This window comes from Ictalurus furcatus, chromosome 28, assembly GCF_023375685.1.
Source record: "Ictalurus furcatus strain D&B chromosome 28, Billie_1.0, whole genome shotgun sequence".
Taxonomy (NCBI): Eukaryota; Metazoa; Chordata; class Actinopteri; order Siluriformes; family Ictaluridae; genus Ictalurus; species Ictalurus furcatus.
In genome coordinates, this window is record NC_071282.1 from 3,303,256 (window position 1) to 3,374,246 (window position 70,991).

The 70,991-nt window shown below is 42.2% G+C and overlaps 3 protein-coding genes across 13 annotated transcripts; 1 reads left to right on the plus strand and 2 right to left on the minus strand.

Annotated features, from left to right (window-relative positions):
• Positions 1 to 2,402: 2,402 nt before the first annotated feature.
• acaca (acetyl-CoA carboxylase alpha) lies at positions 2,403 to 34,352 on the plus strand. 9 transcript variants are annotated; one of them, XM_053617668.1, is made up of 54 exons: positions 2,403 to 2,572; positions 4,434 to 4,665; positions 6,042 to 6,174; positions 6,393 to 6,531; positions 6,889 to 6,998; positions 7,143 to 7,224; positions 7,345 to 7,443; positions 7,752 to 7,858; positions 7,961 to 8,071; positions 8,213 to 8,422; positions 8,639 to 8,809; positions 9,203 to 9,364; positions 9,510 to 9,673; positions 9,799 to 9,949; positions 10,157 to 10,260; positions 10,515 to 10,742; positions 10,848 to 10,998; positions 11,295 to 11,576; positions 11,698 to 11,886; positions 12,096 to 12,196; positions 12,601 to 12,689; positions 12,968 to 13,092; positions 13,180 to 13,293; positions 13,400 to 13,513; positions 13,952 to 14,041; positions 14,145 to 14,263; positions 15,011 to 15,034; positions 16,753 to 16,893; positions 17,459 to 17,602; positions 17,787 to 17,889; positions 18,474 to 18,581; positions 18,668 to 18,724; positions 18,975 to 19,019; positions 19,213 to 19,254; positions 20,863 to 21,078; positions 21,307 to 21,462; positions 21,611 to 21,835; positions 22,304 to 22,459; positions 22,724 to 22,870; positions 22,952 to 23,221; positions 23,376 to 23,473; positions 23,665 to 23,785; positions 24,301 to 24,411; positions 26,223 to 26,366; positions 26,648 to 26,768; positions 28,234 to 28,330; positions 29,329 to 29,425; positions 29,515 to 29,650; positions 29,729 to 29,906; positions 30,020 to 30,132; positions 30,624 to 30,778; positions 31,575 to 31,745; positions 32,720 to 32,856; positions 33,421 to 34,352. In XM_053617668.1, the coding sequence occupies exons 2-54, from the start codon at positions 4,463 to 4,465 to the stop codon at positions 33,545 to 33,547; spliced, it is 7,188 nt and encodes a 2,395-aa protein (XP_053473643.1). In that variant the 5' UTR covers positions 2,403 to 2,572; positions 4,434 to 4,462; the 3' UTR covers positions 33,548 to 34,352. The 9 variants fall into 9 exon arrangements, with proteins under 9 accessions (XP_053473643.1, XP_053473644.1, XP_053473645.1 ...); XM_053617669.1 differs by having other exon boundaries at positions 21,611 to 21,814; XM_053617670.1 differs by lacking the exon at positions 18,975 to 19,019.
• aatf (apoptosis antagonizing transcription factor) lies at positions 34,148 to 48,453 on the minus strand. 3 transcript variants are annotated; one of them, XM_053617679.1, is made up of 12 exons: positions 48,295 to 48,453; positions 47,219 to 47,392; positions 46,668 to 47,081; positions 46,390 to 46,527; positions 43,621 to 43,738; positions 43,282 to 43,513; positions 41,904 to 42,068; positions 41,653 to 41,736; positions 41,349 to 41,416; positions 41,157 to 41,237; positions 40,244 to 40,315; positions 34,148 to 35,127 (listed from the first exon to the last, which is right to left on the minus strand). In XM_053617679.1, exons 1-12 carry the CDS (start codon positions 48,377 to 48,379, stop codon positions 35,082 to 35,084), a joined length of 1,677 nt encoding a protein of 558 aa, XP_053473654.1. In that variant the 5' UTR covers positions 48,380 to 48,453; the 3' UTR covers positions 34,148 to 35,081. The 3 variants fall into 3 exon arrangements, with proteins under 3 accessions (XP_053473654.1, XP_053473653.1, XP_053473655.1); XM_053617678.1 differs by having other exon boundaries at positions 43,282 to 43,516; XM_053617680.1 differs by lacking the exon at positions 34,148 to 35,127 and having other exon boundaries at positions 39,981 to 40,315; positions 43,282 to 43,516.
• Positions 48,454 to 49,934: 1,481 nt separating this feature from the next.
• On the minus strand, positions 49,935 to 60,498 carry lhx1b (LIM homeobox 1b). The gene is made up of 5 exons (XM_053618707.1): positions 59,989 to 60,498; positions 57,684 to 57,907; positions 56,761 to 57,035; positions 51,198 to 51,366; positions 49,935 to 50,866 (listed from the first exon to the last, which is right to left on the minus strand). Exons 1-5 carry the CDS (start codon positions 60,156 to 60,158, stop codon positions 50,514 to 50,516), a joined length of 1,191 nt encoding a protein of 396 aa, XP_053474682.1. The 5' UTR covers positions 60,159 to 60,498; the 3' UTR covers positions 49,935 to 50,513.
• Positions 60,499 to 70,991: the final 10,493 nt, after the last annotated feature.

Here is a 70,991-nt window from a genome sequence, read left to right on the forward strand (position 1 = left end):
AGCAGAGGTTAAACATTCATCCAAGACATGTATGGCGTAGTTTTCCGCCACAGCCACGAAGCTTAATAAATAATAAAACACTTCTTTTTCAATAACAGCATGCCATGAAGCGATTTATTCCTCTTATACCACAACGGTTTACCAATTATTACAATGACTTATTTCATAGGAAATGATATGGCATATTTTTTTATCCATTTATAGTTACATTAGTTATCATTTACATGTTGTAGAACGTCCACAAAGCCTTATCGTTTACGTTATATCCGATCTAATCGACCGTTTCCATTTCTTTATGTTAATAAGGCCAAAAAAAATAAATAAATGCAGCTTGTCACATGACTATGAAGTTTTTTGTCATGAAGAATTTCCCATGATAGAAACATATGGACCATTCCAAAGCACTGAGACTGGAGACTCCTTCCATAAATGTTCATTAAATTCCACCATACCAAAAACTTTTCTGTGTCAAATAACACTTTTTTTTTTTTTTTTTTTAATTTTTAAATCTGTATATTATTAGTCTTAGATTACGTGGAGTGTTCGCCATACACTTCCTTAGCTGTTACTATGGAAACAATAACGTATTAGAGCCAGCTCATTAATATAAACCTGTGATTTCATCCGATCAATCAGACTTAAGAATTCAACAGTGCTGTGGTATAGCCTGTCTTTTTTTTGTTTTTAAACCCAGGATCGGTCTACGTTTTATAAATAGACTTATTCTACTAAGTTCTTCTAAGAGTTTGTGTATTAATGATACTTAAGTTGTTATGATGATCCTGACTGGAGACAAGATTCTGATGTTAAAGAAGCATGATTGTTCATGATTTTCTCCCTTCAATTATTCCCTTTAAGATCTCAAGCCTTGATGTCTGTTTTATCTGGCTGTGGAACAGGTGATGTCTGCATGATCACTAGACTTTGAGCTGAACCTGAACCTCAAATTGAGGTTGCACAAGACTGATATTTCACCGTTCTTAATCAAACTGTTTACACAATAATTGGATTGGATGGCCCTGTCTGCACGGTACATTCGGGTGAACGCGTTAGGTCAAAGGTGCTTCAGAACGATTTGGAAGACTTGGATCTATCTACAATTAGCTTGGCGTGTATAATATTCCCAAGAAAAGTACTGTGCATCATCATAATAATAAAAATGAACATCATTAAACTTCAATCCAATACTGATCCAGAGTTTCAGGCCAGTAATGACCACTGGAGGAATAGATTTATATTTACCCTGGTCCGGTTAATATGTCAGTCAGACCTAAAGCACACTTCCTGTCTTCCACTTCTTTTCATTTCGTCCAGTCGAGAACTGCAAACATCTACACACTTTTGCCACACTGTAAAAATTGTTCAAGAACGGTTTGAGGAACAGGACGAAGAGTTCACGGTGTTGACTTGGCCTCCAAATTCCCCGGATCTCAAGCATCTGTGGGATGTGCTGGACAGACAAGTCCGATCCATGGAGGCCCTACCTTGCAACTCACAGGACTTAAAGGATCTGTTGCTAACGTTTTGGTGCCAGATGCACACCTTCAGAGGTCTTCGTGGTGTCCTCAGAGCCTTGATGGGTAGGAGCTGTTTTGGTGGCACAAGGTGGACCTACACGATATTAGTCAGGTGGTTTTAATGTTATGGCTGATTGGTGTTTATTAGTTATATGTTATTTCCATTACTTGTACACATACTTGTACATACTTCACGATATGTGAAATATCATCTGTGAGATCCTGGTTTGTTTGTTTTCTTAGCATATTTTTAACATTTATTTCTCTAAAGCTGTACAAACTTTTGCACTGAAGTGCATCTTTTTGAAATGAATCAATAATTAGTTGCAGCTCTTTTTGCCCTGATTTGTTATTGTCCTTTCTGTTTATTGCATTGCATAATAAACTATTTATTAATTTATTATATTGGTTATATAAATAAAGAGAAAACTGTCACTGTGACAATTATTCTCCTTTTTTTTCCCTCAGAACATTTGAACCTCCGTCCTGACGCGTCGTCACCTTTAATTTATGAACCGATCGCAGTTGGATCAGGCGATACGGCGTGCGAACACGCGGAGCTCGAGACCCTCTTTCTCATTGGTCACACTTCTCGTTATTTGCATGTATGATCCCGCCCCCGACAGAGACCCGAAATCCGATTGGCTCATTCGTGCGGCGTGAGCCTATTACAGGTCATAGTTCGACGGTCTGTAGTAACCTCATTCATTTAACGCTTGGCTTATTTTTCCAACCCATATTCCGACAGAACATTTCCGTGTTCTGTGACCGACTTGTAAACGTGTCCAATCAAAGATTCGCTCGTGGATGTGACTTACCATACGACCAATCGCAGTGAGGGAGGCGGGAGCGTTGGAATACGGGTGGGGTAAAAATAACGCTTCCGTATCACACCACCGTGATGTCGCTGCCATAGCGGCGGTTGACGGCAACCTAAGTGCGGCTGGAGGGCGAGACATGCTGTTATGTATAAGTTGAGAGAAATAAAACAATATATACATAGTTAATTTGTCGGAAATACCGCTTCAGCATAGCTTGCCGACTAATTTCTCACGGTGAGTGGTTAAGCTTATTAGCTCGGAAGCACGCTAGCTGGATGTTAGCCGGCTTTAAGTCGTCTCGTGCATCATTTAAAGGCAGCAAATGTCACTAGAAATGTTAATATTAACGAGAAAATGTCCGACAATTCGAAAAAAAAAAATTTTTGGGGGGGGGGGACATTGACTATTCGTGACAGTTGACATATTAAAAGCTTGGAAACGCATGTAAACAAACATCACTGACATGCCTTTCTAAAAACAGTAACGCGTCCCATCCCGTGCACGCGCGCTCAGCGCGAGTAAACAAACAACTATTTGTTTATTTATTTATCGATATTTTTTCATCAACAGTTCTATCTACTAATTAACCAGCCGTGTGTGTATTATCCTCACAGTAGCTAAGACACGTGTGGACTCGTTTATCAGGTTCAGTAAGATGGTCTTAAGGTGTGTTCAGGTCGCTTCAGACTCTGCAGTGCGTTTTAGGGGCATTAAATATTCTATATATTATTTTTAAAAATATTATTCTGTGTCTATACAACACACCTTGAGTGATATTTGGTCAGAAAGTCTTACCTTTATGTAAGTTCTTTTCAGAGATACTTGTACAGTTGTGGTCTTTTTTCGCAGGGACCGCCCACTGCTCATGAATATTCATCGTTCAGAGACTCTATTCTCATTATTATTCAGAGTGCTGTTGAATTCTTAATTCTGATTGGTCGATAGTGTAATAAAATGTACTGTAACTAAAATTCTGACCCGATATGATTTGCTACAGCACCCATACCATTTGACTCGCTACTGATCCGATACCATTTTTTCAGCATCAATACAATTCGGTTCAGACCTGCTTCCGTTCAGAATCAATACGCTTCGATTCACACCATATCCAGTATGATTCAGTTCAGCACTGATACAATTTGATTCATAACTAATCGGATATGATTCGGTTCAGAATCGATACAATTCTGTTCAGCCCTGATTCAGTATGATTCAGTATGATTCAGTTCAGCAGTGATCAAATTCGATCGACTTCTGTCCCGATATGATAATCAAATTTGATCATTGCTGAACTGAATCATATTGGATCAGGACTAAATCGAATTGTATCAGAGTCAAACAAGTGAGTCAAATTGTATGGGTGCTGAAACAAATATCGGAGCAGTAGTGAATCGACATGTATCGAATCATTGCTTATTTTCGGAGATGTGTATTGCATTGTCTGGAAGAGAGAGGCTCTTACCCATAGTTAAACACTTCGCTGTCGGCTCTTCATAACTGTCTGACGTAAAGCAGAACTTCAGGAGAGGGGAAAAAAAAGAATGCTGTTTATATCTGCTGTAACGAATTGCCGCAGGGACACGCTAATAAAGAAATAAATGTCTCACGTTTTCTCAGTTCTGAAAAAAAGTTCCCCTTTAAAGAATCTGATGGTGATGACTGAAACAAAATCTGGAAAGAAGATTCACAGTCACAGTGTTAGTCAAAAGTATAGCCTTGACTTTAAGCCATGGCGATCGTGGACTTTATTAATACAGTCTGTAATCTTGATTCAGTGGTGCAAAGGTTATCCTCAATCTATCCATTTTTAGATGTTTTTTTTCCAGTCAGTCAGATCCAAATGGGGGTGTGGTGTAACTCAAAGAGGTGGGCATTCAGACACCCCGTCATGTCCTAAAGTGTAAAGGACGGACTAGATCTCGTCAGATTCATTCCTAAACTGCTCGTAAAACTGCAGTTACCTCCACAGGGTCTACAAATAAACGGTGGAGCACTTTCTACGCCACTGTTAAGTCCAAGTCCCGCGTCGTGTTTTAATGGCTCTGAATCATCCCTGAATATTTCATTCATCCTCCCTCTTTCTTTCTGTCATCAGTGTTCGGAGCCTGCCAGTGTCGTCCGGCCATGGCGGAGCAGGATCCCCCGGCGGAGAAGCCCCCGGCCGCCTCACACTTCATCATCGGTTCCGTGTCGGAGGACAACTCCGAGGACGAGACTCTGGGCAAGTCGGAGCTGTCTGCAGAGGACAAGGAGCGCTCGGCGTCGCCGTCGTCTCTCAGCTCGGACAGCACTTTTGAATCCCTGGACGGGCCGCTGCACAGCATGAGGTCAGCCTTGTTTGCGTCGTCGCCGACATCCGCCGTCCGAATTGCGCTCGTGTAGATAAACGCTCGGATTGTCTCGCCGGTCGCCGTGTCAAAGGTTTAAGTGTTCTCCAGAGTCGGGTGCGATAAAACAGAGGGCGGGTCTGGTGCAACTACGGCGTGTTCAGTCTCGATTCCTTTCGAATCGAGAAGGCAGTGGCGTGAAACAGCGTGTCGGTGAGGTCTCGAAAATGTCGGGCCCTTCACGTGATTGCGTTTCTGTGTTTCCTGTCAGTACATTGCGTTAGATTCTATATCGCAGTATTACATGCAGCTTTAGCAACACTAATAGACACAAACCCTGTGTTCAGTCACTAGGTTAGAGATGTGATGCTGATTATTTCTTAGCGATATCAAAGATTTGCTAAGTAGTAGCTACTAACGTTATGTAATGTGAAATAACACAAGTTATTATAACACTGTATATATGTTTCAGACATGCGTTATATTTGCTTCCTGGACAAAAAGTCGGCAAGTCGTGAAACTGCTGCTGTGAGACAAAGAGACCCTCCCTGTACTCTACCACTTTCCTATTGGTTGGCAGAAGCATCTGCGTTGAGCAAGTAGAGGACAGACAGGGCTGTGTGTGTGTGTGTGTGTGTGTGTGTGAGAGGGGTTAGGGAGGATCGCACCATGCCTCAGTGGCCCCTTTTATGTGCCAGCATACCAGTCATGATGTAACTGTGCAATATCAGGCCATGCAGAATTCAAGGAAACACACACACACATATTTCTTCACACTGGAAATCATTGCAGCAGCAATGATTTATTTATTTATTTACTTACTTATTATTATATTTTTTTTGGTTAGGGTGCTACACAGAGGTGTAACCTGGTGTGTCTCGTGTCTTTTTGGTTGGCAGGTCTCGATTCTGCCAAACGCTCGCTCACACAGTCAGTAAGTGTTGCGTTGGAGTCCTTTTATCAATCCAAAATGAGAGTGGTGTGTGTATGTATTAACTGGAATGTTCTCTCGGGGAATACACACTGAGGTTTGTAGGGAAAACCTGGACAGGAGAAGATAGAAAAAGTGTCGTGATTGTCCAGGAACCAAAAAAAAAAAAAATCAACATTGCAAATAAGGTCTGGGACGCAAACCAGATTCGAAGCCGATTCACACAGTTTTTGACGTTTTTAAAATTTATTTATGTGCCTGAGACGTTAAAGAGCGCCGTACTTTTTATCTGTTTAGAGTTTCACGTCGGGAAATGCCGGCGAAATAGTTCAGGAACTTGATTTTCAAATCGGAGCTTCCCATGAAGTAAAGTGTATTAAAGGGGGGAAAAAAAGGAAGAAACAAAAAGATTGTTATATTGCGCAGTGTTTTTATTTTCTTTAAGGCCCAGCATGTCTGGTCTGCACCTGGTGAAGCAGGGACGTGATCGCAGACGTGCAGACCTGCAGAGGGACTTTACCGTGGCGTCCCCCGCTGAGTTCGTCACACGCTTCGGGGGAAACAAAGTCATCGAGAAGGTAAATCGGATCACGTTGGAAGTTTGGAACACGGTAACGTGGCTAACGGGTACCAGTGTAGTATTGTGTTTTTGTTTTTTTCAGTCGTTGTTCGCTAGTTTTTGAGGTTGAAGTCACGCTAGTTTTATGGATCTACGTGAACTGTAACCCTGAACAAAATTGAACAGAATGGCACTTTACTCTAGCATTTAATATGCACATGTACTTTGGCGCTGCAGGTACTAATCGCTAATAACGGCATTGCTGCTGTAAAGTGCATGCGCTCCATCCGGCGCTGGGCTTACGAGATGTTTCGGAACGAGCGCGCCATCCGGTTCGTCGTCATGGTCACCCCTGAGGACCTGAAGGCCAATGCGGGTGAGTGAACAATGCAAGCCAGTGAAAGGGGAAAGAATTTATGCCATTCACCGGCGAGGGTGAATATATTATGTCGGTTTGTACAGTACAGTCTGGCTTTGTCCTGGCCAAGCGTGGCCGAATTAATACAGGAAGAGACGCTGATTAGTGACGCATCTCCACTGATGAATGGACAAGGTCTCTTCGAGGCTGTTTGTGAGCTTCAGTTCAAATTGATTGTATGATTCGGGCATGTTCGTTTACAAGCACTGAACAACTACAGTAACTAACATGTAGATGTTCCACACTATTGAATGTACCTGTAAACAGATAAAAATACATTAGGGTTTTTTTCTTTTCTTTTCTCCTTGCCCACAGAGTACATCAAAATGGCTGATCATTATGTTCCTGTCCCTGGAGGAACCAACAATAACAACTACGCCAATGTAGAGCTCATTTTGGACATTGCTAAGCGTATTCCAGTTCAGGTAGTTATTATAGACTTTGTAAAGCATTTTACTGTAAATTCAATTACAGTCATAATTTCTATGAGGTTTCTTAGTTACTGTAGAATATACGCGTAGTGTATTCTGTGATTTTCGATCTATTAACTAGTCTCCTTTCATTGCTAGGCGGTGTGGGCTGGTTGGGGTCATGCCTCTGAAAACCCAAAACTCCCGGAACTCCTGCACAAGAACGGCATTGCCTTCATGGGTTCGTCTCCTCAAAATGTCCACCTGATTCAACACCACATAGACTGGATTAATGTTAGCATGTTTTAATGGTTCTTACATCTTTTTTTTTTCTCTTTTCTTCCCCCCTCCCTATTCACAGGTCCTCCCAGTCAGGCGATGTGGGCTCTGGGAGACAAGATTGCATCGTCCATTGTGGCTCAGACAGCTGGCATTCCCACTCTACCGTGGAGTGGAACAGGTCTGTTGATTCTCACTGGGAATAAATGAAAGTGGCAAGTCCATGGGAAAACCCCAAAATGTTAAAATAGCTTGGGCTGAGTCCCTGTAAAACCCTAAAATGTTCAAATTGCTTGTGCTGAGTACCTGTAAAACTTTAAATTGTTAAAATAGCTTGGGCTGAGTCCCTGTAAAACCCTAAAATGTTATAATAGTTCAGGCTGAGTCTATATGAAACCCTAAAATGTTAAAATAGCTTGCTGCGAACAGAATTTGAGAGGCCGTTCCATGAAAATATAAAAATGAACCGTTCTGGATTTCTGTTAACAGGGTTAACAGTCGAATGGTCAGAAGCTGACCAGAAGAGGCGAATCATCAACGTGCCCAGTGAACTCTACGAGCAGGGCTGCGTCCAGGATGTGGAGGCCGGTCTTAAGGTACTTGTGTTCACCACAGCGTATTTTCAGATTTGTAATGCTTCATGGCTAGCCCCTGCTTGCTGCTAGCGTGCCATCTAAGCCACGCGTTCTGACTGACAGGCTGCAGAGAAGGTGGGCTATCCAGTGATGGTCAAGGCTTCAGAGGGTGGAGGAGGGAAAGGCATCCGCAAGGTCAACAGCGCCGATGACTTCCCCAATCTCTTCCGACAGGTCAGTTGTGCAGTTTGATCAGCTGGCATAATGCTAATATTTAAAGAGCGGGAAAAATAGCACACTGCTATAAAATGTAATGTCAACGTTTTCTGTACAATTGTGGTAGTGTTTTGTATTTGGGTTTTTTGGTCACCTCAGGTGCAAACGGAGGTGCCCGGGTCGCCCATCTTTGTCATGCAGCTTGCCAAGCACGCGCGCCACCTGGAGGTGCAGATCCTGGCCGATCAGTACGGCAACGCCATCTCCCTGTTCGGCAGAGACTGCTCCGTTCAGCGCAGACACCAGAAGATCATAGAGGAGGCGCCGGCCACCATCGCCACCTCCGACGTGTTCGAGAACATGGAGAGGGTAAAGCACAGCGTTGTAGTTAATAAAAACGGACAGACGGGATGTGAAATCGAGTGGAAGTGTCATTTTAAAAGATTATTAAAATAATCAAAACGCCGTTGATTAATTTCCTGTACATAACATGCTGTTACGAATATAGTCATAGTTGTAAAAAAAAATAAAAAAATGTTTTACATTATTGTTTAGTGATTGTGTGTGTGTGTGTGTTCCTCTCAGTGTGCAGTGAAACTGGCTAAGATGGTGGGCTACGTCAGCGCAGGAACAGTCGAATATCTCTACAGTCAGGACAGCAGTTTTTACTTCCTGGAGCTGAACCCACGTCTGCAGGTGGAACATCCCTGCACCGAGATGGTGGCTGATGTGAACCTGCCTGCCGCCCAGCTGCAGGTGTGTGTGTGTGTGAGAGAGAGAGAGTGAGAGAGATGGAGAGAAAGAGGGAGAGAGTTGCTTTGTTCTACGTAGTAATGTGTAAGTGTACATTTAAGGTGGGTCTGTGTGTGTGTGTGTGTGTGTTATCGCTTAGTCTTGCAATAATCTTCACAACGGCTCATTTGCTCAAACACACACACACACACACACACATAGTGTGCTCTCAGGTCAGTGTGTGTCCAGGGGAAGGGTTAATGCTGTTACACCACACACTCTAAGACTGAGGAAGGAGTTCTAATGGAGTTATATTATAGCAAACAATAATTATGTAAATAGTAGGGAAAACAATTAAATATAAATATATATGTGTGTGTGTGTGTGTGTGTGTGTGTGTGTGTGTGTGTGTGTCAGATCGCCATGGGCATTCCTCTGCACCGCATCAAGGACATCCGCATGCTGTACGCCGTGCAGCCGTGGGGAGACTCCCCCATCGACTTTGAGGCGCTCTCGACCGCCCCCTCTCCACGAGGACACGTTATCGCGGCTCGCATCACCAGCGAGAACCCAGATGAGGTGTGTGTGTGCGCGTACGAGGATATTGAGGATTCATCAAACACACACCCTGTGTAGTTTGCTAAGATTATTTATTATATTTAACACGTTATGAAAAAACAAGGACTGTAGCTGGATATGAGGAAGACCTGTTTGTGTGTCTCAGGGTTTTAAGCCGAGCTCGGGCACGGTGCAGGAGCTGAACTTTCGCAGCAACAAGAACGTGTGGGGTTACTTCAGCGTGGCCGCCGCCGGAGGGCTGCACGAGTTCGCCGACTCGCAGTTCGGTCACTGCTTCTCCTTCGGGGAAAACCGCGAAGAGGCCATCTCGTATGTACACTTTCATTGTGGTATTGGAACTGTGTGTGTGTGTGTGTGTGTGTGTGTGTGTGTGTGTGTGTAGTAATGTGGTGTAACATCATTCCCATATCATTTTTTTAATTTTTTTCCTTCAGGAACATGGTGGTGGCTCTGAAGGAGCTCTCGATCAGAGGAGACTTCAGGACCACAGTGGAGTATCTGATCAAACTGCTGGAGACGGAGAGCTTCCAGCACAACAGCATCGACACCGGCTGGCTGGACCGACTCATCTCAGAGAAAATGCAGGTACACACTCCTGCCCCGTTATTTCACCTGTTAGGAATAACATCCTTCCTTCCTCTGTATGGATCTTCACGGACATTTTGTACAATGTGTTTAGAACAGTCTGATTTTTTTTTTTTTTTGTCATTTAGAAGTTAATTTCACGTTCCCGCTTCATTTACTTTACTATCTCTCTGTCTGTCTTCCTCTCCTTCTCTCCGTCCCGTGCAGGCTGAGCGCCCAGACACCATTCTGGGGTTGGTGAGCGGTGCACTGCATGTAGCGGATGTTAACTTCAGGAACAGCGTGTCCAACTTCCTGCATTCTCTCGAGAGGTGAGCCGTTAATCCTCTCTCCTCAGCATTAAAGGGCTTTTATAAACCTGTTTAAAATATCTCACTTCCTTCATTCCTTCCTTCTTTTCTTTGGTCTTACATTCCTTTCCTTTTCCTTTTTTGCTTTTCCTTCTTTCTTTCTTTTTCCTTTGATCTTCCTTACTTCTTTTTCCTTTGTCCTTCCTTCTTTCCTTCCTTCCTTCCTTCTTTTTCCTTTGTCCGTCCTTCCTTCCTTCCCCTCTCTCCCTCTGCAGGGGTCAGGTGTTGGCCGCGCACACGCTGCTGAACACGGTCGACACCGAGCTCATCTACGAGGGCGTGAAGTACGCGCTGAAGGTGACTCGCCAGTCCCCGAACTCCTACGTGCTCATCATGAACAACTCGTCTGTGGAGGTGGACGTGCACCGGCTCAGCGACGGCGGCCTGCTGCTGTCCTACGACGGGAGCAGCTACACCACCTACATGAAGGAGGAGGTGGACCGGTGCGACTGCTAATTTAGCTACTCTTTGGGTTCGGGTATTAGGGTTTTCGAGGCAGTAAGGCCTCCAGTAGAGTTGTTTTCAACGAGTGCTCTCTGTTCTTGTAGGTACCGCATCACCATTGGTAATAGGACGTGCGTGTTTGAGAAGGAGAACGACCCGTCACTGCTGCGCTCTCCGTCTGCTGGGAAACTCATCCAGTACACCGTGGAGGATGGGGGCCATGTGTTCACGGGCCAGTGCTACGCTGAAATCGAGGTAGGTGTGGGTGAAATACTGTGACTGCATGAGGTTTTTGTGGTATTTTTGCAGCGCCAGTAGTGTTTCGTGTGTGTGTGTGTATGAATGAAATACTATGTTTGGAACACATCCTGCTCAGGTTTTACACATGACGGGTGAAGTGCTTGAAGTAGTAGTATTCCGATTTTTGAAATTTAAAGCTGCTGTATGTCTTTTTCTAAGCCCACATGTGTCACTCTGTGTGTGTGTGTGTGTGTGTGTGTGTGTGTGTGTGTGTGTGTGTGTGTGTGTGTGTGTGTGTGTGTGTTTTCCAGGTGATGAAGATGGTAATGACTCTAACTGCAGCAGAGTCGGGATGTATTCACTATGTAAAGCGAGCGGGGGCCGTGCTGGAGCCGGGCTGCGTGATAGCCAAGCTGCAGCTGGACGACCCCAGCAGAGTGCAGCAGGCGGAGCTGCATACCGGGGCCTTGCCCAGCGTTCAGGCAGTGGCTCTCCGAGGGGAAAAGCTGCACCGAGTCTTCCACAACACTCTCGACCATCTGGTGCACATCATGAACGGCTACTGCCTGCCCGAGCCCTTCTTCAGTCCAAAAGTAACACGCACACAAAATAACCCAATATCACAATTTTGGCACATCGTGGTATCTCCTTTTCTAATACAATAGTGTTAGTAATAATGCTAATACAACACTGTGTGTGTGTGTGTGTCTTCAGCTGAAGGAGTGGGTGGAGCGGCTGATGAAGACCCTGCGGGATCCGTCTCTGCCCTTGCTGGAGCTTCAGGACATCATGACGAGCGTATCAGGTCGAATCCCCCCCGCTGTGGAGAAGTCCATCAAGAAGGAGATGGCTCAGTATGCAAGTAACATCACCTCTGTGCTCTGCCAGTTCCCCAGCCAACAGGTACACACACACACACACTCGCATTCCCACTTCAGAATAAATAAAATAAAATAAAAAAATCATGTTTGAATTTCAAATTCATCAGTTTATCTAATTATATAATTAAAAACAGACTTTTTATTTTTACTTAACATGCATTATTGTTACTTTCACTGCTCTTCATCTCGTCTCATCTCATCTTATCTTTCGTCCTTTTTTTTTTGTGTCAGATCGCCAACATCCTGGACAGCCACGCGGCCACGCTGAACAGGAAGTCGGAGCGCGAGGTCTTCTTCATGAACACGCAGAGCATCGTGCAGCTCGTCCAGAAGTCAGTCGCGCTCGGAAAAACACACACACACACACACACACACACACGCGCGCGTGTTTCTATTCATTTGACCAATGCTGTAAACATAATCTTAGGTAAAACACCAACCTAGTGTTGCAAAAGTTTTGGCACCTTTTTCTTTTTTCCTTCCTTTTTTGTTTGCCCTGCCTTCCTTCCTTCCTTCTTAATTTACTTTCTTTCCTTCCTTCCTTCTTTTTCCTTTCTTCTTCCTACCTCCCTTCCTTCTTTCTTAATTTACTTTGTCCTTCCTTCCTCTCCCTCTTCAAGGGTCAGGTGTTGGCCGCACACACGCTGCTCTTGTCTGTACTGAAATTTTGTGGGGGGGAAAGTGTGATTTTTAAGTGTGCAGAAGCTGTCACCGATCATTTATGTCGCGTCCACAGATATCGCAGCGGTATCCGCGGCCACATGAGGGCGGTGGTGATGGATTTACTCAGGCAGTACCTGAAGGTGGAGGTGCAGTTTCAGCATGGTGAGAGTTCACTTTTCCGCTCTAGCTGTTTGGTGTTTTTTTTTTTTTTTTTTTTTTTCTTTTTTTCTCATTCACACAAATAGAATTGAAGATCTAGAGCTTCACATGTATTCTATATCGAATAACGTGCCTCAGACGGAAACGCTCGATAAATATCCATGACCGCTTGCATCCACAAAAGACTTGCGCCATAGATATTTATCCAAAATGTACACATGGACACGAGTGTGTGCGACGCGAAATAAATCGAAAATCTTTGCGTGCGCGTGTGTTTTCAGGTCACTACGATAAGTGTGTGTTCACGCTGCGTGAAGAGAACAAGGGCGACATGGCCAACGTGCTTAACTACATCTTCTCCCACGCCCAAGTCACCAAGAAGAACTCTCTGGTCACCATGCTGATTGTGAGCACACGCCAGCATCCTCACTCACACTATAGAAATGAGACGTTTCTCTCAGCTGTAATTTTCTCTCTCTCTGTCTGTGTTTAGGATCAGTTGTGTGGGCGGGACCCCACATTGACCGATGAGCTCATGGGCATCCTTACCGAGCTCACGCAGCTCAGCAAGACCACCAACGCCAAAGTGGCTCTGCGTGCCCGCCAGGTACACACACACACACACACTCTCACATACTCTCACACACACTGAACCAAGCTGCTTAACTCGGCTCTACAAAATTACTGAAGAGTTTCCTGGCTTTTGTTTTAAGGTGCTGATCGCGTCTCACCTGCCTTCATACGAGCTGCGTCACAACCAGGTGGAGTCCATCTTCCTCTCTGCCATCGACATGTACGGCCATCAGTTCTGCATCGAGAACCTGCAGGTACACATCTGGAACACATATGGCTGAAACGCTCGCAGCACTTTCGGACGCGGTGGAACGCGTCAGCTTCTTATACTGTGGCACCATCTGCTGGTCGCTTGCGGAACTTCATTTGCTTCACAGATTTCTGGAGATCTGAAATATATATTTTTTTTCTCCATCTGCTGTTTACTCGACTCGACACGCATGTCATTAATACAATCCTCAAAGGATAACCAGAAGGATTTTCATGCGTCCGTGTTTTTTATTTTTTTTATTTTTTTTTAATTAATTAAAATGTTGTTTGTTACTAATATCTCATTTCTGACGTAAAGACATGACCCGAGTTAGAACTTTCTTTCCAAATGTCTTTCGTTAAGTCGTTGATCAATCCGTGAGAAGATCAACGTGACGTCAAGTTGTCTTGCATCATTTTTCCTCTCATGCTTCGCTCTCTAGAAACTCATTCTGTCCGAGACGTCCATCTTCGACGTGTTGCCCAACTTCTTCTACCACAGCAACCAGGTGGTCCGAATGGCCGCTCTAGAGGTACGTGGAGGACTTCTCATGTGATATAATTATTTTATTTATTTATTTATTTTTTAAAATATTGTTAACAGAGCATGATTTTTTTTTTTTCCCTCTTCATCAGGTGTATGTTCGGAGAGCGTACATAGCATACGAGCTCAACAGTGTCCAGCACCGGCAGCTAAAGGACAACACGTGCATCGTGGAGTTTCAGTTCATGCTGCCTTCGTCTCATCCCAACAGGTGCCCCAAGATCATGCTTTGAATCCCTAAAAATACCACTCCACCTCACCCCACCTCACCCCACGCCATCTCCATTCCACCTTTCTGTTGACACTTAGGAGGGAGGATCGGAATAAAGGGAAGGGGTGAATTGCCCAGGGGTGCTCATCACTAACTTAAACATAAACATAAGCTAAGCTCCGCCTCCAGCATTGTGGTGCATACTCTCTATCAACGACTTCATAAAGAGCGCTTAATTCATTTTATTTGAGGGCAAATGCCTTATTAGTGGTGTTCAATATTTAGTTAGTCAGTGTTGAGATCTGGTTGATAACTGTACTGGACCAATAAGATTTTTTGCATGCTCACCACTCCCACACTCTGGCTTCGCTTGCACGACTTGAACAAACAATATTAACAATATAGCCAAAAAACAAAATGGCTGTCTGTTTGTAAAGCATGTGATCAAACACGTTTTAATTTTGTTGCATGCCTCGCTCTTGACCTTCTGACCCCTTTTGAATCAACACTGTTGAAATCTTGAAATGCTGTGAATGTTGCATGTGTGTGCGAGGGAGGAGGAAGCAGTCTCCGGTGTGGTATGGTTTTAAAGCGGGAGGATGTTTTCTTCTTATCTACTAAAGAAATACGTCAAATGTTTAAAGTGATGTGATTAGAGTGATGTGATATCACGTAGCACTCGAGACTGCCTCCTGTCCCTCTTGGCCTGACACTAACCGATCAGTAATCAATGTTATTTGATTGCAGAGGGAACATCCCCACTCTAAACAGGTACAGTACACATTCTTTCTACTGTCAACCAATTTGTCTAGCAGTCTCTACCGAATAATGTAGATCTAGAGTAAGTAGTCTCAAAAAGCAACATGGCCAAACACCCGGGAATCATGTTTTATGGACTCGGAGACATGCCCTTCAATTATTTTCAAGTTGGAATACTAGCACATTTAGAAATTCCCCCTAACCTGTCCGGTTAGGTCATGTTCATTAATCGGCTAGCTTTATCAGTAAATATAGTGAATTTTTTTATGAATATAACTTAGAAATCCTGTCAGATTAGCTTGTGGTAGCCAGTGGGGCTAACTTTAGCGGTAAGCATTGTTAATGTATTTGAGTACGAGAGAAATCCTCTCAGAAATCCTGTCACGTTAGTTCATTTTGGTCATCTGGCTAGCCTTAGCAGTAAATATTTATGCATATGATTTATAAATCCTCTCAGAAATCCTGCCAGGTTAGCTCATGTTAGCCAGCAGGCTAGCTTTTAGCAGTAAGTACTGTTAACGTTTACGAATATAACAGAAATCCTCTCAGATAACCTGCCAGGTTAGCTCATGTTCACTAACTAACTAGCTTTAGCAGTAAATGTAGTAAACATTTATGCATATAACTTAGAAATCCTGTCAGATTAGCTCATGTTAGCCAGCAGGGCTAGATTTTAGCAGTAAGTATTGTTAACGTTTACGAATATGGCAGAAATCCTCTCAGAAATCCAGGAAATCTGCCAGGTTTGGCTCATTTTGATCATCTGGCAAGCTTTAGCAGTAAATATTATGAATATTTATGAAGATGGTTTAGAAATCCTTTTAGCGATCCTGTCTAGTTAGCCCATGTTAAACTCACTGGCTAGGTTTAGCAGTAAATATTCTGAACATTTATGAATGTAACTTAGCAATCCTGTCAGGTTAGCTCATGTTAAAGCCGGCTAGCTTTAACAGTAAATATTCTGAATGGTTATTATGAACATGGCAGGTAATCCTCTCAGAAATCCTGTCAGGTTAGCTCAGTTGGCTAGCTGCGTTTGTACTGAATATTCTGATAGTTGTGTCTTTTTTTTCCTCCTCTTTTTATTTCTCCTTTTTTTTTTTTTTTTTTTTTTTTTTTTTTTAAAAGCATTCTTGTGACACATCTGAGAGAAATGTTAACATTCCAGACCATTTTCTCTCATTTCTGCTCTCATTCAGCATTTTCACTGACCTGATAACAGGCTTAATGTTGACCTGCTCGCTAACTAAGCATACTTCAGTCATACCTTTAAAAAATAATAATAATAATAATAATAAAATCACAATGTGTGAGCTTGTAGTTATCAAAAAACAGTGACTTTGACTAAAATCTTGATGTCCACGTAAACAATAGCTCAGTGTGTGTAAATATTGTGTGCACACCTATATATATTATTATTTAAGAGCAGTGTTTGACCATGCTACTTTTTAAGTATGTGTATATACACTCTGCATGTGTGTGTGTGTGTGTGTGTGAGAGAGAGAGAAAGTGTCTGAGTGTGTGAGTCTACTGTGTACAACGTCATTCAAAACTGAAACCCTATCTGTGATGATTTTCAGACTCTAAAACAAATTTAGCATGGCTTATTTTTGTGTTTGTGTAATATGGTCCACATGTCACGCTGGGTTTGAATCAAATGTCTTAATTATTGAGTTTAACTGGGGCTTGCCCCTTGCTGTGTGTGTTACTGTGTGCTAATGTTCTCTCAGGAAACTCTCTGTGCCACTACTACTGGACAGCAGAACTAAAGCTAGAGCAGCTAAGCGTAGAGCCAGTGACGCTAGCACTGCCACGACTAGCTATGACGCAGCCAAGGCTAGCGCAGCTGCATCTAATGACCTTTCGGACAGGTAGAACGAGAACAGCGACAACGTTAGAGCTCTTAAATCCCGAGTGCCGTTGAGCGCGGTGTACGGACGCCGCGCTAAACATGCTAACCCTGTGTGAGAGTTAATGGGAAGTGCTTAACATTTATTGTTTGCGCTGGAATTTCGGGTGAAGCATTCCCCTAACTAAAACACAGGGCAGGGATGTAGGAAGAGGTGACGATAACATGGGATATAACGGTGTATAAGGATTTCTCGGGTGCTGTTTTTCACTAACCCCAGGAGTTTTTGCTTTGTTTTCTTGTCAGGGTTTATTTGGAAAATGTCTTGTGGTGAAAGTGAGACTCTGATTGGTTTACAGTTGTCTTTTTTTTGTTTTGTTTTTTTTAACATTTTCCATTTCGACTGTAATTTGCCTTCTTATGAGCTGCTTTCAGTGGTGTTTAAGACTTTATGTATTTCAAGCTGAAGCAGCTCTTAAGGACGCAAAGCTGTTCGCTCACATCTTTTAGGGCACAGGGGGCTTATTACAGGGTTGAACTGATTGTGTGTGTGTGTGTGTGTGTATGTGTGTGTTGTGTGTTCTCAGAATGTCCTTCTCGTCCAACCTGAACCACTACGGCATGGTACACGTGGCCAGCGTGAGCGACGTTCTTCTGGACACCTCCTTCACGCCGCCGTGTCAGCGCATGGGAGCCATGGTGTCCTTCCGCTCCTTCCAGGAATTCACCAGGTGTGTGTGCGCGTGTGAGAGAGAGATATTCATTCATAACTCAAAGACTTGTCACGTAAAAGATTACAGATGTGATTGTGCCAGATGAGACAGATGTGCATATTTCGAGGGTCCTTGTTTGATTGGATGTATTTAAATTTTCAGTACTTGTTATGAACTAAGCACTTTTTTTTTTCTTTCTCAGAAACATTAACGACGTCCTGAGCTGTTTCTCGGACTCTCCGCCCACCAGCCCGTCCTTCCCAGAAGGGGGAAACCCTGTACTGTATGTAGAGGAAGACAACAAGGTGAGTGACCCTGTTTGGACAGGCTAATGCTTATTTCCTTATTTCAGGAGTCAAGCTGATCGCAGCGACAGCTCCAGCATCACACCATATAACGACAGGCGGAACTGTGTATTGGAAGTTACAGCTTTTGACTTTGACACTTCGATTTACGAAATCGAACGGGATCCAACGTTGCCTTCGCTCATTTAAATTCAAAGCTTGTTGATGGTTATCAGTTATCGCTGAGAAACCATTAACAGTTAACCCATTACTGCATGGTGTTGCCATACGGCAACAATTTATTTATCTCCAATTTTTAACTGGATACAAATAATACAAAACATCTATTGTGCTATGTAACTGGAAAAGAGGCGCTTTAACTTTGACATTATTTATTTATTTATTTATTTTAAAGGGAAAAAATCCGTGTCAGATGACCAGGAAGTGCTTTTTGCACTTCCTTTTCTGCAATCGCACGGCATGGTGAAAGTCATCCTTGGAAGGCTCTTAAAATTCGTTTCATTCTTCAATATTTAGGCAAAACCACTTAAACTATCTGAGATAAATTAACTTTTTTTTTTTTTTTTTTTTTTTTTTTTTTTAAGAGCATACTGGATGAACCCATCCACATCCTGAATGTTGCTATTAAGACCGACAGCGACATCGATGACGACAGTTTGGCGTCCATGTTCCGGGAGTTCACCCAGTCCAAGGTAACCTACGTTTCAGACTCTACAAAATGTACGGCTTTTCTCTTTGCTTCATGTCAAATTACTGACTGGAACCTTTTGCTTTTCAGAAATCGATGCTGTTTGAGCACGGTATCCGGCGGCTCACCTTCCTCGTGGCTCAAAAGGTGAGGACTGCGTCTGCTTGGGACGCAGCACGGCTCTGTTTTATGTCCCGCCGTCCCGTTCTTCTTGTCCGTGTCCGAGCTTTTACTAAAATGATCCGAAAAAAGTGAATGCACATGATGATGATGATGATGATGATGATGTCCAGACGGAAACCCGATCTTAATTCATTCAGACTCAAATCTAGCTGTTCCACTGCATGTTTCTTTCTTTGTCTCCATCCCTTTGCTGTCGCGACGCCGTTACTAACAGGATTTCAGGAAACAGATCAACTGTGAGGTGGACCAGAGGTTCCATGTGAGTATTTTCTGTGTGATTTTAACATAAGAGAATAGATCTACACGTTACCGTTCTTCTCTTAACTCATGATTGCGGCTTGAACCCGATGGCAGTTGACCGATTCGCCAGACATTCGTAGACGAATCCCTGAATCTCCCGGGGGGAGGTTTTCGTGATGTTTAGTTTTTTGTTTTTTTTCTTTCTTACACAGAGGGAGTTCCCGAAATTTTTCACCTTCCGTGCAAGAGACAAGGTGGGTAAATGTTAAACGGTCGCTTTCTTTTAACCACAAACAGGTTGAAGCTTAAATCACAAACAGAACGATTTGTAGTATGTCTAAAACTATTGCAGTTGCTATGTGGGCTGGTCCAGATATATTTATATTTCATGAATGTGGTAACATTTATCAAACTGCAGTAAGACTTCTGAAAGATTGATGTCAAAAAAGGTTACATTTGAAAAAATTGTAGTAAATAAATAATGGGAATGAAGGAGGTGGGTGGGGGGAGGATGAAGGATGGAAATAAGGACAGAAGAAGTTAAATAGAAATTACAGAAGGAAAGGAAAGAAGGGAAAAGAAAGACAGGAAGGAAGAAAAAAAAGGAGAGAGGCAGGAAGGAAAAATGAGCAGGAGGACAGAAAGGTAGGACAGACAGATGGACAAGGAAGAAAGGGGGGAAGACAGGAAGAAAGGAAGGAAAAATAATGGGAGGGAGGAAGTAAAGAAAGGAAAGGAAGGAAAATCCAGGAAGATGGAAGGAAGGAAAAAGAGAGAAGAATGAAGGGAGGAAGGTAAAATATACAGGAAGGAAAAATATGGATGAAAGAAGGGAGGAGGGAATAAAGGAAAATAGGGAAGAAGGAAGGACAGAAGGCAGATAAAATAGGGAGAAAGGAAGGAAGAGCGAAAGAAAAGGAAAAGAAATGGGGAGGAAGGAAGAAAAGATAGAGAAAAGTAAGAAGGGAGGATAAAGAAAGAATGGTAATGATGGAAGGAAAGACAGAACGAAGGAAAGCCAGAAATGGGGAGGATGGAAAAGAGAGAAAGGAACATGAAAGTGAGGAAGGAAGGAACGAAAGAGAGAAAGGAGGGGAAAAGAAGTATAAAAGAATAAATGTAGATATTGTCGATGGCAGCGCTGCGTCCCAGGTTTCCCTGCGATATTAGAATCATTGCCACGTGAGACGTGTGCGTCCAGCTTCAGGCTTTGTGTCAGATTCATCCTTCTCCAAGACAGGAAGATGAGAGATTGGGAGTAAAAGACCCCGGGCCTCGGTTAACGCTTTTTAAACCAGGGTGTGACTCGTTTTTTTTTCAGGTGAAGTCTAAAAGTCGCTGTTTTATTCGGAGCTGTCCTCCGGAGTGTCCTTTCATCAGAAGTGTTCACGCTCGGCACACGTGCCGGGAAAGTCGAACACTCACGAGGCCTTTTTGTTCTTCTTTCTCCTCACTACAAAGCCGTTCTTTCTTTTCCAGACAGAAATAACGCTGTAGTAGAGGAAGGGTCCTCCCCTCCTGCGCCGGCACGCTCTCTGATAGCCTCTCAATCATGTTTGATAATGGCTCCTCCTGACTGTGATAGTTTTCTAAAATGGTTCCACCAAAGCTCATTACTTTAATGAACTTTTTAATTATTTTGCCCATTTGAGAGAGATGACGTCCATTAGCTAGCTGTGATTACCTACATTTACTAAATCTAGCCTGCTATTAGCGCTGGACGGGGTGGGGGTGTGTGTGTGTGGGGGGGGGATTCAACTGAATTTCACCTTCTTCTTCTCCAGTGTTTATATTATTCCCTCCCTGTGTTTTTGGGAAAGTTGAATGTTTTTGATGACCCGCGGTTCTGTTTGTGCGTCCAGTTCGAAGAGGACCGGATCTACAGGCACCTGGAGCCGGCGCTGGCCTTCCAGCTGGAACTGAACCGCATGCGGAACTTTGCGCTCACCGCCATCCCGTGCGCCAACCACAAGATGCACCTGTACCTGGGCGCCGCCCGCGTGGAGGTGGGTGCCGAGGTCACAGACTACCGCTTCTTCGTTCGTGCCATCATCCGCCACTCGGACCTCGTCACCAAGGTAAAAACGATTCTTATTCTTCTATTCCTCTCGGCTTCCCTTTCGCGAGTGAAGAAAGTATTTTAATTACACAGAAAAAGAGGTTACAGGTCACTGAACTGAGCGAGGGAATGTTTTTCTAGACACAACCATAACTTTAAATATGTAACGCCATCGCATGTTGATGTGGTATTACAGTGTGTGTGATTGATTTTGATTTGATTTATTTCCGTTTGTCGTGCTTTTCAGGAAGCCTCTTTCGAGTACCTCCACAACGAGGCCGAGCGACTGCTCTTGGAAGCCATGGACGAGCTGGAGGTGGCCTTCAACAACACCACGGTGCGCACAGACTGCAACCACATCTTCCTCAACTTCGTCCCCACCGTCATCATGGATCCCTCAAAGGTTCTGTTTTTGCGCAATAGTTCGGTACAGTGTGTTGCTTGACTAGGAAGCCCATGTTCTCTGTGAGCTCTAGGACTGAAACACTGTGTGTGTGTGTGTGTGTGTGTGTGTGTGTGTGTGTGTGTGTGTGTGTGTGTGTGTGTGGCAGATCGAGGAGTCGGTGCGTTCCATGGTGATGCGTTATGGCAGCCGTCTGTGGAAGCTGCGCGTGCTCCAAGCCGAGCTGAAGATCAACATCCGGCTCACGCCCACGGGCAAGCAGATCCCCATCCGCCTGTTCCTGACCAACGAGAGCGGCTACTACCTGGACATCAGTCTGTACAAGGAGGTCACGGACTCTCGCACGGGACAGGTGGGGCCCAATGACCGCCAGGTGGGGCCCACACGTCTCTCACTCACGCACACACACACACAGTTGAATGGTTTTAGTGCTAGTGTCATGTTTCACATCGTTCCATGATATCGTGAGAAAAATATTCAAAATGCGGTGCAAGGTTTTTGTCAGGATTTCCTCATATTTTTCTTTCTACAGCAGACGAGGTAGGTCTCCTCATCACGTTTTCTGCACGTGGTTGCTTTTATATAAATGTGTACAATGTACGGATGTGTTATTTTATTTTAAACCACTTTGACCTGAAACAAAGGCGATCTGCAGAATAAAAATAACGAATAAATAATAATAATAATAATCAGTGTCATTTTAATAAATGTCTAATGTTAGCAGAACCTTTCAGCACAGACATCAGTGTCGTTCATGGTCATGTCATATTTTCTTTTCTTTTTTTTTTCTTTCTTTTCTTCTTCGTCTCGTTTTTATTTATTTATTTATTTTTTATTCTAGATCATGTTCCAGGCGTACGGAGACAAGCAGGGGCCTCTCCATGGCATGCTCATCAACACACCGTACGTCACCAAAGACCTGCTGCAGTCCAAACGCTTCCAGGCCCAGAGCCTCGGCACCACCTACGTCTACGACCTGCCCGAGATGTTCAGACAGGTGCGCTCGGCAACAAGAATAATAATAAATAATAAACTAAAAATCTGTAGGATCAACGTCTAGGGTTTTCTTCATAAATTCGATGATAGTTCACGTCGGCGAGTATTCCGTAAAATGACAAATTACAAAGTATGAGATCATGTGAAAGGTATGATTTTATGTCTCGAATTCGAGAAATTGTTTTTTGTGGGCGTGGTCTAGATCTGTGGCTTTTCTATCCGTTTTTGTTTTTTTCATTTGCCCCTCCTGCTGTCATTCGTCCAGGCGCTGAAAAAGCTGTGGCAATCCATGGACACGTACGCTCAGCTGCCCAAGTGCCCCCTTCCCTCTGAGCTCCTCACCTTCACCGAGCTGGTGCTGGACTCTCAGGGTCAGCTGGTGCAGATGAACCGCTTGCCTGGTGGCAATGAGGTCCGACTCTCAGTACTCGGCGTTCAGATCGTAGCAAATTTCCATATCTTGTCAACGAAGCTCTAACTGTACGTTTTGTAGATTGGCATGGTGGCGTGGCGGATCACCCTCAGGACACCCGAGTACCCCGCTGGCCGCGACATCGTCGTGATCAGCAACGACATCACCCACAAGATCGGCTCGTTCGGGCCGCAGGAGGACGTCCTCTTCCAGCAGGCATCGGAGATGGCGCGCGAGAGCGGCATCCCGCGCGTCTACATCGCCGCCAACAGCGGCGCCCGCATCGGCCTGGCGGAGGAGATCAGACACATGTTCCACGTGGCCTGGCAGGACCCGGCCGACCCGTACAAGGTGAGACGCCACACTGTGGTGTGTGCAGATTTTTTTTTTAAAAACGCAATATTCAGGGCGCAACACATCTCACTCAGGAGTATACAGAAAGCATAAAATGCTCTAAAATACACATGGAACTTCATACGTGGGTCATTTTGGTTTTGTCTGACAGGGATTTAAGTACCTCTACCTCACACCTCAGGACTATAAGAAGGTCTCTGCGCTGAACTCGGTGCACTGCGAGCACGTGGAGGACGAAGGGGAATCGAGGTGTGCACACGGTTCTGATTTGACAGTTTGTTTGTTTGTTTACGTGGCTGGTGCTGTTCTGCAAATCCACTTAAAACTGAAGTGCTAGTGTTCAGCTATACTTGTTTTAAAGGGTTTAATATGGTGCGTGCATGTGCGTGCATGTGTGTGTGTGTGTGTGTGTGTGTGTGTGTGTGTGTGTGTACATGCAGGTATAAGATCACAGACATCATTGGAAAGGAGGAAGGCTTGGGCGTAGAGAACCTGAGAGGCTCAGGGATGATCGCCGGAGAATCTTCGCTCGCTTATGAGGAGATCATCACCATGAACCTGGTACAGTAGAAACACACACACACACACACGCGCACACACACAATTGTAACATTTTAAAAAAAGCTTTTGTTGTGTTTTTTTTTATTATTATTATTATTCTAATTCAGCATATTCAGAGTCAATATATCAAATTGTAACATTTTTATGTTAAATCTGTCTTTATTTTTCTCCCTTTATGTTGATGTATTTTGTAGACGTTATATAAATAATAAAAGGATCATTAAACATGCATTTTCCCCCTTTTTTTTTTTTCTTTTTTTTTTGTACAATGTAACTTTATGGTCACGTATTGTAGATTTTTTACTTTTTTTTTTTTATCACCCGACCCTCAGCTTATATGCATCTTGAGTATTAGTAACCCAAACAATTTTGTTTTAATGTTCAGCCCAAAAACCTGCATATGATTACAATACTTATGATATTGTTACTCCGACTAATTTCATATAGTATTTAATTGTTGTGTGATTTGGTGTTAATTCTGTGCGTGTGTGTGTGTGTGGCGTCGTGCTGCTCAGGTGACATGCAGGGCCATCGGGATCGGCGCGTACCTGGTGCGTCTCGGCCAGCGGACCATCCAGGTGGAGAACTCGCACATCATCCTGACGGGAGCCGGAGCCCTCAACAAGGTGCGTCCGGTCTTCTGGACGAACCGTCACATAACGTGACCCGTGCGTAGGTTCCAGAAGGACCGGTTTGAGTATTTCAGAAACCGGGGGGGCGTGGATTACATCCAGCTCTGCGGACGGAAACATCTCCGGTGACTCGAAGAACAGCTCTTTTCTGAGACGCGTTTGGAAACTCGCTCCGTAATCGGTTCCGCTTTCTGAACCGCCGCACATTAATTGATGCAGCGGGAACCGTTTTCCCTTTTTCCCCCGTCTCTCGTATACAAACGGCCGTCATAACTGTTTGCTCGCGCGCATAAATTTCCACGCTGCCCCGGCAGATAAGGCCAGTTTAATTTGCTCCCGGTTTAATTGCGTCAGTAAATTCAGGCCATGGAGTGCAGCGCGGTGACGGTGTAGGACCGGTTTTGTTTGGGGCCCCACCCCCGCCCTCTCAATCAGTTTCTCTCATCTGTGACGCGATAGATTGCTGTTCGGTTCGTGCAGTTAGTACGTCTACGTTTTTGGGAGCAAAGATTTGTTACGAATTGGTCAGGAACGCGTGTTCCTTGATAGAGGTCCAGCGTGTTCCGCTCGTTTCCTAATAATCTCTATGCATATTTTGTCATTTTGAATTGTTTGCCCGTCAATTTTCACATCTCCATCTTCCTTCCTTTCATTCTTTCTGTCTGTCTTTTTCTCAGTCTCCTGCAGGTCTGGTAGTGTTAATAAAAGAAGAAAAAAAATCATGACATCGTTATTTGCATAGAAATAACTTGATGCCCGAGGCTGGGGGAGGAAAGGGCACGCGCATCATTCTTTGGAAAGCGTGCTCTCTGTTGGCATCTATAGATTTTTATTATTATTTTTTTTATTATTATTATTTCCATTTCATTGTGTGCAGAAATGGTTCTGCTTTGTGCCTATTTTTCAGTTTTCTGTCCCTTTTGTACGCATGGGTGCGAACGAAATGAAACGCGGTTCAGTCGTCGTGCGGCGCGCTGTAAACCTGCGCTTGACATCGAAATACGTAACGTAACGTAAGGTCGAACTTCAATTCAGATCGTGCACAAAGAGAGAGAAGTCATTTCTGGGCTACGTGCACAGAGCAGGAGACCGCCTACTACTCGTTATAGTTTGGCCTTATAAAAATAAAAGAAAACCAAGGGGGAAACCCTAAAACCGGTTTGTTCGTCGAAATCTGCAATCGATTTGTACCTTTATCGTTGTTGCTGAAGATTTTTGTCCGGACGAAGGGAAAATAAGGAAAGTTAAGTAACTTAAAAATAAACAAAAATATCCAATTTAATGCGTTTGAGTAGAACATAAAAGAAGGTTAAATCGTGTTTGACGTGTTTGCTCTATGTGCGCTCCCTCTCTCTCTTCCTCTCTCCCTCTCTCTCTCTCTCCCTCTCTCTCTCCCTCTCTCTCTTCCTCTCTCCCTCTCCCTCTCTCCCTCTCTCCCCCTCCCTCTCTCCCTCTCTCCCCCTCCCTCTCTCTCCCTCCCACTCTCTCCCCCTCTCTCTCCCTTCCTCTCTCTCCCTCTCTTGCTGTTCCTCCCTCACACTCTCCCCCCCCCTCTCCCTGCCACTCTCTCCCTATACGTGTGCTCTCTCTTTCTCTCTCTCTCTCTCTCTCTCTCTCTCTCTCTCTCTCTCTCTCTGTGTGCGCTCTCTCACTTGCTCTCGCTCTGTGCACTCTCTCTCTCTCTCTCTCCGTGTGCTCTCACACTCTCTCTCCCTCGCTCTCTGTGCGCTCTCTCTCTCTCTGTGCTCTCTTTCTCTCTCTCTCTGTCTCTCTCTCACTCTCTATCTCTCTCTCTCTCTGTGCAGGTCCTCGGCCGTGAGGTTTACACGTCCAATAACCAGCTGGGAGGCGTCCAGATCATGCACAACAACGGCGTTACACACACCACGGTGTGCGACGACTTCGAGGGTGTTTACACACTGCTGCAGTGGCTCTCCTACATGCCCAAGGTGGAGGGGTTGGCGGGGGGGGGGGGGGGGGATAAATAAATAAATCACATCCACTACACACTTCAGTTTTACTTCAGTTTCCAGTACAATTAAAAAAACTTTGTTAAGGAATAAACGGACAAAAAGTATGACACGCCGTACTTCTTATCCGTTTATAGCTACGTTCGATGATGTGGAACATCCACGAAACAAGTCCGTTACAGAAAACTTATTTTTGTGCAGCGGCCTTCATCCGATTATCAGCATATTTTTTACATTTATTTATTTATTTATTTTTTCAGAACACGGCGAGCCCCGTGCCGCTGCTGGCAGCCAAGGACCCCATCGATCGGCTGGTGGAGTTCGTACCCACAAAAGCGCCGTACGACCCTCGGTGGATGCTGGCAGGACGAGCCAGTCCGAGTGAGAAAATGGTCTTCTACGTATATTAGAGAAATTTAACCCGTGCTTGATTGATTGGTTTGCTTTGAAATCAGATAGCAGTGATATTGGAGAAGTGTGTGTGTGAGGGGTCAGGAACTGCACCAGTAGATCACTGTAAGACTCGCTGTAAGATGTTCAGGCTCTGGGTTCACAGAGATAAGGCTGCGATGGATGGGCCTCCCGCTTTCCAGCCAGGAGAGATTCCACATCTCTATAATTACAGCAAAGGGAACGAGACACGGCCTCGAGCCCAGACACACAGCTTAATCCCACGCTGACGTCATACCTGCGACTTTGTTGATAAACTAAAAAAAAGGTGAAATCCTGGCCGCTAGGATGACTCATGGAGATGCTGATGAAAATGTGACCAAAAAAAACACCCAAACAGATTAATGTGTCTAATACAGATGAGAGGAACGAAAGATTGTTTGCAAATTGCTGGATCTGGAGGTCCAAAATTTACCTCTGGGTACCTGGACCCTGTGGAATCCTGGGAAATGACAACGCAGGCATTGCTGCAAAAGAGGCACTATCAGCCGATTTTTCCAAAAGTGTCCGATCCCCTCCCACTGACCCGAAAACCTTTAATAAACTCGTCTATTAATAAGGAATGGCAAACTGAGTGCGAGCAATGCACCGTGAACAAAACCCCATGACGTCAGCCGTATCGTTAGCAAAAGAAACGCTTCTCCGGGACCAGATGTTCTCCACTAGATCTCTGTGGAACAGGTCACTCCAGGATGATCCACGAGGGGAATGTTAGGAGGAGACTCACCAACATGTAGCTTCTGCCAGAACCCATTATCCTCCAAGCATGTTTTATTACACTGTACTGGTCTGAACACCGTGACAAACCTGTTTTAGTTTTATTCAGTCAACACTGGAAGAAATTTTTAACAAAGTCAAGCCTAACGCAATTTTAGAGTTTTTAGGAAAAAGAGACTTTAAAAAGATTATATAGAGTTCCTCAGACCTCTCTCTCTCTCTCCCCCTCTCTGTTTCTCTGTACGTCTCTGCCCCCCTCCCCCTCTCTCTCTCTCTCTCTCTCTCTCTCTCTCTCTCTCTCTCTCTCTCTCTCTCTCTCTCTCTCTGTGTTTCTCTGTATCTGTCTGTCTCTGTCTGCTCTCCCTGTATTTCTGTATGCCTCTGCCCGCTCTCTCTCTCTCTCTCTCTCTCTCTCTCTGTCTCTCTCCCTCTCTGTTTCTCTGTATGTTTCTGCCCCCCCCCCTCTCTCCTTTCTCTCTCTCTCCCCCCTCTCTGTATGTCTCTGCCCCCCCCCTCTCAAACACCCCCCCCGTCTCTCTCTCTCTGTCTCTCTCTCTTTCTCTACATTTTATATATATATACATTATTTATATATATATAATGTTTCTCTCTCTGTCTATCTTGCTCTCTTTCATTTTCTCTCTCTCTTTCTCTCTTTCTCTCTCTTTCTCTCTCGCAGACCCTAAAGGAGCGTGGGTCAATGGTTTCTTTGACCACGGTTCGTTTATGGAGATCATGCAGCCGTGGGCACAGAGTGTGGTGGTGGGCAGAGCCAGGTGAGCTCCTGCACATCGACATTATACCTAAACACATCGATCCTTTTAGATGTCATTATCTATGGACACGTACTGTATCTGCATCGTTTACTTCTTATTTCCATTACTATTGGAAACACAAGGCCACGACACCTTCATAACGATCAAGCTCTCCTTCAGAGAGCTATTCATCCCCTCTCTCTCTCTCTCTCTCTCTCTCTCAGCACACTTTCAAAGCTTTTCATGGAAACCATTAGTTCATCATCAGTCTTGTGCTGTCCTGCCCTGGGTCCCAGTGCACTGTTTTTGTTTGCTTGTTTGTTTTTTAATTTCCCTGAGGAAGCTCCAGGTTTTTAGGACAGGAGTTTAGGACGACTACTATAAATTTCCCTAATTATATTTCTCAAACAACATTTCTCGAAATGTTTTCTGTAAGGAGAGATTTATGCGACATTGATGGAAGGAGTCTCCGGTGTCTTCTCTTTGTAGCAGTTTCCCACCGTGAGAAAGTCCCATTGAATGAAACGCCACTGATTTAGATTTTTTTTCTCTCAGCTTCAAAATGGCGTTCGCGTTTCAATAGACAGCTCCCTGGTCTTCGTGTCGGTTTATCCTTTTTAACAACAAACGCAACCTTCACGGGCGAAACCTAGGGCTCGAACCAAAGAGTAGACATTCAGACCTATCCTTATTAATTCGTTAAACAGCCAGAGCACACCCGGGCAGCAAGAAAAACCGATCAGTCACATGTTCCAATATTTTTCCTTGATTGCTTTGAAAGAGTGGGTTTACTCAAACAAAAGCTGCCATGTTCGGAGTTGTTTAACACATCTGGATGCATATAGTCAGGAAACGAACGATGAAATTCCGATCTTTTGATCTCAATAACAATAGCTGGATAACAGCCCTTGCTGTTCCAATACTTTCGACGGGGACCGTGTTTAGTATACTTTCGTATAATCATTGATGCCTAACACCAAATATTATTAATGATATGAGTATTCATGCTATGTTTGCAGGTTGGGAGGTATCCCAGTCGGCGTGGTCGCCGTGGAGACGAGAACAGTCGAGCTGTCCATCCCGGCAGATCCGGCTAACCTGGACTCGGAGGCCAAAGTGAGCCTCAGACTCGCACTCTCGCACCCGGACGCTACTACATGCGGACTCGCCATGCTCATCGTGTGTATGTGTCTTGTCTTCTTTAGATCATCCAGCAGGCCGGTCAGGTGTGGTTCCCCGACTCTGCTTTTAAGACGGCTCAAGCTATTAAGGACCTGAACCGCGAGGGGCTTCCTCTCATGGTGTTCGCCAACTGGAGAGGCTTTTCTGGCGGCATGAAAGGTCCGTACGTTTCGGTCCGTAAACCAATCAACGGCGCCGCGGTATAAAAACATATTCTAAAACACATCTTGCCTGCAGACATGTACGACCAGGTGCTGAAGTTCGGCGCGTACATCGTGGACGGCCTGAGGGAGTACAGGCAGCCGGTGCTGGTCTACATCCCGCCTCAAGCTGAGCTCCGTGGAGGATCGTGGGTAGTGATCGACCCCACGATCAACCCGCGCCACATGGAGATGTACGCAGACAAGGACAGCCGGTAAGAGCTTTACGTTTCTATAGAAAACCCAATAACGTCGTGTCGGTTTGTCTGTACACAATACTGTACGTGTTGCTCCTTAACATCGTTATAACGGATGTCGCGTTGCGCAGCGGTGGCGTGTTGGAGCCGGAGGGGACGGTGGAGATCAAGTTTAGAAAGAAGGATCTGGTCAAGACCATGAGGCGCGTCGATCCCGTTTACATGGGTCTGGCTGAGAGACTTGGTGAGTCCAGAAATCTTGTTTAGAGGACGTAATAAATAAAATAAATAAAACAACTCGCGTTTAAGAGCGCGATAATCTCACCGGACACATCTTCACCCTAGTTCTAGCGAGAGAGCGGCATTTAAGCTGACGTCTAGCAAGTGACGAGTAATTTGGACTTTGGAAAGTATTCAGACCCCTTGTGGAGGTTTTTAAGCTACTGCGTCTGGTGAAAAGGGTGAAGCATGGTGGCGGCGGCATCATACTACTACTATAGTCAAAGCAAAACATGTTCTAGTGCTTTAGAAAAGGGTCTGAATACTTGTCCGTTGTGTTTTCCTGTTTTTTTTTCCCTTAAACACAACACCAAGTAACGTTTTAGTTTTCTACAGAAACCGTATTAGCCCAGAGCAAATGGCATGGTCACGTGGATCGTTGCATGTGGTGCTGTTCTCTTGTTTCGTGCTAATCCTCACGTTATATCAGCAGTCTTTACGCGTGTGTGTACGCAGGCACGCCGGAGCTGAACGTATCAGAACGTAAGGAGTTGGAGGGCAAACTGAAGGAGCGAGAGGAGTTCCTGCTGCCCATCTACCATCAAGTAGCAGTGCAGTTTGCCGACCTGCACGACACGCCGGGACGCATGCAGGAGAAAGGAGTCATCACTGTGAGCCTATGATTCGATTTTTCATCCCGCTGTGACAGCTCGTATCACGTTATCGTGTAGCATTACGGCTCCTAGGGTAACATACGAGCGTCGCTGGCTTCTCGCTGTCGGTTACAGCTTCTGTGGTGAACGTTACAACAGCTAGTTAATACAATCGGAGATCGACCGATAATCAGTTTTACCGATTTATTTTCCATGATCGGATATCGGTTTTGTAATATCGGATCCACCGATAAATGCCGCCATCTTGTGGGCGCTTTGAGAACTGCACGCAGGACCACCATTTACTTAACATAGCCATTAGTGCGCAAATTAGACGTGTCGAGCTAGAGACAAACTCAGAGTAATGTTTACCTCATCAAAGCCTTTATTTTTTTTAAAAAGACACTTTAGTAATAGTGCACTTTATTTATTTATTCATTTATTTATTTGTACTCTTTCAGACCCCTCTATTTATTGGCGTATAAATTAGGTTTTTGTTTTGTTTTGTTTTGTATGCAAAGAAAGAAGTGAAATTGATTAAATTGTTCAGTTCATGTGTTGTCGTTATCATTGTGTCGAAAAGTTAAACGATAAATAAATATCGATTATTGGGCGCATAAACACAAACAAACAAATAATCTGTATCGGTCGATCTCTAAATACAATACAATATAATCTATACTACTAAAAGAGAATGTGGTATGCTATTAATCTGTTTACGCAGTGACTTAAAACGAAACTTTGCGTAAAAATTTTAAGGAAGCAAAAATGAAATGAAACGCAGCCAGAAAAATGTTTTGTTCCGCGTTGGCAGGACGTGTTGGAGTGGCGCACGTCCAGGCAGTTCTTTTACTGGCGTCTGCGGCGGCTCCTGTTGGAGGACACGGTGAAGAAGAAGATCCAGCAGGCTAACAGTGAGCTGACCGACGGCCAGGTGCAGGCCATGCTGCGGCGCTGGTTCGTCGAGGCCGAGGGAGCCGTGAAGGTGCAGCCCAAAAAAAAAATAAACATCCTTTCATTCGATTCACTTAATCACATTCTTAATTTGATGTTCTCTAATTACTTTAACGTATCGTACGTATAAATTGTTATTGAAATGTTAAAGCTTAAAACAGTCGTGAAGACGTTTTTATGCTAAATATAGTCTCGTTATAAATCTATTCGATTTTTAAATTAGTTATTAAACATGAGGCGATGTTTCACCTACAATTCTATGTAGACTTTAAATGTACTCGAATGTATTTGATGACCAGCGTGATCCTGTGTAAATTGGTAGAATACTAATATCATCTCGTTTACACGTGAACATCCTCACTAGATTTTGTCGAAGTTTTTCGTAACGTTTCGCCGTTCATACGGAAACGAACAAACGGATTGTCTGCACATCGTCTACAGTAAAGCCGGTGCATCAAGAGTGCCGTGTTTTTAAGTCCGAGCCGACTCGGTCTGCGCGTGAGGGACGCACCAGGCTCCTGGCGCGATGCCAACCGCCGCCGGCGGCCCTCACAAGTATCCGCAAGAGGAGGAGGCGGCGGCTGACGCGGCTAATGCATTAGCCCCAATCAGAGCGGGCTATCTTAAGCCGCAATTAATCTCCTCCCTGGCACGCACAGATAGGAGTGCAACATGCTGTTTCTTAATTAAAAGCAAACGGATTAAACATGATTAATAAAGGCCGTTAAATGTTCCCGTCCACCATGAGCTCGGGGTTATTTATTTATTTATTTATTTATTTATTTCCCCCTCCCCATTTTCAGAGCAAATCTTTCAGAGTCCAGCTTTGTTTCAAATCAGCCTTATCTGTAGGGCCTTAATCAAGAGAACGTTTTTTATTACAATTTGGACTGTGGTGATCATCAAATATGCAAATTATTCACGTCAAAAGCAGTTTATTTGAATCAGACAAAGTTGAAAAGAATTCCTGGTGTATTTCATCATTACTTTGTGTGTGTGTGTCAGGCGTATTTATGGGACAGTAATGAGGACGTGGTGGAGTGGTTGGAGAAGCAGCTGGCTGAGGAGGAAGGAGCGCGGTCTGTTATCGACGAGAACATTAAGTACATCCGGAGGGACCACATTCTCAAACAGATCCGCAGGTAACGTCTCGGCATTCCTAATATACACTCTTATTCTTTTTTTCTTTTTCCCTTTACCCCTCCCCGGCTCTGGAGGGACTTTCAAAAGTCATCTTTCTACTTGTAACATGTCGGGGGTTTTTCCCCCCCCTCCTCTCATTGTCTATCCATCCATCCGACTCGTCTGTCTCTGTGCCTGTCCGTCTGTACGGCCGCCTGAATGTATCTGCACCCGTCAAACTGTCTGTCTATGCACTCAGCTATCCATTCATATATCTGTCTGTCTACACACTTATCTGTGCATCCTCGCTGTCTTTCAATCTTTTTTTTTTTTTACTTCTTCTTTACCTTTATCACTCTATTGCAGCTTGTTTATTTTTGTAGGCCGGCATTAGGTAGACAATCTTTCCTTCTCTTTCTTTGTCTTTATCTCTGTTTGTCTACCTGTCTCACGTTACCTTTTCCTTTTTTCTTAATAACATTAATAATTCACAACAAACAAAGAAGGAAAAAAAACAAGTCTAAGAAAGATGCTGATGTCTTTTTTTTTTCTTTTCTTTTCTTTTCTCTCTGTCCATCTTTCAGTCTGGTTCAGGCGAACCCCGAGGTGGCCATGGACTCCATCGTGCACATGACGCAGCACATCTCCCCCACGCAGCGGGCCGAAGTGGTGCGCATCCTCTCCACCATGGACGCCCCAAACTCCTCCTGAACCCCACCACACCCACACACCCACCCCTGAGAGGAGCCGACACACCGTCGCAAACGTCACGGCAGCCATGATTCTTGACTTGTAAACGTAAATTTGAGATGAGTCAAGATCATCTTTTGTACCCAGCTGCGCTAGGCTTCCATAGCGTCGTTTCTGTCTGACGGAATGAGCCAAAACCGATCCAGCAAAAAACGCTAAGCTTAAACACTACACACACACTACTCTTTAAAGCCAGTACAATCATAACCCCGCCCACCTCCGAGTGCACCTTACCCCCTTCCCTCGACCCAGTTACGTGTCTGTGTGGTTGTTAAATACTTAGTGTTACACGCACAATATGGTGTTCATTTTTTTTAACATGCGTTATGCAACTCTGTAATTTATTAACTGAAATTGTAGTTTGTGTTGAGGGGTGGGGCAGGAGTTATTTGTGCTAACAGACATTGGTGAAGTGTGCTTGATACTTAAACTATACGTTCAGGACCAAACTTGAGCTCGAAGAGTAAAACGGTTAGAATAATAATAATGATAAACAAATATGCTATTGCTTTAGTGACTAAAAGCAAGAAACTTCATGGTTAAAAAGGTGGCGGATGGAGGGATTCGGGGTGGAATTATAGGGTCATTAACGCTGCTTGAAAGGGTTTGGGTCCTAGTTCCCGGCGACGGTGCCGACTCTATGAAAGGTCGCGTCTTTGCACAGACCCGGACTAAAAGTGAACGTGCTACTGATTCATGATAGCGGTGCCGGCTGACCCGAGCGTGTTCCCGCTGAATTTAACTCAATAAAAAAAAATCAACTTCATCCACTTGTGGAGTCTGGTGATTATTACCGAACGGCGCGTGTTGGGGCCTGGTGGAAGGAAAAGAAAAGGAGCAATGAAAACCCAAAAAGAAAGGAATAAGGGATGGAGGGTTCACAATTGCAAGAGGAGACAAATAGTGAGAGGAAGAAACCGAGGAAAAGAAAAGGGAAAAACAGAAGCAAAAAATAAAGGAGGGAGAAGTAGGACAGGAAGGGGGAAAAGAAGAGGGAATGTCAAACACTAGACGTAAAAAGGGTAGGAACACAGAATATAAATGGAAGACATATGAAGAAAGGGAAAAGCAGGAGCCTGAAGAACGTGCACCTTCAGGATGTGCTGTTAAAGGAAAATAATCAACCTCCGGTAACAGTGACGCCGCTGACTACCTACCTTTTTTTTTTTTTTTTACACACCATATAAACACTTTTTTACCAAATACTAGCATGTGAGATCCAGCACAGTATATTCTGTAGATTTTCAGCTATAAGAACTTCTCTCCATTGTTGTGTGGGGGGGGAAAAGTCACTTTATATTACAAAAGCACATCAGAAATAAAGTCCGATTTCTATAATTATTTCCAAAGAATAGCAATGACATGATTTTAAAAAAAAAACATAAAATTGTTTTCTTTCGAACATTCTGCCGGCTCGCAGCGGTCCGGATCACTGCAATGTCTCTTTTGCATTGTGTGCGAGATCCTCAGGTGTGTTCCACCTCCATCAGTAGCTTCACTGAAGCATCTGGGATCCAAACAGAGATCGGTACAGCTCGGACCTGAACACAGAGGAACTACAAGTTCACAAAACGAAAATCATACAAACATTACAAGCAAAGGACATGAACATCTGGCAGACATCATGCACCAAAGACGTCTCGGATGATCGATTCCTTAAACCCCAGTGTATCGAAGTCACGCACAAGGTCTTTCTCTGCTTTAATAAACATAGGAACTAACCAATAATAATAATGATGACAACAACAACAACAACAATCAAAGCTGCAAGTAGCATTTTACGTGCAGTGAGCCACACGGTTTTGAATAACAGAGTTCCTTTGAGAACTTTTGTTCAGACAGGCCTCAAGATGACGTGAGCTGAACTCGGTGAAGACCGGACAAAATCTGGAGGAATAGCACAACACTGGACTTAGCTGCGAGCATTTCCGGCATGTTATTGTAACTTTCGACCAGTAAGTGGCGCCGTCACGAAATTTGTTGCATAGCCTCAGGACATGGTCCAGAAGGTGCCTACCAATATTCGTGTCAGTGTGCTGAGACACGACCTCACTTCCTGTTTGGCGAATTCACCATCAGATTCATTGGCACATTACAGGTGCTTGGCCCCTTAATTAATCTAATTAACGATAATGAGATTCGGCCCTTTATCCCTTAAGATTCCGTAAAATCTTTGACTCAGAGAAGTCTTCAGGACAGAAGAGTTTACGCTTTAGTTTCTCAGCAACACGATAAGCTGAGGTGTTTTTTTTTTCTTTTCTTGACGTGAGGAATTAAAAAAATAAAAGTAAGGAAGATGAGATGATAATCAGAAGGAGGAGACTAAAACACAGAAAGTAAGGAAAAAATAAACAAAGACAAGTGAAAGAGAGAACGGTAAAAGGAAGAAGGGAAAGGAATATAAAAAGGAAGGAAAGAGAGAAGTGAAGCGGGGGAAAGTAATATAGAGGAGAGTGAGATTAAATTATTTCTCCTAGAACAGCATGCCCGTCGTGTTTTATTCATTACTTAATAATTAGCAACATTTGCTCCAAATGAACGAACCCCCCCAACCCCAAAGTTCAGGCAATTAACACTTTAATATGTTTTAAACCTACGTGATCTTGATCCATCATGACCCGGTCTTCCAATTTTAAGCTGTATTCAATGAGAGGCTCTAAAGCTCAAAAAGTTCATCTAAATCTTAATCATGACGAAGAGGGCCGACAGCACGGTCTCGAAACCATATGTAAGTTTACTATTCATATTATTGATGGTTGGGTTTTTTTTTAAATAGGTGCTAAGAGATCAGACCAACCCCCAACCCCCACCCCCCACTACAAATAAAGACGGACCCACAGTCTTCTTTTACATATTGCACCAATGTTCTGATTGCGTGTCCTGAGCGCATTCAGACCGCAGCCACTAGGGGGCAGTGTAGCTCTGATCAGCAAACATCAAACAGCATCCTATAGAGACATAACACTCGTCCTTATATCTATCCGGACCTTTAAAACCTACAGGCACAGTTTAGAGTCGGTTATTCCTGACGTTCCCTCACTCTCACTCTCTCACACACACACCCACACACAAACACAGGTGGGAGTTAATGTCCTGAGGGTCTCGGGCCAGGCCGTTTAATCCTCAATCCCTGTTTGAAATGCGGCAGGAGTGGCGAGGATTATGGCTCCCTCTGATTATCATATAATGCATACATTCTTATTCTGACAGAGCCATGGCAAACATGCACGCACGCGCACACACACACACACACACACACACACACACACAGAGAGGGGGGGTCAAAAAAGGAAAGTAATAGATGACTCCATATCAAAATGCATCACCAGTCACCATTAGAACTAAATGCAGAGTGCTAATCTCAACCCACTATGGAATACCTACAGAGTGTGTGTGTGTGTGTGCGCTCCTATACTGCCACATTAACATTCATGGGGCCAGTGGTCCATGTCAGTCGGGGGGGTGGGGTGGGGTGGGGGGTTTGGGGGACACACACGCTACACAGCTACTGTTCAGAGCCAATGGGGGACAGGAAGAAAAGTCGTGTGTGCGTGTACGCATGGAAAAGGTCACCTGGAATCCCACTCCTGCAAAGGTCAGTGGTCAGCCGGCTGATGCCGTTGCCATACATCATTATTATTACTGTAGTTCATTGATAGCTATGTAAATGAGAGAAAGCGAGCGAGAGGGTGAGAACAGAAAAGGTCACGCCGTGTAAAAAATAAATAAATAAATAAATAAATAAATAAAAACCACCCTACACACACATGTGAGAAACTAAATGTTTTTCCAAATAAAATGTAATATCCAAAAAAAAAAAAAAAAAAAAAAAGGAAATTCCTGTAGTCAGATCTCGCGGGAGTTCGATCTGTGTGATGAACGCAGTGATTCTCTCGAATAAGAACTAATCACAGGATGCAGTAACAGTTCAATCGCCTTCCGGAGAAAGTTTAGCCAACACGTGAATGAGCACGCCTTGAAAACGTGAGCCAACACAAAAAAAAACAAAAAAACTCGCCACTTCCGGGGAATAATCGGTCATCATTAAAAAAAAACCGTGTACAGTCGGCCTGCAGAGCCTCTAGTGCTGTTACTCGCTACGATCGTCAGTAATTCCAAAAAGTCTCCGTATCAACACGCTAACTTTAGTCACTGTGACCGTGACCACCAGACTGGATCCGTCCTCCTCCTCCTCCTCCAAGCCCTGCCTCAACTGCGCTCCTATCCCTCCATCTCCACCTCCATCCCCCTCTCCGACGCCACCTCGACAGATCAGAGTGACCCTCAACAAGGTCTCGTCATGTCATCAAAATGAGAAGGGGGTATCGAGTACCAGTGTTGTTTCTGCACCAATAATGATATTACTGCAGCCTTACTGTACGGAAGCACATGCAGTACGAGTGGCCGCTTGCAGCGAAACAGAGGAGTGTACAGCTCTAGCGGTTACGTTAGCGTGCCAGGCAGCAACCTACTTTCCTAGATAACTAGCTAAAGGAATAAAGCAATATACACGGAGTTCACTATATAACACCCAATTTAATCTAGTTTGACCTTGTACAAGATTGCACTTTTTACATTTTACACCATGTACAAGGTTACACGGTGTAAGAGGCAACACCGAGTCAGAGGTAACGCCGTGTACAAGATTACACCATCAGAAGGAACACCATGTACAAAGTTACACCGTGTCAGAGGTAACACCATGTAAGAGATTACGATGTGCATGAGGTTACACCCTGAATGAGGTTAAGATGTGCATGAGGTTAAGATGTGCATGAGGTTAAGATGTGTATGAGGTTACACCCTGAATGAGGTTAAGATGTATATGAGGTTATACCCTGAATGAGGTTAAGATGTGTATGAGGTTAAGATGTGCACGAGGTTAAGATGTGTATGAGGTTACACCCTGAATGAGGTTAAGATGTATATGAGGTTATACCCTGAATGAGGTTAAGATGTGCATGAGGTTAAGATGTGCATGAGGTTACACCCTGAATGAGGTTACACCCTAAATGAGGTTAAGATGTGTATGAGGATACACCCTGAGTGAGGTAAAGGTGTGTAAAAGGCTACACCCTGTATGAGGTTAAGGAGTGTATGAGGTTAAGATGTGTATGAGGTAAAGATGTGTATGAGGTAAAGATGTGTATGAGGTAAAGATGTGTACGAGGTAAAGATGTGTACGAGGTAAAGGTGTGTACGAGGTAAAGGTGTGTATGAGGTAAAGATGTGTATGAGGTAAAGGGGTGTATGAGGTAAAGGTATGTATGAGGTAAAGGTGTGTATGAGGTAAAGATGTGTATGAGGTTACACCCTGAATGAGGTTAAGATGTATATGAGGTTATACCCTGAATGAGGTTAAGATGTGCATGAGGTTATACCCTGAATGAGGTTAAGATGTGCATGAGGTTAAGATGTGCATGAGGTTACACCCTGAATGAGGTTAAGATGTGTATGAGGATACACCCTGAGTGAGGTAAAGGTGTGTAAAAGGCTACACCCTGTATGAGGTTAAGGTGTGTATGAGGTTAAGGAGTGTATGAGGTTAAGGAGTGTAGGAGGTTAAGATGTGTACGAGGTTAAGATGTGTACGAGGTAAAGGTGTGTACGAGGTAAAGGTGTGTACGAGGTAAAGATGTGTACGAGGTAAAGGTGTGTATGAGGTTACATCGTGCAAGAGGAAACATGGTGTATGTGGTAACACGAGTCACACTCTTGGTCATTCCATATGGAAGCCCTCAATATCAGAGGTCTTCGATCTTGTCCGCAAAGGGCCGGTGTGGCTGTGCGCTTTCAGTCCAACCAAACATGAGGCACACTGGCTAGCTGACTGGAGCCCAAGATGAACCGATTAAACAAGCAGAAACAGGAGGGACTCCTGCCTGGGTGGAGTGAAAGCCTGCAAGCACACCAAGACCCATCAGGTTGATCAAACCTGGAGAAAAACTCACGAACTTAGACTCAAGTTAGAAGTTTCTCGTTTCAAGTAAAAACTTGTTTACGCTCTTCTCCATGTCAGAATGCTGTTTATTGTTTATTTCATTCTTATTTACTGTCAAAAGGTGATAGCGACAAAAGCACAAAAAGTTTGAAAAAAGGGAAAAGGACTTAAATTGCTTTCTTTGTGTTTCCTCAAAAAAAAAAAATTCAGAAAACTGTGAGGCAGCGTGTGTGTGTGTGTGTGTGTGTGTGTGTGTGTGTGTGTGTGTGTGTGTGTGTGTGTGTTAATGAATGTATATCTACAGAGGGAGGGCGAGGCTGTTTGATTTGCCAGCGCTCTGTTTGAGAGGGGATTAGGGTTAGCTGACAGGCGGGCACTGAAGAAAGACAGAGACAGACAGAGCAGCACCATTAATTAAACACACACACACACACACACACACACACACACACCTCTCCAGCAGGACCCTCAATATATCACTGCAACGCAAACTTAAAGCGGCAAATACAGTGCAGCTTCGGGAGCTGAAATCTGCTGTATCATTTTAATAATAAACACAAATCAACAGTCAGGTCTGCAGGGAACATTACACTCACTATCTGATTCATTTAAATCATCACGGAGTGGAGTTTCTACTTTTCTAGAGATATTATATGTGGTGTGACGGACGGACGTGTCTGGAAAAAATATAGAAGGAATAAAGAGAATTCACTCACCGAGCTTCATCACCCATGGTACTGTGGTCAATAGGAGCCATAAAATTCATCAGCTTACTGTGTACATGGAATCTGAAACATGCACGTACACACACACACACACACATTTTTAAAAAGAAAGTGAAATGAAAAAGGAAAGAAAGGAAGAAAATGGAAAATTACAAAGAAAGAAGGAAGGGGAAAAGAGAATAAGGAAAGAAAGAAGGAAGGGAAAAAAGAGAAAAAAAACAAGAAAGAGGGAAGAAAAGGAGGTAACATAGGAAAAAAGAAAAACTGAAGGAAACAAGGAAGGAAAATACAAATAAATAAAGAAAAGAAATAATAGGACCGTGGGGAAAATAAGAAAAAAAAGGAAGAAAGAAAGAAAAGCAAAAAAAAAAAAAAAGAAAGAAAAGGAGCTAAGAAGGGAAGAGAGATAAAGGGAGAATGAAAGGGAAAGGAAATCTCTGAAAGCAGGAAAAAAAGAGGAGGTGAATGAAAAAATAAGAAGCAGAAAAAAAGGAAGGAAGGAAGGGAGGGGAAAAAAGAGAATACGGAAAGAATGAAGGAAGGGGAAAAGAAGGAAAGGAAAAAGAGAAGGAAAAAAACAAGAAAGAGGGAAGAAAAGGAGGTAACAAAAAAAGGAAAGTAGGGAAAAAGAAAAACTGAAGGAAAAAAGGAAGGAAGATATAAATAAATAAATAAAAGAAATTACATTTAAAAGAAACGTAGGGAAAAGAAGAAAACAACTAAACGGAAGAACGAAAAAAAGGAGTTAAGAAGGGAAGAGAGATAAAGGGAGAATGAAAGGGAAAGGAAATCTCTGAAAGCAGGAAAAAGGAAGAGAGCAGGTGAATGAAGGAAAGTAAGAGAGAGAGAGAGAGAGAGAGAGAGAGAGAGAGAGAGAGAGACAGAAGGAGGTAAAGGAACTTACCGGACTTTCCTGCCCTTACTCGCCTTCGTGTCCACTTTCTTCTTGATCTTGCTGCGAAGCTTCTGGATGGCCAGCCACTGCCTGTAGAGACACACACCCAGCTTCGGTAATAAGTGATACAAGTCAACAATCATACACACACACACACACACACATATACACACACATATATACATATACACACACACATACCTGCCCATAGCCACTTGATCATTAGGATCGGCTGCACTAGTTTTGCGCTCGATCAGCTCTCGAAGAAGCTGCAAATGAAAACACGCAATGTCAGGAATAAAACACTTGGGGGCGTGCTGTTCTAGTAAAACAATCAACAACACAGTGGCGTGCTGCAGCTACAGTTCCCATCCCAAAGCTGATTCTTTTCCAATAACAGTGTTTTACTGCTCTTATACCACAGCGATTTTATAGCAATGTTCACTACACAAGTCCCTGTGGAAATTGTTACTTTACTTCTCACAGCTGTTTTCGAGATTTGTACCTGGTGATAAAAGTCGTCATCGTCGAAGATCTCCTCGTCCAGATCTTTGAGATGTGCGTTAGCTTTGAGCACTGGCTCGGCGGCCTAAATGCAAAAAAGACAATGAGGTGACGTCTATGACACACACACACACACAACCATGGTTATTATAGTCATTCAATTTTCAGTAAAATCCTGTACGGTTCTGGAGAAGCTCCTCATGAGCAGAACCGAGCTGTACTACAGGTCTGGTTTATCAGCAGAACCCGTACCTCAGGCTCTGTTCTGCGGGACTGCGTGGTGACGGCGCTGAGCTCCGGTTTGCCCAGCACTCTGTAGTCAGACCTGCGTGTCTGTGTACGCTTCAGCAGGCGCTCCTTATCCATCAGCACCTGCTCCACCTGCGTCAGGATGTTCCGCTCAAACGCGCCGAAGCCCTTTGACAGACAGAGGGAATAAGCAGCAACGTATTAATGGGTCAAGAGAGAAAAAGAAAGACTGGTCCAGTGGATGGATGGATGGATGGATGGATAGATAAATGATGGATGAATGACAGAAAGACAGATAGATGGAGAGACAGACTGATAGATGGATGGATGGATAGACAGATTTATTGATGGAGGGGTGGATAAATGGATGGACGCATTCATGATGGATGGATGGATGGACGGACAGACGAACAGAAGGATGGACAGATATATTGATGACTATGTGGACGGATGGATGGATGGATGGGTAAGCAGGTATAAATGGATAAATGCATTGATGGATGGCAACCAGGGATGGATGAGTAGGCAGATGGCTGACTAGACAGGTAGGAGTGAGGAAGGGATGGATGGATGGATGGATAAATGGATGAGAAGGTGGAAGGGCGGGCAGTAGATGGATGGATGGATGGACAGATAGATGGACAGATAGATAGATAGATAGATAGATAGACAGATGAGCAGGCAGATGGTTGAATAGACAGGTAGGAGTGAGGCAGGGATGGATGGATGGAGGAATGGATGAGTAGGTGGAAGGGCGGGCAGTAGATGGATGGATGGACAGATAGATGGACAGATAGACAGATAGATAGATAGACAGATGAGCAGGCAGATGGTTGAATAGACAGGTAGGAGTGAGGCAGGGATGGATGGATGGATAAATGGATGAGAAGGTGGAAGGGCGGGCAGTAGATGGATGGATGGACAGATAGATGGACAGATAGACAGATAGATAGATAGATAGACAGATGAGCAGGCAGATGGTTGAATAGACAGGTAGGAGTGAGGCAGGGATGGATGGATGGAGGAATGGATGAGTAGGTGGAAGGGCGGGCAGTAGATGGATGGATGGATGGACAGATAGATGGACAGATAGATAGATGAGCAGGCAGATGGTTGAATAGACAGGTAGGAGTGAGGCAGGGATGGATGGATGGAGGAATGGATGAGTAGGTGGAAGGGCGGGCAGTAGATGGATGGATGGATGGACAGATAGATGGACAGATAGATAGATGAGCAGGCAGATGGTTGAATAGACAGGTAGGAGTGAGGCAGGGATGGATGGATGGATGGATAAATGGATGAGAAGGTGGAAGGCTAGATGGATGGGCGAATGAGTGTACGATATATTAGGTACATCATGATAAAACGAGGGCTCCTTTACCTTGTTGTTCTTGCCCGTGGTGAGCCGCGTCTTGTCGTACCATTTCTGCAGCGTGGCGTCGCGGTACGGCTGGAAGGACGCAAAGCGCTTAGCCATGAAGTCAGGATACTGCGTCGTCTCCAGCTTCCGCTTGGAGGGTCTGCTTCGACCTGCGGGCCGCTTTTCCTCCTCGTCGCCATCCTCCTCGTTTTCACCCTCATCGCTCTCAACCTCTTCGTCTTCCTCGGACTTGCTGCTGGAGAAACGGTTCCGGGTTGAGAAACCCCTCTGCACTTTTAAATCCGGTTTTTAAAAGACGCTTAAAATGACAGAAAAGCGGTGGGATGCGGTGTGCGATACCTGATGTCTCGTCCCCATGTCTTCCCCTGCGAGATGGCTCTGGTTTCTGGGTTCTGATACAGCAGCAGGTCCTGCAGCTCTAATAAAGATCTCTGGAGAGCCTTCAGAGCTTTGTGGCCTGTTAAACACAGACAGAAAGTATATAATAAATGCTCATAGCCAAAGTTTCACATCACAGGGTTGAAGCACAGCATTAGGTACTGATCCATCCTACCTAGGGATGTGACAAAAGAAAAAAATATCCTGATCATCAAGATTTATAGTGATAGTACAAAGTCCGGTCGGAACCTTGGAATGGTGGCCAACGAGGGGGAAAAAAGCAGAATAAAGATTCCTGGTGCCAAAAGATCTGATACTGTGCGTATTGGAAAAGAGCAGAAGTGACGAGTAACATTCAAGACTAGACGACAGTAAATACATGACAAGCCAGAATGTTTCCTTTACAAAAACAATGCAATCCATATTAAAATGTAACCAAAAAGAACTTTCAACACTGTGTATGGAGCATGTCCCAGCACACAGCGCTGCTCTATTCTCGATTCTGATTGGTCAGAAGGTATTGATTAATTGTCTATACGGAGCTTCAGGTTTATATTTATGTACTCATTAAGCTAATTCCACAAAGTTTAAGACTAACCACAAAAAAAATTGTTTAAAAAAAAAAAAAAAACAGAAAAAAAAACACATTGTTATTTTAAGAATGTTGATATGTTAGTGCTTTCTGTTTATTAAGTTAATTTAATATTTACGGGAGGACGAAGGAATTTCTTGGTAACATGCCAAGTTGCGAATTTTTTGAGGGAAGGGAAAGGGAAAAGGAAGGAAAGGAAGGAAATGAAGGAAAGAAAGAAAAGAAAGAAGGAAGGGAAGAAAGGAAGGAAGGAAAGGAAGAAAGAAGGAAAGGGAAGGAAGGAAGGAATAAGTAAAGAAAGAATGAAAGAAAGAAAAAGAAAGAAGGGAAGGAAAGAAAGAAAGAAGGAAAGAAAGTAAGGAAAGAAGGAAAGAAAAAGAAAGAAGGAAAGAAAAGAAAGAAGGAAAGGAAGGAAAGAAGGAAAGAAAAAGAAAGAAGGAAAGACGGGAGGAAAGAAATAGAGAGAGAGAGAGCGAGAGAGAGCGAGAGAGAGAGACTGGCAAGGGAATGAAGTAGTATCAGGAAGTAATTTTCCATTCCGCAACCTGAAACATAACTATAGATGGATTTTGAAGGGAAAAAAAAGGAAAAAAAACCCCCATGGTTTTGTTCTTTAATAAATACAAAACAACAATAGCTAGCAATCTGCTGTGGTATAAGCACAATAAGACGTTGGTTTTTTTTGGAAAATAATAAACTCCAGACTGGTAACAGTAACTCGTTGTTTATTTTCCAACAGCAGCATGCCCCCGAGTGTTTATACTCCTTACTTATCACGTTATCCGATTTGTTTTGTATCCATTAGTCTGTTTTGTTTTCATGTAAATTTCACTCAAAAACAAGAGGATTCAAAAGCAGCGCATGCAACTCCACTCTCTCCTGTCAGACCGAATCAGAAAACAAAAGCAGCAACTTGCAGCGTATCTGTGCAGCCTCCCTCAGCGGCTGCCAATCTGACAAATTCATCCCCCACCAGTCATACAGGAGAAAACCTGCAGCGGGGCTTTCGCTCGTCCCTGTGTCAACAGTTATTAATTCGCATCAGAAGAAAACAATCCTGTAATCCATTATCATGAGAGAGAGGGAGAGAGGGAGGCGGGGGGGAGAGGCAAGAGGGTGCGAGGATTCCATCATCTTCAGCGCTAATCAAAAGTACACGAGCTCGGCAAAAGCCGCCGCCCCCTCTCCCTGCTCGCCATTCAGGAGGACGGCCCCCCATCAATCATTCGCCGGCGAGAGGAGCAAGGCAATAAATATGCAAATGAGGAGCAGCCAGGCTCTGAAAGGAGGCACACAAATGGATTAATTGTCCACGGCGTGAAGAATCCGTAGAGTGCGGTCTCGGATCATAAAAGTATGTGGGATTTGGAGGGGGGGGTCGACGGTGTGGAAATCCGCCTGGACTGCCTGGTGTATAAAAGCGAGATTTAATCAATCATAGAAGGACATTTAGCGGCGTAACGCAGATCCATCTATAGCTACGGATTCAAAAACAAAGCAAAAAAATAAATAAATAAATATGAACCAAGAAGAGGACTATTACAAAAAAAAAGATTATTAAGGGGAAAAAAAAAGTTCAAGGACATTCCATAACATTAAACGGATAAAAAAAAAACAAAAGTACACAACAACTCCCTGTCACTGATTATTTTCCTTTTAGGTTTCATTCCCTGCTTGCAGCTTAACAATAACCCAAATAAAAAATAAATGACTTTTTTGGGTCTTAGTTGGGATGGAGTGGAACTTTTTATCCGTTTATAGTTACATTTCACGTCCAAGAAACAAGCGAGTTCCCTAGTAACTCGCCACAAGTTAATTACGAAAAAAGCGATTCCCTCGTCAGCCTCCGTTTTCCCTCTCTCGAGTTAATAAGACCGACTGTTCCGACGCGTTGACACTGGAGACTCATTCCCCGAAATGTTCATCAAAGCGTCTCCTCGCCATATCGACAACTTTTAAATTAGGTTTAAGTGGCTTGGTCCAGCCATACACGTCCCTGTGAGCGAGCTGTTGCTATATAGTTACAGGAAATAAAAATCAACACCTTTTGACCAATCGGGAGCGAGAAATCCGCAGCGCTGGGGTGTGACGTTACACGCATGCACTGTGTACACGTTATAACACCAGATTACACTCACTGTTCTTCAGCGCGCCGGCGTACTCGGCCCCGCCTTTGCTCTTGAACTCGGGGAACGTGTCGGGCTGAGGAAGCTGATTGGCCGTCACGAGGGCTTTCTGCATTTTAATTCGTCCTTCGAGCATCAGGTCCCAAAGAGCTGTGGAGCGGAAAAGGAAGCGGTTTAGCCACATGAGAAAAGCTAACATATTTTATTGTGACTCAGGCTGTTTGTTTGTTTATTTATTTATTTATTTATTTATAAGTAAATCTATTTTAAGCAGGTACTGCGATGCATACCGAGCTGATTCTTCACTGCTTTGCCTTTCTCCACCTCTTCATCCACCTTCTCCTTCGAGAAGGTCATCACATCTCCTGAGTCGCCGACGTCTTCTTTGTCGTCGTCCTCCTCATCTTCCTCTTCAGAGTCATCCTCGGTCTCCCCTTCATCCTCGCTCTCGCTCTCCCCCAGGTCATCCATGCCCTCTGTGAGCTTGCGGAAGTCTGTCTCTTTCGGGAAGCTCAAGTCAGTGCCCTTCATCTTCGACACCAAGCTGGACATGTGTGAACCGTCATCATCACCGACATCTTCATCCTCGTCGTCGTCCTCGTCCTCCTCCTCCTCATCATCATCATCATCAACTTCCATCTCTTTATCCAGCTGTCTATCTTCGATGTCTTCATCATCATCATCGTCGTCATCATCATCATCAGCTGATAAATAAAAGAAAAAAAAGGATACTTCCCCTTTAAACTTTAAAACTTTGGCAAGCAGGATAAGCAGGTGAAGATTTCTAACAGGTGAAGTAGCAGAGTGCCACAGAGAGAAAAGGATTGTTTGGTTTACACACCAGAGCCATCAAGCTCCTGCTCAAGCTCCTTGCGCGACGTCACTCTGCCACGATAGCGTTTATCCGAATCTGCCAACAAAGCAGCTGTTCGCTTCCGCAGTCCACTGGCTGGGAGATCTTCATCATCATCATCGCCTCCCTCATCAAACTTGTCTACGACTCTGGCTTTGGTCTCTGCAAAAAATGAACAACCGTGATTAGCATCTTATCTTCAATGCTATCCGAGATTGATTTTATAATGAAATGGACTTTTTTTTGGGTGGGGGAAGGGGTCATGCTTCTCTATTTTTCCCTCAAAATGCTGTTCTACATGCATGTAGTGGTGCAGTGAGATTAAACTCGCACTTTCCTCTCTACCTAAAGAGGAGTGCCGCAGCGGTGCTTTAGTCCTCATCTATATATTCTACTCAAACAGATCAGTCTCCACTATTTCTACATCAGAAGTTTTGTATGAAGAGGAAAAAATAAGCTTGTGCACATTTGTTTGTAGGAGCTCACAGATAACCCTTTTTTTCCCAGCAATGACCACGTGACACAATATTTAATTATATAAACACTGTCAAAAACAAAATAATATATTGCTTTTTCACATTTCCACTCTATAAAGCTTCCCATAGAAAGCTCTATGTTAGAGGCTGAAATCTAATTGCTTCTCCCTCACTACATAGGTGCCCTATGTAGAGCATATGGCACCCCTAAGGTATGCATTGTGCTAAAAATGTTACTACAGAGCTAGAAAAGGAGTTAAACAGTCGTTAAGTTATCAAACTTAGCCCCGACTTGACGAACAATAACAACATACTTGGCTAAAACACTCGTATATAGCTACAGATAACTGTCAACAGGTTGTGTCCCGAATTGCCCCCTACAGGACTATATAGTGCGTATAAGTCATCACTGTCACCCCCTATGTAGTGCACCTACATACGGACCAGCGAGCTATTTGGGATTTACCCACGCACTCTCAGCGTGTTGCGCGACTCGTTCACAGTGAAATATTTGTTGTTTGTGTTTACAACATTAAACTCCGTTTTTAAAGCGCCACTAAAAACAACAGATGTTTATGTTTAAAATACCGTCATCCTGGTCGTCCTCGGGGTCTGCGAAATTCGGCAGCGGGTTCAACAAATCCGCGAGTTGCTCCGATATGGACGCCGCCATGTTTATTCTCAGTGCGCTGGCCGGCTGTGTACGTCATCACTATGCGCCTTCCAGCTTCCAAACGCCATAACCGAGCGCCAATTGTGTGTTCTTTAGGATTTTGTGCAAACACAACATACAAACGTGTATGGGAACGCGCAATTTCAGTTTTCTGAAGAATAAATATGTCCGCAAAAGTTTTGTTGTTGACTTGGGGACAAAAATAAAAACATTCTTTCTGCACACACACACCTTTGTAGCATCCTCAGAGGACCTTTGTTGATTATGCCTACACATAAATCTAACCCTATTCTTAACCTCAGTAAATACAAGGAATCTTTTTGGCTCTTTTAGTGTTTTTAAAATGAAAGCTGCATTTTTCCGTTGAAAAACAATTTTTACCTTGTGGAGACCAGGCAAATGTCCTCACAAGGTCAAAACGATTATGTATTCTTATCCTTGGGACGTTTGTTCGCCACCAAGACATAAAAATTGTAACAGGGCGATCCTCATGTCTGCGTTGCCTTTTGAGTCTCGTTTTAGTTATGCTGTCATAGCTAGTCTTGCTGGAGTCCCTGCTTGCACTCACTCAATGTACATTGTCCTTAACCATTATGGAACAATAAGCGTACCGAATAATCTCTCCCTCTCTCTTTCTGTCGAGCTACACGTGATACTCCTGAGATACCAGTGATCCTGACCCCTTCTGCTCTCCGGACCTGAGGATGGATTCCTTTTTGAGTCTGGTTCCTCTCAAGGTTTCTTCCTTATATCATCTCAGGGAGTTTGTCCTTTTTATATTCTGAATTTATATATTTCTGTAAAGCTGCTTTGGGACAATGTCCATTGTTAAAAGCGCAGTACAAATAAAACTGAATTGAATTGAATAACACACACAAGGGACCCTAAATTTAAGACAAATTTTGTCTTGTACGTTTATTTTCTGCATTCTACATTACTCCATAAGTAGAATGAGAACACATGCTGATTTGGTGGAGTTGATTGCTGCTCTTTGTAGTCAGTTTTATGTAGAAATGTTTTGTTTCATTATTATTAAAAGTATCTTTATTTTACAGAATTTCTTTATGTCCCAGGTGAAAAATCCAGCCTGGGCTTACTTGCTACCAGTTGCCAAAACACAGGCAGAGATGGTCAAATTGCTAGACCGTCTTTGCAGTTGGTACAGTTTCACAGATTATCTAATGAAAATAACTGGCCTACAATGTGGTATTAGTGATTCAGAAACTCTCGCACTAACCAGCTGGCAAAAAAATGTAACTGGTCAGACCAAGTTGGTATTTTCAGGAGAGGTGTATATAAACCCCTGATGGAAAGAGACGATCTTTATTCGCCGCAGCTCGTAAGTGAACTCAAGAAACTCGACTTTGTCTTTAGAGTTGAAGTTAGATTTAATTTCAAATAAAGGGCTCGTGAATGGTTTTGAAGTTTCCGTTTCAAAGGCATGAGATTTGGTAGCGCTCTGAAGAAAAAAGCAACTGCACACACGGATTTTGTTCACATGACAACTCAAATGAAAAGAGATTTCCGATTCTAATACAATACGACATAAGCAACCGATACAGAACCAAGTGAACAGAAATAACATGTCCAGACATGTTTTGCAAACTCTCAGCATCTATTATATGTTAATTCAGCAGATTTATTGGCAATAATAAACCATTTATTAGCAATTAACAGTTTAAAGCGGTAGATACCGTGGCTCCTATGTATTCATGGACGTTAATAAATAAATAAGCCTTTTTTTGGCAGGACAAATAATAGTGCCGCTGTCAAGATTGACAGAACCATTGTTGACATTTACTATTATTATGCAGTCAACCACGGGTACTCAGCAGTTCAGTGGTTCAAATTCAACCGACCCTGGACACTGGTTTCTGCTTCATTTGTAATAAAAGCGCTTTGTATAAAATTGTCTGCCAAATGAATAAATAGAAATGTAAACAAACCAATTAAAGTCATACAGTGTCCATAAATAGATAAATACATTAAATAAATAGACAAATAAATAGATAAATACATAACATAATAGATCAATCAAAACGTCCATGTTCATGTCCATTTCAGGTCCATTTTTTTACAGGCTGTATTAAACCTTAGTCTGTTTGGCCACATCTGTCGGCCCAAGCGCTCACAGCTACCACACGGTACCTTCACTCATTTCTGAGGAAGGCTGAGAGAGCTGACTGCTGTATCCATTAGTACCAAGTGAGCCAATCGAAGTGAATGCGCCACTCATGTCCGCCGAGATGCTATGCTCCGGGCTGGGGGAGTCGACTGGATGCTGTGGCACCATCTCGCCAAAACACTGGGTCTCTCCGGAGGGGTGATGCCCAGAATGATGAAGGTCCATGGTGCCCAGTGGAGTGCCAGCTGGGCCTGAGGAGGGAACGTAGCCCAGATCGCCGGGAGTTTGCGCCTGTGAGGATGGAGGACCGTGGGGGAAGTAGTCGTAGTTGCCTCCTGGTCCGTAGTATTCGCCTTGATAATCTGGAGGGATGCAAGGTCAGGGTTGAGCGTTATTGCATATCATGGCCCACGGGTTGTCCAACGGCACTATTTCACCTAAATGAACGGAGCATTCGAATGTTCGGAGTACATGTCTCTAGTTAAAAGTGGTAAAAGTGAAGCACCAGTGCAAAACAAAACGTAACCACTTCAAATCCTAAATGTGTCTTGTTTATAACGATGTTAGTTAGTTGCTTGTCTGGATCTGGATGGAGAAATTTTATGTAGCTGGGCCACGAATTTTAGTTTAGCTCAGTTATGAGAAATGACTACTTCTGTATGTTTCTGTTTGCTGTAAGGATGGTTATCTCACCTCCGTAATAAGAGAAGTGTCCATTGGGCATCATGAGCTCGGCAGGCTCTACTCGCTCCCCCAGCGCCCTCATTCTCCTCGCGCTGCGGAACAGCACATGACGTCTCGCCCCCAGTGCACTCAGCTGCTTCATACGTCTTTCCTTTGAGCGCCGGTTCTGGAACCATACCTGCTCAAAAAAAAAAAAAAAGATGGCTACAATACAAACTGTGCACTACCGTACTAAATAGTAGGTCAAACTAGTACACTCTTCCATAAAGAGTTCTTCAATAGTTCTTGTGATTATTAAGCGTTAGTAGTGTCCTAGAAGGAGTGTACTTGTTGTTAACCCTTTTTGATATGTATGTCGTGTATGACGGATATCCTTGAAGACTTTTCCCTGAGGGACAAGCCTTAAGCGTCCTTCATTCAACCTTTGTACACTACGTTACGTACCTAAGGCTTCCACATGATTTCAATTCATAAGGCATTGGTGCTTGAAGATACCACTTAATCTGATATGATACCATATTTGATTTAGTAGGCTCTGATCAATATGTGACCAACTATATTCAGAATCTGGAGTATAGGCCTACAAGTAATTCTGGAATAATGATGACTTAGAGATGGACTATTTTAAGTATCAGAGATTTGAGCAAATCACTTTGATAGCTTATTTACACATTATTTTCAAAACATGATCTTTTTTACACAATACTTGGCTGTCTGTTATTGAGATCAATCAATTTCTAATTGTTTTAATTATTGCCTCTAAATTGATGCATCGATCTAACTTGTCTGATGGTTACAACCCTAGTAACTATGAATTCTCATTCATTTATTTTATCATTTTTTTCTGCATTGTGTTTCCATATGGCAACAATGCATTTATCTCCAATTTTTTTTTGATAGGCAATAACACAAAAGTACTATTTTCCTATGTAACAGGAAAAAAAAGAGAGCTTTAACTTTGACCTAAAAAATAAATGACATGTCACATGACCAGGAAGTGCTGTTTTCACTTCCTTTTCTGCAATTGCATGGCACGGTGAAGGTCATCATCGTAAAGGCTCTCAAAATGTAATAAATTTTGCAATATTTAGGCAAAACTACTTAATGTAAACACTATCTGAGATAAGTTAACATTTATTTTTTGTCAGTGAAACAAGTTTATATATTTTGAGTATTCTGTTAGATGGAAATATGTCATTGTTGCCGTACGGCAACAACATGCGATAATGGACCTGTTGTACGTGCAGTCATGAATTGAAACAGGCCTACATAGCAAAAAATACACTAGGGCTTCGCTAACATTTACATTTTTTTAAACATTCAAAGTAAGATAACCCATTGTAATTTCAGATATTTGCGCTTTATTTGATCATTTTTATGTTACAAGAGAAAGAATTAAGAATTCAAGAGAAAGAATTAAACATATACTTTTCTCAAAACATGTTTGGATCTAATGTTTGTACGTATTTTGAGTGAGTAAATCCATCCACATACTTTTTACAACTGTAATTCCTCTCTAGAAGATATAGCTTTTACATGTGTACTAGGTGGCAAAAAAAAAAAAACCTCTGCAATTTATAATCTGGAAAAATGCAGTAATTGGAATTGTAATCTCATACATTTTGTGTTATATTTGACTAAATGTAATTATTCATGCTGTAGATGGAGAATTTCGTTCTCTTTTTATACTGCATGTATTTATACTGTCATTTATGTATTTGTTCATTGATTTATTAATGTATTAAAGTCAAATACATCAAGACATAATTACTCAAATACCCTTTCCTTTTATTGCAAGTTAAAAAAAAAAGTGTAAATGGCAAAAAAAAATAATAATTTTACAACAGCATCTTTCTTTATCATTTGGTATTATTGCTTTACACATATAGTATTTTGAAACAATTTTATGATTACTCAGTGTACACTGATCACATGATCACTCTGTGCATATTGTACAGTCATGTAAAACAATAAGTATACCCCATGGAAATTGTTGGCTTATTTGGACATATTTGGACAAGCAAACATTTGATTCTCTTTGAAACAGTGCCTATTAATTACGGTATATATATTAATTACTGTGATATATATTATACAACACATCAAATTTATATTTTGTAGTAATTTTCACAATTTCACAATTTTCACATGGAAAAAGGAAGTACACCCCTACATTAATCACACCTTCAAATCCATAAAATTAGAATCAGGTGTTCAAGACTGCCAATTTGTCCAGGACTGGCCGTCCCAGCAAATTCAGGCCAAGAGTAGGCCGTCTGATGCCAAAAAAAAAACTTCTTCAAGAACCCCCAAAATTTCTGCTATTAAGTCTAGCAACTGTTGGTGTCAAAGTGCATGCTTCTACAATCAGAAAGAGATTGCACAAATTTGACCTGCATGGGAGGCGTGCCAGGAAAAAGCCTTTGCAAGACTACAGTTTGTTAATGAGCATATAGGCAAAGACCAGGCCTTTTGGAATAACGTGCTCTGGACAGACGAATCAAAGATAGAGTTGTTTGGCCACAGTAACAGCAGACATGTTTGGCGCAGACCAAAGACAGCTTTTCAGGAGAAGCACCTCATACCAACTGTGAAGCACGGTGGTGGAAATGTTATGGTTTGGGGTTGCTTCGCTGCTTCAGGGACTGGACAGCTTGCATTCATTGACTTAACTATGAATTCTGCATCATATCAAAAAGTGCTTGAAGATAATGTCAGGCCATATGTACAAAAGTTGAAGTTGAACCAAAAGTGAATCTGTCAACAGGATAATGATCCTAAGAACACGAGCAAATCAATCAAGAAACGGCTCCAAAAGAAGAAATGGAGGATTATGGAATGGCCTAGTCAAAGGCCGGATTTGAATCCCATTGAAATGTTGTGTGGGGATATGAACCGGGCAGTACATGCGAGAAAACCCTCAAACATCTCGCAACTGAAAGAATATTGCATGGAAGAGTGGTCAAAAATTCCAGCAAGCCTGGTGGACAATTATGCAAAACGCCTACAAGAAGTTATTTCTGCTAAAGGGGGCAATACTAGCTTCTGAGGGAGGCCGAGGATGTACTTACTTTTTCCACAGAAGAATATCACATCTATCGATATTTCTGTTGAATAAATAACTGAAAAAGCGAATTTACCTTGTGGGTTCATTATTAATAGACACTGTTTCAAAGATGATCAAATGTTTGCTTGTCCAAATATGTCCAAAAAAAGCCAACAATTTCCACGGGGTGTACTTATTTTTTCACACGACTGCATATGTATTCATTTGAAACAGTAGCAGATTTTTCGCTTCGGCCTGCCAGTTACATCCCCCTAGTTTGCACACAAAAACCAATCAGACATAGAGACTATTGTTATCATTTGAATATATACAAAGCATTTCCCCGTTTTGACGGATGTGATGGACTACACTTCTGCTTATCGCTCACGTTGCTCTATCACACGTTAGGACTGTGAGCCGAGTTAATTATGTCTGTTGGTCGTCCGACATTAGCGCTGATACTGTGTAAAGCACACATCTGGATTTTTAAAAAAGCATCTAGTAAGCAGTGTGACTTATTTACATCACAATCCACTTCTGAGAGCACGTCTATCGTCTGTTCCTCACTTAGTTTCCATCAATACTGGATCTGTTAAACATTATACAAATAAATATATAGAATTTTTCTCTTTTTTAAAAAAAAAATCATATTATAAGAGCTATGCAATATAGCCTAGTGCTTATTACATATTACTGTGATACTCAGCTTTTCAATACTAATATGATATAAGGCGGGAATATGCAGATAAGCCATTTAACGAGTCCCTAAATTATACTCAGGCCAGTCTTCAATTAAGAAAATCACTGATTCAGCAGTTGGTTTTAATATATTGCCAAGCATATCCAAATCCATTATTTTATTTAAAAAAAATCAGATCACAGTATATAGTTCACTTGTAAAGATCCAAGAGATATGTGAGATGATCAAGAGGTTATGGTTATTACAATAAATCACGTCACAAGACTTGTTTATGAATGTTTATGGAAAACTATGCTATGTTAGAAAAAAACACATAGAAACGGAATTAGCGTGAATCAAACAACAACCAGTGTCAAACAATCAGACAGTCATAGGCTATAAAGTAGCTCTCTCTCTTTTTTTGTTCAACTGCTTCATTTTCCTTATTTATTGTTCAAAGATTTTCATACACCTCAATTGTTTAAAAAAAAATTGTAGCAGGTTTGTGTCAGAATCAATTTGTTATGCAATTTCCGTTTCATCGTGGCCAAATAAAACCAAATAAACATGTCAAATTAAACAATTACAACAGCAACTGATGTAGCGATATCGGCGCCATAATGGCATTGACTCATCCTTTTAAAATAAAAATTAAAAATCTTTTTGGGGTGTGTTGTGTCTCAATTTCTATATATATATTTAGAAATTATATATATATATATATATATATATATATATATATTAAAGGCAAATACTGAAACCACAACATAGTAACTGATGGCCAATTGTGTGTTCGTTTGTAAATGTTCTACTACTCCTGTTTTGTTGGTGTACTGTATAATTCATGCTGTTAGCAAACTCCATCAAACAAACAAACAAACAAACAAACAACAAACAAACAAATATATTCTAAACAAACATATCTTCTAAAAAAAAAAAAAAAAAAAGCCAAAAAACCCCAAAGTTTTATCATGTGTCAACATTCCTTTTTTGTAAATGTTAAAAGTAAAAATTAATTGGATTGTTGTTGTTATTATTATTGTTGTGGTTGCTTTTTTTTTTTAACCTTTTGTCTATCACTCCTGTTTTGCTACTATGTTTATGTTTGGTGTTTGTTCTAAGCTGAGAAATATTTTACCCAAATTTTTAAAACAAGAACCAGACAGCTGATGGTTGCATTTCTATTTTAGCAGCTGTTTGATTTGTTCTTTGTTCTTTTCTTGTTCATGTTCCTTTTTGGTAATGATTTTTTTTAAACAGACTTTTTTTTTTTTTTTTTAAATCTTTTTTTTTACCATTCCTGTTTTGTTGGTGTTTGGTGTTCAGGTTATTTACCCAAACTTCAATCACAAAAACAAAAATATATAGGCATTTTTAAATATATATATATATATATAATGATAATTATTTAATTATTGCATTATTTTAAAAAGGAACACATTAACACCAAACCACGTAGCCAGTTTGATCAACTGTTTTATTCTTCTATTTTTTTTTTAAATGTTTTTTGTAAAAATAAGAACAATTGTTTTCTTCCCCCCAAAACCCTTTTTATTTACCCCTTCTGTTTGTTTTAAGTTGTTAGCAAACATCAATCCCAGAAAAACACTTGATGCATACATATAAAAAAGCGATATTTTAAAAACCACAACCAAGTTGATGGCCAGTTGTAGCTTTCTTTCGGCTGTTTGATTCTTTTAGGTTCTTTTTTGTAAACAGATAAATATTTAAGTGGGTTGTTGTGGTGTTTATTGTTGTTGATAACCTTTTCCCCACCACTGCGTTATGTTGGTGTTGTCAGCGAACTTGCCCTGATTTGTGCACGTCTCCCCACGGCTCGGTCTTACCTGAATGACCCGCATGTTGAGGCCGGTCTCCTGCGCGAGCTGTTCCCGGATGTGCCTCGTGGGTTTGGGCGTGGCCGCGAACGCCGCTTTGAGCGTCTCGAGCTGTTTGGCTTTGATGGTGGTGCGCGGGCCGCGTCGCTTCGCCCCCGCGCTCTGCTCGTCGTTCTCGTTACTGCACGTGTCTTTATCCGAAAGGTGACCCGCCTCCGAGTCTTTCCCATCATCCTGTGGGTCCTGAGAGTCCGGAGACAGGCTCGGCTCACTGCACGTCGTTACTGACAGAATAATAATAATAATAATAATATGTATATATATGTATATATAAACATCACATTACTCTCTCTCTCTCTCTCTCTCTCTCTATATATATATACAGACACACACACACACACACACACACACACACACACACACACACTAAAATCATAAACAGATGCCTACAAACAGCCTGTTTATATGCCATTGTTGACAGAATATCACTGCATTTACATGTTTAAACTGAAATTTATTAAAATGTCAGTTTAGAAAAGAAACAACAACAACAACAACAACAAAAGTACTTACTGCTTATGTGGCCTAAATCTGCCTGAGTAGACTATAAATACTAACAGTTAACTAATAACTTAATTAAAAAAATGCAATACTATTCCATAAACATTGGCATGAACAGGTTAATAAGGCTATATGTGTCGCATGTAGGCCTTCACGTGACTGCTTTGTTACAAAGTAGCACGTGCACAGTGCATGGTAGAAATATTAATATCTCCGTTTATTCACGTTGCACTAACAACAACAACATTGGTCTTGCTAAGTTAAATGATTCCATTCATGGCTAATAAAATAAGGGGACGTTTTCCCAAGCTTGCTGCACGGTGTGTTTAGGGAATACTCTAGAATAGTTCACAAGACAAATGCGCGCGTACTGGAGAGCAGGTTGGCGTCCTTGCCGGTGCTGTTGCTCAGGTAATCCTCTTTGCAAACGAATTTCGACTCGTCCAGGATGTAGAGCTCTTCACCGGTGGACAGCTGCTTGTTGCATATGATGCACGTGAAGCAGTTGAGGTGAAACACTTTGCCTCTGGCCTTCCGGACGAGGTCAGTAGGGGAGATGACCTGAGAGCAGCCTCCGCACTTTGTGCCGTACCGTCTGCACAGAAAGAACGCAGTCAGTGCACGTTGCATTGAAGACTTGCAGTGGATAAAAAATTTAAGAAACAATGCGTTGGTATTATTGAGACTCATATAGGATACAAAGCGCTTTTGTGCATGTCTGAGCACCAAAAAAAAAATCCTAATGCAAAGAATTTTTTTTTTATACTTCAAAGATCAAGTCATAATTGACTATTAATATGCACGTCTCGACCTGCACGTGCATCTAAAACCACGCGCCGATATTTGTGGTTTACATGTTTATTCTTTTTAAATCCTACCGACTGTGAAAAATCTGCAATGCGGAACGCATGGATTTCACGCGCAGTTTTTTTTTTTTTAAATAAAATCATTTAGGATTCGCGGACAGTTTGAAATAATAAGAGTCGCATTATATTATTCAGGATAATTCTGGATTGTTGTGATGGATTTACTTAAGCGAAAATCCCATGAAACGCACCCGGGAGCGCGTGCCATGTCCTATCACTTTTACCTAAATGCCCCCCCACCCACCCTCCTTTTTTTTCTTAAAACGTTTAACAAAACGCGACGTTTTTATTTTCTTTTTCTTTTTCAGCCGCGAGCCGCTTTGTTATTGCTCTAATCCTCTTATCGCGTTTTCTCCTCCGCGCTTTGGCGCACCGTGTAAACAAAGCGCACAGCCTCGGAACACACACGGATGAGTGTGTTTAAGAAAATATCAGCTTCATGCACGCTGGTGATGGAGAGAGGGGAAAAAAATATATTTGCATTGAGTTTAGGAGGTTTAGGAGCCCACACAGCCCCCCCCCCCTTCACCCACCTAGCACCCCCCTAGCACCCCCCTACACCCCAAATTTAGCCCGAGAGTGCCTAAAAACAAGGCGTTAAGTGTGCTACAATGAAAAATATTAAATACTAAGGGAAAAATAAGGGGGAAACCTTGAAATGCCAATTTCTTGTATTTATTTGTGGATTTGTTGTTGTTTGTTGTTGTTGTTGCTGTAGTATGGAAGAAAAAAAAATAAGGGAACAAAATAGGAATGGGATGATAATAGATAACAAAATGACAATTATATTGATCTGTATTCTTTTTAAAAAAAATGTAAAGGTTATCTGCAAGAACTAAGTCTGTTGCTCTAAAGAACATTTTAATGGTAGCCAAAAATCTTTAATCATTTTTTTTTTGCTGTAAACACACAACCAAAACGTTTACGGTGAGAATGTAGTGATTATTGTTATGTAATTCTTTTTTTCTTTTTTTTAGTTTTTTTTTTTAAATGATTGTTTTAATTATCGTTATAATATATATATATATATAATTATTATTATTATTATTATTATTATTATTATTATTATTATTATTATTATTAAGCAACAGCAAAAAAATTGATTAAAGTGTTCTGTGCGAAGACAAAAAAGTATTTCGTCCAAACCTCGATTATGTAATTGTAATAATAATGATCATTTTAGATCAACAGCAAAAAAAACAAAACAAAACAAAACAAACAAAACAGTCTGTTTATATATAAGCAAAATGAAATGAGACTAAAATGACAATGCAGTATAAGTAGATTCTTCTTTTTCTTCTTCTTTTTCCTATTATTATTATTATTATTATTATTATTATTATTATTATTATTATTATTGAATGATCTACACAAGGTGGCCGAACGGTTCTTTCCATTGATGCCACAGAACAAATGATGTGTTTATATATATTTATAGTTTCCTAAGACCATTGTTTTGTTAATTCCGTAATTATGAACTAAATAAAAATAATAAAAACGTTTGTGGTTGGAAACGGTTTCTTAGTTCCTGTCATCAGTAACAAATCTTTAGAGGAACATCTATTAGAAGGTTCTGTAGCTATATAAACATGGATGCTCCACAGCGCTGCTCTAAACAACATTTTCAAGCACAAGAGTGACGCTGTGATCGTAGCACAGTGCTTATTTTATAACAGCGTAACGATCAAAACACACACACACACACACACACACACACACACACACACACACACACATATTTGCATATAGATGAAGAAGGTCCATTTGTCCTGTCTCAGGGATTTTGCGCCTTCTCTCCCTCAGTGCTTACCTAAAAAAGTCCGTTTTGCAGTAAAGCCTGCCCTCTCTGGAGAAGCATTTCTCCGTTAAGTTGCACTTGCAGTCGCAGCACTGGACGCATTTGGCGTGCCACGCGCGGTCCAGCACGTTCAGGAGGAACCTGTCCATGATGGGCCGCTCGCACCCGGCGCACTGGAGCATGTTTACACCCGAGAGTCCACAAACACGCAGAGAGCTGATGTACTCAAAGAAAGAAAGAAAAAAGTGTAGAAGCAGAAGGTTCTTCAGTCCAAGTAGATGAAAAGTCCGTGAGAAGAGTTATTCTTCAAATCCGACTTAACATCCCAAATGCGTTTTCTGGCAAAATTCGCAGCCAAACTCATCTCGAGATGAGATGAGAGTGTCCAAATAGTCTACACATGCCTTGCATGTAGGATTAAAGTTGTACGCATTATTTTTTTGGTTGCTATTCGTCCATTTTGTCTCCAATAAAACCTGTATTCTGTATATACAGGATTCACACCAAATTAAATAATAATAATAATAATAAATGAACAAAAAAATAATATGCGAAGGCGCGTGAATTTTCCTGAACACTTTCCTGAACTGCGAAAACTGCAAGAGCTGAAGTCCTGTCCGTCCAAATCTACAATATTACAACCCGCTGCTTGGTCGCGTGAACACGTCTTTGCTCGCGAGCCTCCGTGCACGTCCCAGTTTTCTACACTGGCACGCGCTTGCCAAGCCGGGTGAGTCGCTACAACCCCGCCCACCGCCGCCGAGTGACGTCATGACGGACCATGACCAATCAGAATTAAGCCGTCGAGGTGACAAGTGCGCCACCTTGGACCGGAACCAATCAGACTGGAGTCACCACTGGGACCGGTGGCAGTCGTCTAGCTGACAAGTTTGGACCGGAACCAAAGAGTTCGGAGACGTGTAGAGAGGTGACCAGGGCTGGAGTCAAAAATGATCCTCATACTACCTATGCAACACAGAGACACTCTAGTACATAAATATAACATAGACTTCCATCTTCAACTTCTAACCTTCTGGATATGTTTCGGCGGGACATGATTGAATGATTAAAAAAAATTCTTTCAGTAAATTAAATTGGATTATTGCCATAAATTCTACACGCCCCTGATAGCAAAATTGCTGTGGCCCAGATCCGGTCCACACTTGACACTTTCATCCGACCCACATCCCATGTGGAATGATGGCACTTGGGCGGCCGCTCCTGTTTGCCAGATTTGGGCCACAAGCAAGCCATAGCAATGCCGCATGTGGAACATTTTTGTCGAAGGTGGCCCACATTTATTTTGTGATATTTGGGCCATATTCGCTATTTACCACATAGCCCACTTTAGGGTCACATCCAATATTACACATTGCCATGAGCACCGCATCTTTGCCTAAAAAGGCCCGCTTGTGATTTGGAATATTTGAGCCATACGTGCTATTTTACACGTGCACCACTTATCCATTTTGTCCAGTGCAAAACAAGGCCAGCGGTGCCACATCACTGCCTGACGTGGCCCACATCCCATCCGGATGCTATCTGGTGCACTTAGGATGTGGAAGCATCATCACTCCCCCCCCAAACCCCTCCCTCCCCTCCACTTTTGGGTTTGCAAGTGAATAAAATCGTAATTAAACATACCCCGCCCACTTTTACTACGAGCTGGACCGAATTTTTACGATTATTCACGAGCGCATTGACACAAACGTATCATTTAAAACCGTGGCCGGAACTACTGTCCGAGGTCCTGTAACAGAAAATTCACGGGACACTTTCTGACCAATCAGAATCGAGAATTCAACAGCGCTGTGATTAGGCTATCAATCGCATACATTTATAGCTACAGATATAACACAAAAGACGCTTGATTAGATCAACAATGAGCATAAAATCACCTTTTTAACCGTTTGAGAACATTTTTATTTATTTTTTTAAATTGCACTGTCCCTCAAACTGATTTTAAATTCTCTGTAATCCATTTAAAACTCTTTATTATGATGCTTTACTTTTTTTTTTCTTTTTTTTTCTTTTGAACCTTAAGATAGGAAGATATGGACACAATAAGTAGGATATGATAAATAGGAATTAAATCATGAGCGCGCTCCCTTTCACATACGAGTTGGCTTCACGGTGTGGTTTTTTTTTCTTCTCCCCCCTTTAGGCTTGTTTTGCACGAATTTGCCGTCGTGCTGCTTTAACCCAGCTGCAGGTTCAATGATATGCGAAATTACAGTGGGAAAAGCAAAGCGCGACAGTTTCCAGCTCGGCTGCACTGAGCGTCTCTGCGCGATTATTCCGCAGGGAATCGGTAATGATCAGAGCACGGAGTCCGGTTTAGACGTTATCGCGTGCTGGGGGCAAAACGTGCGCGCGCCGGGAAGCGCCAGATAACGGAGCGAACAGAAGGCACGCAGCTGGCACCGGATCCTGGTCACCGCAGATATCCCGGGATATCACCGAGTGATGGATCTTAACGGGATTAGAGCTGCATCTCTCGTTCTGGAAGTTCAGTTTAGTCTCTCTCTCTCGCTCTCTCTCTCTCTCTCACACACACACACACCCCCACTGTAATAAACGGATCTTGTAAAAATCACGTGAATATAAAAGAATTGTGTAAAAACTATATGTGGAATCCAATTACATGTGTGAAGATAGCACGTGGAAAAAAAGAATCGTAAAAAATCACGTGAAAAATAAAAGAATCGTGTGAAAAATAACGCGGACAAAAAATGATCTTAAAATAACACGGGGAACAAAATGATCTGTATAAAAATCACACGTGAAACTAAATAAATGATGTCTATAAATCAGACGTGAAAATAAACGAGTTATGTCTAAAAGTCCCATGTGAACATAAGTAGATCATGTAGCTAGAAACAACATGGGAAAACTAAATGAATTGTAGAGAATCATCAGATCAATAAATAAATAAATAGTGTGAAAAGTGAGAAAATAAATCCATCACATAAGAAAAAAAAAATCACGAGAAAATAAACGAACTGTGTTAAAAATATCACGGAAACGACTTCACGACGTAATAATCGGCGCTAATCGTGTGAAATGACTGAAGCATGGGAAAAAAAAACATCACGTGGAAAAAAAAATCGATCACGTGCAAAGTCACATGATTAGGCAGATCTCACGTGTCTGATCTTGGGGTGATGTGCAGATCCAGTCAGTGTGATTTGAGACGCAGCTACTGCAATGGTGCGTGTAAAGCAGGGAATCTATAGGCTACTATTTCAAGTACGTGAACACGGGACATTATTGAAAGGCATAATTCCTGTAGTATGAATGTCTAGGGTATACGCTTTGAGACGCAGCCGTAATGGAGTCCCACCATCAGTCTTGTATGGAGGCTCTGCAGTGCCCTGCTTATGTATATTAGCCATACATTTCATCCGCTTCGTACACTCCGAACATAAAACCGTGCTAGACGTTGGTGATCTATCCATCCATCACTCAGCAGAAAGGAATAAAGCAATAAAGAAATAAATATCGCTCTCGGTGTGATCTATGGGCTATAAAACCGACGCCGTCCTTCGCCCTGTTATGGCCCATACAAAACCAAAGAGGACCAGATTGGCAAAATAATAATTCACCCATGACCCCATTCCTATTTTTTTTTCTCTTATAATCCTGTGGTTAACATCTCCAGTGCATGTAAACAGTACACTATATTGAAGTAAATTTCAGAGATGCGACCGTGCATATGGAGGAGTTTGTATAATAGAAGAAATTCCTTACAGAAAAGTCACAAATTTCACACCTGAATAATCACGTTGATTTTTAGTCACTTCATTTTCATCATGTCGTATTAATGTCTTTTGATTTGTACACAATTTGCTTATTTTCACATGATTTTACATGATTATTTTTTCATGTGATTTTTACACACGATTATTTTGAAATGTGTTTTTACAAATGATTCATTTGTGATTTTACACGATTCCTTTTATCATGTGATTTGACAAATGATTCATTTTATTATGTGATATTATAAATTATTAATTTTTTTCAGATTTGATTTTACACAATTAATTTTATCATGTGATTTTACAAATTATTTTTTTCATATGTGATTTTACATGATTCATTTTATCATGTGATTTGACAAATGATTCATTTAATCATGTGATTTGACAAATGATTAATTTTATCATGTGATTTTACAAATGATTCATTTTATCGTGTGATTTTACAAATGATTCATTTAATCATGTGATTTTACAAATGATTCATTTTATCATGAGATTTTACAAATGATTCATTTTATCATGTGATTTTACAAATGATTCATTTTATCATATGTGATTTTACATGATTCATTTTATCATGAGATTTTACAAACGATTCATTTTTTCATGTGATTTTACATGATTCATTTTTTTCATTTGATTTTTACAAACGATTCATTTTATCATGTGATTCATTTTATCATTTGATTCCTTTTTTCATATGTGATTTTACCCGATTCATTTTTTCATGTGATTTTACAAACGATTCATTTTTTCATATGTGATTTTACACGATTCATTTTATCATGTGATTTTTCACACGATTCATTTTTTTCATTTGATTTTTACAAACGATTCATTTTTGTCACATGATTTTATTACACACTTTATTTTAACTACATGTGATTTATGTCAATGAAATTTCAATCAAAATGACTAGCACCCTTACAATAAATATTCTATATTTGCTATAGAATATATGCTATATTCTATAATATTCTATAATATTCTATACCACAAAAAAAAACACACTCTTAGGATGTACGCTTTTTATACCATGAACCATGAATATTTACCATACTGTAGTAGGAATTAAAATATGACTACTTGTGCATAACAAATCCCTTAACCAGGAGCAAGTATCTAACCTAATATTAGTCCTCAAATTTGTTTTTAACATGAAAATGTTACATGTTTCGTTCATGTAAATGAAGTAATTGTTAGTCTGGGTGTGTAGTACTTTGATTTCAGATAAATAAAAGGACAGGAAGTTACTGTGAAAATATAGGCTTGTATGTGTACTACATATGATGTTATGGAAGTCGCATTGTTGTGTTACTTTTGCCACTTTTGCCTTACTTTGCGAATAGAAATCACGAGCAGACTACGAAATAAACAAATAAAATAGTCTGTCAAAGAACTTCTACAGGCACGTTGAAGCTCAAAGCATTGCATTACACTGTGCTGTGTCTCCGCTGCGCTTATTCGATGCACAGTAATCAAACGGGAGCTCCCACTGTTTGTTTTTTGGATCCCACTTCATCCCATTAGCACGTTTTAATTGCTGCTAATTGGTCTTAACAAGATGAGATGGGAACCCAGTGGGGCCAGTCTCATTTGCGGAAAACACAATTGATTAACATTTGATAAATACATCCGTGCAGCGCAGGGTCGGCGCATATGGGTTTGTAATTTAGTTCAGGAAGTAAGTCAGAGTCTATTACGGTCCATTTTGCACTTAGCGCCTGGGTTTTATAGGGTCTTAAATGTTCAAGGCAAATATGTTCAGGATACAATAACTACACATGCTAATAGGAAAAATAATCAATGATGGTTTGGTGCGATATGGACTGATGTGTAGTTTGGTTACTGTTACCACCTAATGTTGAATATTTTCTAATAACAGTGTTTTATTCACTTTCTACCACAACACTTTGCCAATAATTCAGTTGTTTAGTAAGTCAAGAACAACACATCATACATTTTATCCATTTATATATATATATAAATGACATTTAACGGAAGTAAGTGAAAGTCACTTATGTTATAGCAGCAATAGACAGTCATTCTCTCACCGGCCGCCATTTTTTTCCTCTCTTGATGTTAAGCAAAAATATTTAAAAAGTCATGTAACCCCATGGCAGAAAACATACTGACCGTTACAAAGTGCTAACACTGGAGACTCCTTCCATAATGTCAAATAAACATCTTCTAAACGGAAAACTTTACCGTACCAACGATTATACGTTTTCTTCATTAAAATAACGACACGTTTTTAATCCGTTTATTATAAGACATAGACGGTGTAGTGCGCCCACTGTACAAGTCCCTGTGTAAGTTGTTACTACAGAATGTGTATTATAACAAGTGTGTTCATTCATATAAACCCTGATTACTTTGTTAGCCAGCGCCACTGTCACAACTGCTGGAGAAAATCTTCTAGCCAGTCAGAATCCAGGATGCCATCTCAGGTGCTCAGCTAGAGACATAGATGAGATTTGAATGGTGGTTAGTGGGCTGAAAAGACATGTAAAGGCAGAACGCAACAAAGAGAAATGCACCAGTGACGACATCAGAGACGCGGCCAGGTTCTTTTCTCTCCACATTCGGTTCATGCGGCTAACGTTTTATCAGCACAATGTCCGTCCACAGAAAACGCTCTCCTTTACATATATCGTTTTCGAAGTTGCTCTGAAACCATATCAGCCCAAGGACTAGCCCTGAAAGACAGCGAGGTTTAAAAAAAAAAAAAGTTAGGTTTGTTTGCAACTTACAGCCAAGGCGAGTAATAATGAAATATTTACATACATAACAAAGCTTAAAATCGGCCTCAACAGTTGGTTAACTATGGATCTATCTATTTTGAAAGTTAAACTCTCTACAAAGTGATCAGCCAGCATTAGCTAGTTTGCAACATTAGGAAATAGTGACTAAGTGAGTTTTCTATCTGGACTAACTCCAGTCTGCCATCTTGTTTTATAACCGGCTCAGACTTTCAGAATTGTGATGTTAAAGTTGACCCAGATTAACCTGACACAAAGTGAATGAATTCTTTTTCTGAATGGTTCTATTTTTTTTTTAATACCTAAACTGGATTTTAGTATGTCCCTGCCTCACCCCAGGTGTTCCTGGGATAGGTTTTATATTCTTGACCAGGAGTTACTCAAGATGAATGAGTCTTGCCAGGTGAATTTTTGTCACTTCCAGTTTGACTATTTTCCAGTACACTCTTTGAAAGATGTTTCCTCAGGAATTTCTTGGGAGGCGAACAGTTTGTTGCTTCCTAATGTGGTTCTACTTGTAACACCAATTCACACCCACCAAATCATACAATGGTCAAACTGGAGCTACCAACCAAGGAGGGTGAAGTCTAGCATGTCCTTCCTACAGTCCAGCTGAAGCCAACTACTAACTAACGGCTGTTTTCCACATACACCAGCTCACAGACGGCCAAGAATGTTTAGTGTCGTTGTGATTGACCAGGGAGAGAGTAATGCCATCCCTCGCAATCAGAGCGCACGGCCAATTTTGCTCTCGAGGACCCGCAACAATAATTGGCTGAAGATAGGGTGAACGCTTTTTTTTGTTGCACCACTCAGGAACATTTTTTGAAAGAGAAACCCTCTGTTGTAGGGTTCGACACTGAACACACAAGTGTTCCCCTAGAAGGACAACTCGAAGAACTCTTGGGAATTAGATTGAACCATTGATTCCTTGATTATGGATTCATTAGAACTCATGTCTTCCCAGTCATTTCAGTTCATTTCATTCTCCTGTATTGCTTCCAAAATCCTGGTTGACGGGTTTAGACATCATCTTCCTCTTCTTCTCGTCATCATTAGGCTGAAAGGGATCTTGTTATGAACTTGTCTGCTAGGTGAATCCCCCAAAAATGGTATTAGTCACTTACCACCTCTGGCTCTCCAGCATTACAGATATATGCCTGTAACCATCTCGAGGCAGGAACTCTGAAGTAAGTATTTACCACAGTTTTCTGCCAGCTATCCTTTCTTCCTGTGTTTTTATGCGCCATTCACATGAAAGCCCATGCTGGAAGCAACCCAAGAGAAGAGCGGAAGCTTAACTTTAATCCGTATTGACATGCTCTCTCTCAGACCTGCCAATAGCCCACGGATTTATCTCACTCGATGATGTAAAGCTGCCGTGCTCGGGTCTGCAGCGGTATCGTCTTGTTGTATTGTGTTGCTGTATGGTATTGTCTGCAATCGTCGACGCACCAAGCAAAAATAGTACAGAGAACAAATACCGACATATGAAAACTCAGTGTATGCAGCTAAGCTAATGCAGAGGCTAGTAAATAAACAAAGAAACAAAACTGGAAAACACAACAGAGGCGAATAGCCGTAAAGAATAAACACACTTTCTTCAGGCCAGTCCTGGTTCGCTGAAAACCGTGAGAGCAGGAAAGAGAGAGAGAGAGAGAGAGAGAGAGAGAGAGAGAGAGTGTGATGGAGGAGAGAGAAAGGGAGAAGGAAAGATCCCTCGAGACCCAGTGCCTAGAGCATGTTGATGATGGAGATTGATGCATGCGCCTTCGCAGACGGCCCAGACGCTGGGTGAAATTAAAAGGCTATTTTGCCGGGTTGTAAAAGGACAGAATGGCGCAGAGGGAGATCCCCCTGTCCCCTTCCCCCATGTACCTCTTTAGTGTCATCATACCCTCGGGGACAAGAACCGTTACATGCCTTTCACTCTCTTTCTCACTTTCTCTCTCTCTCGCTGTCTGCACGATCAGTCACACATGCCCAAATACACAATCCAACACTGAAAAAGCCAGAAAAATTTGCAGCGCAAAAGCTAATCTGTCTGCCGCATCCACGAGACGACTGTCCTGACGCTCATCCACTCAGGGGCTAATACCCAGACTCACATTATCCTTTCTATAGTAACAACGTACACCGGGACTCTGTATAGTCGACATGCCATATGAATGTAATTTAAAATGCGTGTGAATGTTTTCTGCAAGGAGATAATTATTCAGCGTTCATGGAAGGAGTCTCCAGTGTCGGTGCTTTAAGAGTTAAGTGGTAAAGCTGTAACTTTTTGGAAAGGTTTTTCAGGAATTCTTCTGCAGTTTCTTGTTCATTTCAAGACAGGCCGGTGAGGGAACTACTGTTTACAGCCGCTATAGCATAAGAGATAACAGGACGTAACATGTTCCACGTTAAATGTACTCATAAATGGATAAAAACTACGACGTGCTGCTCTTTAAAAATTTTACGTTAATAAATGCTTGAAATACCGATAGAACAAGGTGATTTTGAAATGAGTAAACAGCCAGATTAGAAACGTCAAGATTCTGAAGCTTGTTGCCAGAAAAGTATAACAATTTTAGTCTTTGTAACAACGTCTAATGAAATCCAACAAGATCCAATCACGTCCTTCTTGCTTGCTTGAATTTGTACAAATGTTTCATGTGCAGAACCGAATCAACTTTATGACCATGGGGAAACTCCGAGACACGCCTCTAGATTCTGAAGCTCGTGGATAGAAAAGTTTGACGCCTTGACCGTTTGTAACAACTGCATATGAAATTAAACAAAATCCAACATACAAGCCAATCACGTACCTCTTACGTGGTTGAATTTGTTTCCCGAAAATGTTTCATCAGTCCTTTGTCCAAATCAACCCCATGAACAGGGTAAAAAGCTGAGGCACATTTGCTTCCTATCGCTGTCTCCGAAACGTCTGAGTTTGCCGCGTTCTTTAGTTGTTTCGGTGTTTTTCGGCTGCCGTAAAAATGGACAAAGAAAGTGTTTAGTATCTGCTAGGATTTTACAAGTCTCAAGGGTTGAAAAAACAGACAATGTGATGCCCCTTACTGTTCCAGACTCAAACTGGCCCATAAAAAGTCCTGATGCGAATTTGGTGTGTTTCTAGCCTGATTTTAGGTTGTACATCTCGCTTGCAAAGACAGTAGTCGTCTTTTCATGTTTGAAGAGACGTGTTAAAACATTCGCTTATCTTTTAATCATCTTTGTGGGTACAGAAACACACAGAGAAAGAGAGAGAGAGAGGGAGAGAGAGAGAGAGAGAGAGAGAGCAATTTTAACATTCTTAACAAGAAGCCAGTAACACATCACTGTTCCAAGATCCATTTTTTTTCCCCTCCCCGTCTGTTTCATTTCCCGACTCCCCACAGACAGAGCCGTGGCAGACGCGGTGTCCTCCGGCTGTGACCAGCTAGTCTCTAACTACACTCCACTCACTCACTTATTGGGACATAATTTGCAGATCATTTATCCTCAATCTGAATTTAATTGACCGGGAGAGCTGAGTGCGGACCCGAGGCCCTGGAGCCTGAGCCGTGCCTTGAGCAGTTGGCAAAGAGCAGGAGCCGAGTGGCAGACTGCGAGGAGGAGGAGGAGGAGATGCGTCAAGGCAACACACACACAATTGCACACGGACAAGGAGGTCAGACCTTTGTCAAGAGGGGAGTGGCGGCTAGCTGAGTTGCTTTGTGTGGAGCTAACAGTCCTTGCGAGTGCTTCTGGATGGGTATTTCTGTATATATGTGTGTGTGTGTGTGTGTGTGTGTGTGTGTGGGCACGGTTGACCAAACCTGGAGGCAATGATGGCGGTCCAAAGACACACGTCTCGCGCCTTCCCTTTACTTACAAAACCTTTCTTCAGATTGCATCATGCGCTATTCTTCCCTTCATAGTTCAAACTAAATGGTAAAACACATATTTTTGGAAATATTTGTAAAAATTGAGATCTGAGGTGTCGACGCAGCTGTGTATTAACCAGCGTCTTCATAACCTGCTATAAAGAGAACCTTATCAGAAGATTCGATACTGAAATATATAATATGAAGTCTTTTTGTTTATGCCTCCAGAGTGTTATTTACTAAATCAGGGGTGTCCAATGTTATCCGGAAAGGGCCGGTGTGGGTACAGGTGTTCATCCCGACCAAGCAGAAGCCCCACCTGAGTCTACTGAAAGCCAAGATCAACTGATTAATCAGGTGGAATCAGGTGTGGCTCCTGATTGGTTGGAATGAAAACCTGCACCCACACCGGCCCTTTCTGGATAAGACTGGACACCCTTGGTGTAAATAATACTGTTTTTACTTTCTTTGACTGTTGAGTTTACTGCCTTTGCAGGATCTTTGCTATTATATTACGTTTGTAGAACGTATTATATATGTATACGGGAAAAAATTTCATCGGATTTCTCGCTGAAATCAGATTTTAATATCTCATATTGTTGTAATGTCCTGGTTAACTCTCATACCATCTCATGTTTTATATA

Coding starts and splice junctions, on each gene's coding strand:
- acaca (XM_053617668.1), top strand. CDS start 4,463: ATGGCGGAGCAGGATCCCCCGGCGGAGAAGCCCCCGGCCGCCTCACAC. Junction 9,674..9,798: donor AACCGCGAAGAGGCCATCTC/GTATGTACACTT, acceptor TTTTTCCTTCAG/GAACATGGTGGTGGCTCTGA. Junction 21,836..22,303: donor TGGGGCCCAATGACCGCCAG/GTGGGGCCCACA, acceptor TTTTTATTCTAG/ATCATGTTCCAGGCGTACGG.
- aatf (XM_053617678.1), bottom strand. CDS start 48,379: ATGGCGGCGTCCATATCGGAGCAACTCGCGGATTTGTTGAACCCGCTG. Junction 47,393..48,294: donor CGAGGACGACCAGGATGACG/GTATTTTAAACA, acceptor CATTTTTTGCAG/AGACCAAAGCCAGAGTCGTA. Junction 41,238..41,348: donor GATCAAGTGGCTATGGGCAG/GTATGTGTGTGT, acceptor GTGTCTCTACAG/GCAGTGGCTGGCCATCCAGA.
- lhx1b (XM_053618707.1), bottom strand. CDS start 60,158: ATGCTCCAGTGCGCCGGGTGCGAGCGGCCCATCATGGACAGGTTCCTC. Junction 57,908..59,988: donor TGCAAAACGGACTTTTTTAG/GTAAGCACTGAG, acceptor CTTTCTGTGCAG/ACGGTACGGCACAAAGTGCG. Junction 57,036..57,683: donor GGACGCCAACCTGCTCTCCA/GTACGCGCGCAT, acceptor TTATTCTGTCAG/TAACGACGTGCAGTGAGCCG.